Genomic DNA, 72,089 nt, shown 5'->3' on the forward strand with positions numbered 1-72,089 from the left:
AAAGGGGCGAGACTGGAGACACTCTCTCCAATCTCGCCTATTTTACTGTTTCCAGTCGCCCATCTTTTACTGTTTCCATTCTCATTTATTTGACTGTCACCAGTCTCGCCTATTTGACTGTTTGCAGTCTCGCCTATTTGCCTGTTTCCAATCTCGCCCATTTGACTGTTTCCAGTCGCCCATCTTTTATTGTTTCCATTCTCATCTATTTGACTGTCACCAGTCTCGCCTATTTGACTGTTTCCAGTCTCGCCTATTTGACTGTTTCCAGTCCCGTCTATTTCACTGTCTCCAGTCTCGCCTATTTGACTGTTTCCAGTCTCGCCTGTTTGATTGTCTCCAGTCTCGCCCATTTCACTGTCTCCAGTCTCGCCTGTTTGATTGTCTCCAGTCTCGCCCATTTGACAGTCTCCAGTCTCGCCCGTTTGACTGTTTCCAGTCTCGCCTGTTTGACTGTCTCCAGTCTTGCCTATTTGAGTGTTTCCAGTCTCGCCCATTTCACTACCTCCAGTCTCGCCCATTTGACTGTTTCCAGTCTCGCCTGTTTGACTGTCATCAGTCTCACCTATTTGATTGTTTCCAGTCTCGCCTGTTTTACTGTCTCCAGTCTCGCCTATTTGACAGTCTCCAGTCTCGCCCATTTGAGTGTCTCCCGTCTCGCCCATTTGAGTGTTTCCAGTCTCGCCCATTTGACTGTCTCCAGTCTCGCCTATTTGACTGTTTGCAGTCTCGCCTGTTTGATTGTCTCCAGTCTCGCCCGTTTGACTGTCTCCAGTCTCGCCCATTTGACTGTTTCCAGTCTCGCCCGTTTGACTGTTTCCAGTCTCGCCCGTTTGACTGTCTCCAGTCTCGCCTATTAGCCTGTTTCCAGTCTTGCCTCTTTCACTGTCTCCAGTCTCGCCTATTAGACTGAAAGGGGCGAGACTGGAGACACTCTCTCCAATCTCGCCTATTTTACTATTTCCAGTCGCCCATCTTTTACTGTTTCCATTCTCATTTATTTGACTGTCACCAGTCTCGCCTATTTGACTGTTTGCAGTCTCGCCTATTTGCCTCTTTCCAATCTCGCCCATTTGACTGTTTCCAGTCGCCCATCTTTTATTGTTTCCATTCTCATCTATTTGACTGTCACCAGTCTCGCCTATTTGACTGTTTCCAGTCACGCCTATTTGACTGTTTCCAGTCTCGCCTATTTGACTGTTTCCAGTCCCGTCTATTTCACTGTCTCCAGTCTCGCCTAATTGACTGTCTCCAGTCTCGCCTATTTGAGTGTTTCCAATCGCGCGTCTTTTACTGTTTCCATTCTCATCTATTTGACTGTCACCAGTCTCGCCTATTTGACTGTTTGCAGTCTCGCCTATTTGACTGTTTCCAGTCTCGCCTATTTGCCTGTTTCCAATCTCGCCCATTTGACTGTCACCAGTCTCGCCTATTTGACTGTTTCCAGTCTCGCCTATTTGACTGTTTCCAGTCCCGTCTATTTCACTGTCTCCAGTCTCGCCTCTTTGACTGTCTCCAGTCTCGCCTAATTGACTGTCTCCAGTCTCGCCTATTTGAGTGTTTCCAATCGCGTGTCTTTTACTGTTTCCATTCTCATATATTTGACTGTCACCAGTCTCGCCTATTTGACTGTTTGCAGTCTCGCCTATTTGACTGTTTCCAGTCTCGCCTATTTGACTGTTTCCAGTCTCGCCTATTTGACTGTTTCTAGTCTTGCCTATTCCACTACCTCCAGTCTCGCCTATTTGACTGAAAGGGGCGAGACTGGAGACAGTGAAAGAGGCGAGACTGCAGACACTCTCTCCAATCTCTCCTATTTTACTGTTTCCAGTCGCCCATCTTTTACTGTTTCCATTCTCATCTATTTGACTGTTTCCAGTCTCGCCTATTTGTCTGTTTCCAGTCTCGCCTATTTGACTGTTTCCAGTCTCACGTTTTTTACTTTCTCCAGTCTCGCCCATTTGACTGTTTCCAGTCTCGTATATTTGACTGTCTCCAGTGTCGCCTCTTTGACTGGCTCCAGTCCCGCCTATTTTACTGTTTCCAGTCTCCCCCACTTCACTGTCTCCAGCCTCACCTATTTGTTTCCAGTCTCGCCCATTTTACTGTTTCCAGTCTTGCCCATTTGACTGTTTCCAGTCTTGCCCATTTGACTGTCTCCAGTGTAGCCCGTTTGACTGTTTCCAGTCTCGCCTGTTTGACTGTTTCCAGTCTCGCCTGTTTGACTGTCTCCAGTCTCGCCTATTTGACTGTTTCCAGTCCCGTCTATTTCACTGTCTCCAGTCTCGCCTCTTTGACTGTCTCCAGTCTCGCCTAATTGACTGTCTCCAGTCTCGCCTATTTGAGTGTTTCCAATCGCGCGTCTTTTACTGTTTCCATTCTCATCTATTTGACTGTCACCAGTCTCGCCTATTTGACTGTTTGCAGTCTCGCCTATTTGACTGTTTCCAGTCTCGCCCATTTCACTGTCTCCAGTCTCGCCTGTTTGATTGTCTCCAGTCTCGCCCATTTGACAGTCTCCAGTCTCGCCCGTTTACTGTTTCCAGTCTCGCCTGTTTGACTGTCTCCAGTCTTGCCTATTTCAGTGTTTCCAGTCTCGCCCATTTCACTACCTCCAGTCTCGCCTATTTGACTGTTTCCAGTCTCGCCTGTTTTACTGTCTCCAGTCTCGCCCATTTGACTGTCTCCAGTCTCGCCTATTTGACTGTTTGCAGTCTCGCCTGTTTGATTGTCTCCAGTCTCGCCCGTTTGACTGTTTCCAGTCTCGCCTGTTTGACTGTCTCCAGTCTCGCCTATTAGCCTGTTTCCAGTCTTGCCTCTTTCACTGTCTCCAGTCTCGCCTATTTGACTGAAAGGGGCGAGACTGGAGACACTCTCTCCAATCTCGCCTATTTTACTATTTCCAGTCGCTCATCTTTTACTGTTTCCATTCTCATTTATTTGACTGTCACCAGTCTCGCCTATTTGACTGTTTGCAGTCTCGCCTATTTGCCTGTTTCCAGTCTCGCCCATTTGACTGTTTCCAGTCGCCCATCTTTTATTGTTTCCTTTCTCATCTATTTGACTGTCACCAGTCTCGCCTATTTGACTGTTTCCAGTCCCATCTATTTCACTGTCTCCAGTCTCGCCTAATTGACTGTCTCCAGTCTCGGCTATTTGAGTGTTTCCAGTCTCGACTATTTGACTGTCTCTAGTCTCGCCTATTTGACTGAAACGGGCAAGACTGGAGACAGTGAAATAGGCGAGACTGCAGACATTCTCTCCAATCTCGCCTATTTTACTGTTTCCAGTTGCCCGTCTTTTACTGTTTCCATTCTCATCTATTTGACTGTCACCAATCTCGCCTCTTTGACTGTCTCCAGTCTCGCCTATTTGACTGTCTCCAGTCTCGCCTATTTGACCGGCTCCAGCCTCGCCTATTTGACTGTTTCCAGACTCGCCCATTTCACTGTCTCCAGTCTCGCCTATTTGACTGGCTCCTGTCTCGTCTACTTTACTGTTTCCAATCTCGCCCATTTCACTGTCTCCAGTCTCGCCTATTTGACTGGCTCCAGTCCCGCCTATTTGACTGTTTCCAGTCTCGCCTATTTGACTGTTTCTAGTCTTGCCCATTCCACTACCTCCAGTCTCGCCTATTTGACTGAAAGGGGCGAGACTGGAGACAGTGAAAGAGGCGAGACTGCAGACACTCTCTCCATTCTCTCCTATTTTACTGTTTCCAGTCGCCCATCTTTTACTGTTTCCATTCTCATCTATTTGACTGTTTCCAGTCTCGCCTATTTGACTGTTTCCAGTCTCGCCTATTTGTCTGTTTCCAGTCTCGCCTATTTGTCTGTTTCCAGTCTCGCCTATTTGACTGTTTCCAGTCTCACGTTTTTTACTTTCTCCAGTCTCGCCCATTTGACTGTTTCCAGTCTCGTATATTTGACTGTCTCCAGTGTCGCCTCTTTGACTGGCTCCAGTCCCGCCTATTTGACTGTTTCCAGTCTCCCCCACTTCACTGTCTCCAGCCTCACCTATTTGTTTCCAGTCTCGCCCATTTTACTGTTTCCAGTCTTGCCCATTTGACTGTTTCCAGTCTTGCCCATTTGACTGTCTCCAGTGTAGCCCGTTTGACTGTTTCCAGTCTCGCCTGTTTGACTGTTTCCAGTCTCGCCTGTTTGACTGTCTCCAGTCTCGCCTATTTGACTGTCTCCAGTGTCGCCTCTTTGACTGGCTCCAGTCCCGCCTATTTGACTGTTTCCAGTCTCGCCCCACTTCACTGTCACCAGTCCCCCCTATTTGACTGTTTCCAGTCTCGCACCACTTCACTGTCACCAGTCCCACCTATTTGACTGTTTCCAGTCTCGTCTATTTAGAATATTTCAAGTCTCGCCTTTTTTACTGTTTCCAGTCTCGTCTATTTGACTATTTCAAGTCTCGCCTCTTTCACTATCTTCAATCTCGCCTATTTCACATCTCCAGTCTCATTGTTTCCATTCTTGCCCCCTTTGCTGTCTCCTATTTTGTCTCCTTCACCATCTCCTTCTCTGTCTCCAGTCTCGTCTTTTGTAGTGTCTCCATTCTCTTCTCCTTTACTATCTCCAGTCTCACTCCTTGCCTTTCTCCTTTCAGCCGTATCTTAGTCCCTATTTCCTTCGTTATTCCCTATATTTCTCAATCACTATCCCATTCTTCTTATTTATCGCCCTCTTTGCATGTTTTTTTCCCCTGCTTTCTTCATACTTATATATCACTCACTTCCATTCCTCGGTATCTTCCTCTCCACCTACCTCCCTCCCTGTCTGTTTGTATTCTCGTCTTTCTCTTTTTCTCTGTCCCCTCAACCCCCAACCAGTCGCAGCAGATGGCTGCCCCTCCCTGAGCCTGGTTCTGCTGGAGGTTTCTTCCTGTTAAAAGGGAGTTTTTCCTTCCCACTGTTGCCAAGTGCTTGCTCATAGGGGGTCGTTTGATTGTTGGGGTTTTCTGTCTTATACTGTAGGGTCTTTACCTTGCAGTATAATGCACCTTGAGAACTCTTGTTTTGATTTGGTTATATATATAAATAAAATAGAATTTAATTTCAATTAAATTGAATATATTCTCTAACTACACCTAAAATCATCTAATCCAACTCAGACAGCCGTGCATTTTCTTTCCAAGTGATGGAGAATCCTCTTCATTTGACTAATACTATAATGTAAAATGTATTTTTGCATAGAACAAGGCCTTAATAGTTTGTCTCCATCACAAACATAAACTTGCACAAATGCCAGGTTGGCTTTTTTTTTCTTTTCTGTCTTTACTTGTCATGTAAGATAATTTATCAAAATTTTGGATTGGCAAAATCTCTAGTGATGTGATGGGAAAAAGCAAAACTTTAAAATAAAAATCTACCAATGTTAATATTTTGTTTCTGTCCATGTATCCTCCTGTGCGCCTTTCCTGAAGTGTCCTTTAGCAGGACATTGAACTTGTTGTAATCTTTATGATGACATACATACATATATGTACCTATATACACGTGTCTCTCTCACATACCAGTTTTTACAATTAAAACTGCAATTACACTAAATGAAGTCATGGGGAAGAATCATCAGTTCCTTATAATCATTTTTTTTTACACCAGTTGGGTCAGGCACAATGAGATTCTCTTCAAAAACAGGCACAATGAGATTCTGCTCTTAAAACATTCAAAAGTAGAATCTTGAGTTTTGTGTCCATCATTTAAATCTTTCTGGTCAGTAAGAGCAGGAACCACTTTGAGTGTTCTTAGGATTTTAAAACAGGCTTTGAAACTTTAGGAAACTATAGGACAAGGAAAGGAAAGATCGCAGTAAAGGTTCATTGAAAACATCACTGTGACCAGTTAGACACTCAAGTCAGACTCTTCTCAAGATGGCTGTGTTTAGTCACGAGTGAATATTCCCATTGATAAGGCCTGGTTAAAAAAAAAGTATTAAAAACAAAAAGCTTTGTCCACAGCACCTAAAATTAGTGTGGAGGGCTTTCAAAGTGAGGTCAGTAATTTTCCTTGGAGGTCAGCCTCTATAAAGCCCTGCTCTTTCTTTCTTGGTGTTGTGACTAAATCAGCCTCTGATTTTTACTGCTGTGTCTTGAAACAGTCAACAGAGAAAACAATCAAATTGGAAGCAGACTTTCACTTTCAGTCCCATGCTAGCAGAAATTACACTTTTAGGGGAATGATGCAGATCCTGTTTTGTTCCAGCTTTTCAATATGTGACCATTATACCACCCCTGCTTCAATGTGAAAATTAGTGCCATCTAAATAAAAGACAAATAAATCCTAGAAATATTCCCACCAAGTGTCAAACACATGCTTCTGACCATCAAGCAACAGGCCTGGATGGGATCCCTGGCAGGGTGCTCAAAGACTGTGCTCACCAAGAGACACCTTGTGCGCAACACGAAAGCTAAAAACTCCATTGTCATCCAAGATATTCACGGAAGTCTTCAGTGTCTCGCTGGTGCATGCTGTTGTTCCGGCCTGCCTCAAAACAACAACCATCATCCCGGTACCCAAGCAGATCAACATCAGTTGCTTTAATGACTACAGACCAGTTGCCCTGATGCCCATCATCTCAAAGTGCTTTGAAAGACTGGTTCTGCTGCACATTAAGTCCTCCCTCTCTCCTCTCCTAGATCAGCATCAGTATGCCTACAAGTCAAGTAGATCCACCGAAGATGCCATAAACTCCGTCCCACACACAACCTTAACCCACATATGTCAGAATGCTGTTTATAGACTACAGCTCTGCTTTTAACACCATCATCCCAAGCAGGCTGGTCAAAAAATTACACAACCTTGGACTGACTAACCAGCTGTGTCTGTGGACAAAGGACTTTCTCAATAACTGCCCGCAGACTGTAAGACTTAGCCCACATATCTCCCCCACCCTGGCCCTCAGCACAGGAGTACCACAAGGTTGTGTAATTAGTCCCATCCTCTACTCCCTCTACACATATGACTGCATGTCCTCTCACCCCGAAAATAACATCATTAAGTTTGCAGATGACACAACAGTGTTGGGACTGATCGCTAACAATGATGAGTCAGCCTACAGAGATGAGGTCTGCAAATTAATAGAGTGGTGTGAACTCAACAATCTAACACTGAATGTTAGGAAAACTAAGGAGCTCATTATAGACTTCAGATGATGCACCAACCACTTTGCATACAGGTAGTGATGGGAATTATTGATATCACTTATCAATTTGATTCCTTCTCGATTCTCTTATTGATTCTCATTGGGTTAGTGAATAAAATATTCCACAAATGGGTTGGTTTGCATTAACTCTTTTTAATGTAAAGTAGAACAAAATTAAAACTGGTATAAAAATAAGAATTCCTCTTTCAAAATTAATACTATTAATATTTTAACATAAAATACAACTGCAAGGGGTGCAAGAACCAGCCTCTGAGCCAGCCAGACTCTGGCAGTCCTCATCAACTAAATGATACAGGAGATGGAGATTATTCATGCAGTATAGTGAAAGCAGTACAGCAAAATAGGGTTGCAAATATCGATTATTCCATTGATTAATCAAGTGATCTGATTAGAAATACTTGTTTTGTATTAACAATCCATCTGCATATTTTAACTTCCATATTGCAGTTTTTTTGCTGTGTGAAACAAACAGTGGTGGATGGAGCAGCTGCAAAGTTCTCTTTTCTTCCCATTGGCACTTACTGATCAGGTGGTTAGTGAAGGACCTGCAGCTGTTTCAAAATAAAGGTTTTAATGGTGGTAACAGGAAAAAGCGCTGCTGCTTTGGATGCGAGAGAAACGTTTCCTTTTGCTCCACCCGAGCTCACCGTCTTGGTAACGGCTCTGCCTTTTTGCGCTTGCTCCGTGTGCACAGATGGCACGTAAAACAGCTGCTGCTGTTGTTGAAACACTGTGAACATAATTTTGTAATGCTTTTTATCTTGACACTGTTGGATATAATCCGAACCAAATAAGGCGCATGTGGGATGTAATCACAAATGCATCCTCATGTCAGTGGAATCGATAAGCGGAATCCTTAAGCAAGCAGACTAACAATTCTAAGGAACTGAATTACTGGGAACTGGTTCTCGTTTCCCATCCCTACATACAGGATGAGGAGGTGGAGAGGGTTCCCAGTTTTAAATACCTGGGGAACCATATTAGTGAGGACCTCAAGTGGACAGTTAACAGTACTGCACTGATCAAGAAAGCCATGTAGAGATTGTACTTTCTCAGAACACTAAGGAAACTCAACTTGTCTGCAAGACTCCTTGAGGCCTTTTACCACTGCTGTCTGGAGAGTGTCCTAACATACTGCATCACAGCATGGTACGAAAACTGTTGGGCAGCCGATAGGGCAGTCCTCCAGAGGGTGGTCAACACCGCACAGGAAATCATCGACCTAACACTCCCACGAATGGATTTCATTTACTGGTCCCCTGTTCACAGAAGAGCTGGGAGAATTATTAAGGACCACAGCCATCCATTCCACCACCTTTTTCAACTCCTACCCTCGGGGAGGCGCTACAGAGCCCTGAAATGCCCCACCACCACTGTTGATCTTATGGCTTGCAAAAGTATTCATATCCCTTGAACTTTTCCATATTTTGTCACATTACAACCACAAACATAAATATATTTCACTGGAATTTAATGTGAAAGACCAACACAAAGCGGTATACAATTGTGAAGTGGAAAGAAAATGATACATGATTCAAAACATTTTTTACAAGTAAAAAACTGAAAAGTGCGGTGTGCAAAAGTAAACCAGGACAGAACCTGCAGTTTTTTACAGACATCACTGTTGCGCCTCCCTCCTGATCTCCTCCATACATATCGATTATAATTTGAACAAAAATTTCCATTTTGTGCTCATCACTCTTTAAAACCCATGTTAGGTCCCTTTTTTTTGAGTAATTCGTAGTTAATTTTTAAGTGGCTTTAAAAAAAAAAAGTATTCCAAAGAGCAGGATTCATGTGCATCAGTCAATTTATCTTCAGTACACATTTCTGAGAAGGCACATCTGTCTGATGGTGGAAGGACAGTTGGGACAATACTGTCACACAAATCAGGTTTGACACCAGGGAGCAGAAGCAGGAGGGGGTGGTGGGTGTTCATATTAATGCTGATGACACATTATAAGCTACCTTTAGTAGGTAGCTTTTAAAATAATTCTATACTTCATGGTTCATGGAACTTCTAATAGGAGACTAAAAAGAGAGACAGCTTGGATTGCTCGCTCAGCGCAGAGCTACTATATATATATATATATAAAATTTACTTATTAGATTCACAGAAATAAATTGATGAAAAGAGTGTTTGCTGATTTGCAGTGGAAAATGTGTGAAAGGTCATATTGACTAAAAATGTATACATCTATTTTAGATTTTCAGAAATTGCTCCACCATTGGTTGTAGCTTTGTTTTAGGCAGTGAAAATACTTCAGAATGAAATGTTAACAAAACATTTGTGAATCACAGAAATTACAGATTTTGTGAAGAAAGCGCCATCTCTTGGTGACACTCTGCAATTGAGGGAAAGGGGTGTGGACATGAAGAAGGAGGGGGACTTCTGTGAGCGGCAGCGGCTGCATCTGTAGGCCCTGTTCTAAGAGCTTTTTAAACAGGCCAAAATATTCTTCTGGCTCACTGAAGTTTGAAGAAGTTGGAGCCATTTATGACCTTTTTTGGTTCCCTGTTATAAGTCCATTATGGACTCAGGCCTCCTGAAAATGGGGGGAGGAGAAGGATTTTATTTTTATTTTTGTCCTCCAGTTTTAGCTGTTCTTCAGGTGCTGTTCTTCAAGCTGACTTTGTCTAGTTTCTTTCATGTGGCAGTTTTATCATGAGAAAAGTAATTAAAGGTTCCTGACTGACCTGCTGTGCTGTGTGATTCAGGTCTGCAGGGCAGATTTAGCTGAAGGTGTCAGAGAGGAAAACCTCAGGATCTTCCAGACTCCTGAGACTCATGCTGAACCACTGAAGGGGTTTGATGATGACAGAGGGATGTACGAGAGCACTTGAGAAAGCAGTTCTGATGATGTGTAACTGTGTGACACCAGCAGAGGTGTGGATATGATTCTCTAAACATTTTCTAGACTTTTCCCATATTTATTGTGAGAGTAACTTTGATTTGCATTTTTTGCTCTGGGCCTCGGGGATGACGTTCATCAGCATGACTCTTCTGCCAAGACTTCTGCTGTGACCCCACCTGCTGCCTCCCCCTCCATCCTACCACACCTTTAGTTAAATGCAGCAATTTGTTCCTCACAGTCCTCTGACTCCACATCAGGTGTGTGTGCTGTTTGTACTCAGTCCTGGAGCTGTCAGTAAGAAACAAACATGCTGACTCATTCTGAGCAGGCTGCTTCAGGTGCTCTGAAGGCAGGAGTGCGCTGTTCACTGGCCGTGGACCTCGAATCTCAAAGATTAAAGAATAAACTCTGTCTTTACTGCAAAACATTTTTAAAGTTACACCAAACAACAGTTTGCAACTATCTGAGGTTTTATTGGTGTTTAGATGTGGTCTCCCTTCTAATTTTACTGTGATGTGAGTACAGATGAGCATTGGCAAAGTATCACACCTTTTATTTGGTCATGTCTCTGAAGCGGCCACTGTCTGCGAAGAATCCTCAACAAAGAATTTTAAAATATTTGAAACACAACGGGTGTGGGTGCCTCGCAGGAGCATAGCTCACAGTCTCTTCACTGGCCAGTTTATTAACAACAGTATACATTAGAGTATACATTGGCAGTGGCGCAGTGGGCAGGTGCTCACCTTGGAACTGGAGGGTTGCTGGTTCGAGTCCCCGTCTGTCATTGTGTCCCCCTTGTATGTCATTCACCCACATTGCCTAAGTGTGAATGTGGCTGTGTGTTTGGTGGTTGTCGGAGGGGCCGTAGGCGCAAATTGGCAGCCATGCCTCCGTCAGACTGCCCCAGGGCAGCTGTGGCTACATTAGTAGCTTACCACCACCAGGTATGATTGAGGTGTGAATGAATAGTGCATGAAACTGTAAAGCGTCTTTGAGTGTCTAGAAAAGTGCTATATAAGACTAATGCATTATTACTTTATAGTATCGGCAGTCTCCGAAAACACAGTCCTTGTTTTTACAGTCTTTTCAGGAGTCCCAGAGGAAGAATCAGATGCATCCAAATGGATTACTTCTGTAACAAAGCTCTTAATTAAGGCGGGCAAGAGTCCAGAAGCCAGGGATGATCACATATCAGTCAATGTAGTCTATGTGCTATGGCTTCCCATATACCCCTCACAGGGCCGTTTAGGCTGTTGCTCATACAAGAGTGGGATGCAGGAGCACACCAGGAAACACTGCACAGCAAAGTTTTGAAGACAGAACGCACCATAAGCACCATAACACAGACACCGGCAGTTTCAGTCTTTTCTGGAGGAAATAGCTTCTGACTTTGGTGACGTGGCTTATCACACAGGTGCGATGAGCTAATATCTTCATTTTTCCAGGTATTTTTGAAGATAAATATAATTTTATATTTTATTTAATTGTTGAGGAATTAAAAAAACCTTTTCCTTTTGTTGAGGAAAAGGTTGCTGTATTCTGGCCATTGAAATTCATATTGCTGATTAAAATAAAATTTTTTAATCCTGTTTGGCCTGTGACTCAGACTGTGGCTTCAATTTTTTCCTGTCCTGTGATTGAGTTTGACACCCCTGATCTACAGCATGTCCTGGGTCTCCTCCTGGTAGGACATAGCTAGAAAATTTTACCCTAGTCAGATGCCCAAAAAAACAAAAGAAAAACAGTCACAAAACAACACAACAATGGACAAAATAAAAGTTTTCTAACAACAATTCCAAATCTAACTCTGTTAGCCTGCCCAGAATATCTACAGCTCCGGGTACCCAAATTGAGTGTATCACAGTACAGATATCTTGAGATCTTAATAGATACATCTCCTTCTTTTACTCCTCATAGAAGAGTCATAGAGAGCCTACATGCTGTGGATACTGTGTATCATGGAGCATTAAGACTTCTCAAATTCTAAAGCTCTTACTCATCACTGTTTACTTTATGAGCGTGTCGGCTGGTCCTCCCTTCATGCCCGTAGATTCAGACATCAGTGTATTCTTATCTTCTTATCTTACCTCTTATCTTCAGACCCACGTGCGACAGAAGAGTTCAGGTCCTTAAACTCTGAGTCTGTTTGTTGTTGTCTCTTCCCAGGTTCAGCACTGAGACGGGTAAAAAAAAAAAAGCGTTCCAATACGTTACAAAAAGAACTTAAACTTAAGGACCTGGTCTCAATACATGAGTTAAAGGCACTTTTCAATAATCTGCAAGTGACTACACTGAGTTGTAGATGTTTTGTTTGATTTTAATGACATGCTTTTTATACCTAATTATCCTGTGTTTAATCTTATCCTGTTGACTTGTATGGCTGCTTTCTGTTTAAAATTCTATTAATTATGCTGCTGCTGTCTTGGCCAGGACACTCTTTAAAAAGAGATTTTAATCTCAATGTGTTTTTGCTGGTTAAATAAAAATTTAAAATGTGGTGGCCAGCAGGTGTCACTATGGAGATAAGAACCGCGTTTTTTACTCTCAGGGGGTAAGGAGAGTTTTGAAGAGTTCTTTCAGAATGATGCAGAAAAATGGAGCTAAAACACGCCCACGTGTGACGTGAAAATGCTAAAACATGATAATAAAACTGTGAAATTTTAGCCAAAGTGTCCTCACCAAAACTCTCCACGCTTGAGAAAAATATCACAGCATCTCCTTTCCTGTTGGTGGAAAAATGCCCCACATCAACCAATCAAAAAAATTATATGGCAGCTTGGGCATTTGGTTGCTGAGCAACAGGTGAAGGACAGACAGCGACACAGAACGAGTTGGAGTGTGTATTTAGTATGTAGTCAGACTCAGATGTGTCTCCAGGTGTGCCGCAGGAGGAGGGACACACCTGGAAGTGTGAGGCCTGTGATGCGCCCTCTGTCTGCAGGAACAGGAAGTGTTTTTGGAGTGGCACAAATAATTTGTGACATCTTATTGTCTGTAATAGTTGTACAGAAACACCTGAGGTGTTACTTTGTTGTTGTTGCTAAATTTGTACATGTGTTTTTAATAATTATAACTTGTATTTGTATTTTAAGTTATAAAAATAATTCATTAAACATGTTTTTGATTTTCAAAGTAAAAATGTAACTTTTTCTACTCAGATTTGATGTTATTGTGTGACTTTAGATCCAGTGTGTTGATACAGTGTGTCAAAGATGACTGTACAGTCTCACATGTGAGGCTGTGCTGAAACAATGATCCCAAACAAGGTGAGCTGAACAATTTTTAAGTTGAAAAATGAAGGTCAAATCCAAACAGCCAATCAGAGTCCTAGAGGGTCATCCAGGGTGAGCCTGCTGTTGAATCCATGTTGCAGCTGTACAGGTTTTGTAGGAGACAGATTTGCTCTCAGTTTGTTTCCAAATGTAAAAAAATATCAAAATGCTGTTAAAATATTAAATTCTAGCTCACCAAATGCAAGATGCTGCTTTAGATTTTTTCCTGCTCAGGCAGTTGTTTTGAAGTTGTTTCCTGATTTATTTTCTAATTATTCGTCTGTCTGTACTCCGCTCAGTTTACCTGCTTTCTTTGGCCTTTTCTCTGCTTTAAACTGATGCTAAATCATGTACTCACCTGCTTGCCTTTGTTCCCTCACACATCGCTTTAAGGTTTTCAGGGTCCACTTATTGATATTCTACTGCTGTTTCACTTTGATCTCTGCATGTATGAGCCTTTTATGGACTGTAACCGCTGCCTGTTTGTGAGGAAAGCTTTGGCTTTCTGACTGTTACCCAGTCTGTGGACCTACCCAGAATAATATCAGCATTAGGACAGTCAAATATGAGATTTTTAAAAAGTCATGAAAATGACAAAAATCTGAAGAAAATATGCTCATGATAATGCTGTTAAATTAATGTACAATTTCTATTGTACTTGTTGCATATGAATTATAATCACATGGACCCTAATAGAGCACTTTGCTCTCAGACTGCTGGCTTACTTGTGGTTCCTAGGATACTTAAGAGTAGAATGGGAGGCAGAGCCTAAATATGCCAGTGGTTTATTTTTGAGAATGTTAATAAAAGTGTCTGTGTAACATTTGGGACATGTAGCTTTGACTCCGAGGTGCCTTTTTGTTTATACCCTTGGGAAGAAAAAAATATCAAGATATATTTCGTATATCACCATTCAGGTAAAAAATATCGAGATATTATTTTGGTCCATATTCCCCAGCCCTAGTAGTTATAAACATATTTAAGGTGTTTTTTCTTCACTTTTTGTCTCTCCAAAGATGTTATTCCTCTCTCCTACAGCCTCGCTTGCAACTACATACCAATAACCAATTGTGCAGATTAGGTGATGATGTCATATAGAAACTTCTAGACTTTTAGGACATCCAATAGTTACTTTCCTTGCTGAGGAGTTGGCAACAGTGAGGGTGAGTTGATAGTAAGGAAATGTTTAAATTCTGTTCTAAAATACTCCAAAAATTTTTTCATCCTCCAGAATCAGGGGATTTGCACTCCAGTGCAGGGGTCGGCAACCTGTAATCCGGAAAGAGTCATTTGAACCCAGTTTCCACGGAAAACAAAACAGTGAGCGCCGCAAATACTAGCGGAAGCCGGTACCGCTACCGCGAGTGACGCATATATTGAAAAACGAAAATAAATAAACAGATAAATAAAATGATTTTATTTTAATATTTCAAGATCACAATAATGTTCCAATTTAAAACTAAAACAAAAACCGAACTGACAAAAATAAAATGCACTTCAATTGGATACTTATAATTTACTTTCGCACAGAGCCGCAGATTAAGCCTGAATGAGCCGCATGCGGCTCCGGAGCCGCGGGTTGCCGACCCCTGCTCCAGTGAGTCGACTGAACTCTTGCATTTTTAGGGGCGTAATTTAGATACGCTGCAGCATGGTCAGATATGACTATGTGTTCTATTTGACATGAGACAGCTTATTTTAAAATAATTTTAGGAAAGAAGATATAGTCGATGCATGCAGTGGTGGTTTCTGATATGGGCGACATGGGCAGCCGCCCAGGGCGGCATTTCATCTAGGGCGGCATGACCGCCCCCTCCCCCCAACGCATTGCGATCGCCGCAGCAGCGCCTACCGCACTGCTCCACTTGTGGGGTAATGGGCGCCCTCTGCTTGCTGTGTATTGCATGTAGCTTTCTGCCATGGTCTGACAGGTTGTAACAGAAGGAAAGGGGCAGGCGGGGGATTCTCTGTCTCGCTGTCACTGCTTCACTCGATCGTCACACACACACAGCGCTGCCCCGCCCCCTTCTCCTCTCAGCCTGGGGTGCGAGTCAGTGAAGCAGTGATGGCGTGAGAGTGAGACAGTCAGCCGGGTTCATTCATTCATGCCTTTACAGTTTGGGCCTGGTTACAGCCAACATTAACCGCTGAATTATAAATAAAGGCGACTTTTGCTGGCAATCTCTCGCCAAACCTTTGATCCTCACTGACACTGCCATATCAAGATTAACACGAAGTGTATGTCCTAATATTGAAAAGTTTTGCGAGATCTCGCAAAAGTAACTCGGGATCTCGCAAAACTTTTGCGAGATATGCATATGCAGATATTTTTTTTTGTCCTCCCATGTTTTTTTTCCCCCATGTTCCACAGAATGAATCTGTGCATCTAATAAAATTAGATGCACACAAATGATAGAGCACAAAGTCCATTTCATTTATAATACTGTAAATATGGTCATTAATTCACAGTATTTGTGTGAACCCGAATCCTGATAAAAAAAATAACACAAATACGAATCTAGACAAATGTTCGGACACACAGCAGTCGCTCATTACCCCCCAAGTGTAGTAGTGCCGCGATCGCTATTGTGGGGGGGGCGGGGATGCTCGCCCAGGGCGCCAAACAGGCTAGGACCGCCACTGGATGCATGTATGACATTTGTGGGGGGCGGAGTAGAAAGTGTATTCCTTTCCAGCAGGGTGGAGTTCCCTCCACACATCCACAAACCCCACTTCCTCAAAAAAATCAAACACCTGCTTTGATCTTCTTGAAATAGGGAGGGCACTAATGGGAAGCCTATCGATCAGTGGGTTCCTAAGACAGTTAAGGTCCCCTCCTACAATAACGTTTTCTAAGGGGAGGCCTGCAAGTTTTGTCATCACTTCTGTTAAAAAGTTAATCGGGTGGCCTGGTGGAAAACAGACATTTAAAATGGCAAGTTCTTCCCCATTTATCATTGCTTTAATAATTACATAGCTCCCATATGCATCTTTAATACATTCTATGATTTTTAAAGGGCACCGATTTTTGAATACGAATAGCAACTCCTCTACTTTTATTAGTGGAGGAGAAAAAAACAAAGACAGTGATGCTGAGCGAAGCAAAAACAAACCCAAACCAACAAGTTGCAACCACACGAACAGCCAAAATAATAATAAACAGGGGGCCATCCCATTCTTAACAGAGTATATGTGTCTCATCTCCCTAATGGAGAGACAAAAAATAAACAGACCTGTAACATAAAGTCCATCACCTATCCATCTACTGCACACCATTAACAATTAGAGAAAATAAAAGAGTTGAGCAGATAACTTGACATAGGCCATAATTACTCATGTCACTTGTCCTTGCGTATGAAAAAAAAAAAAGAACCAAAACAGGTACTGAGATTAATCTCTTGATACACAGTTTGGTCCAAAAAATGTACTTCCATAAATCTTCTACTGAAGTTCCTTCAACCAAAATTGTTCATGAACTCCAGTGCCTCATCTGACGAGACAAAAATTTTTACTTCCCTGTCATGCAATCCTCAGTCTACCCGGTTACAGAAGGGAGTATTGGATACCTCCCTCACGTAGCCGTCACTTTACCGCATCAAATCCTTTCCGCTTAAGCATAGTGTCTGCCGAAAAATCTTGGAACAGCATAATCTTGGAGCTCTGGTACATCAGGGGCTGGTCTCCACTCCTTGTACTCGCTGTTGGTCCCAGTAATTATGAAATCTGATCAGCACCAGTCTTGGTTGCTGGATGGATCCAGGTTTAGGAGCCAGCATGCAATGCGGCCTCTCGAGCTTAATCTCAAGCTTGGTTAGACCCTACATCATCAGAATCAGAGTCAGAAGAAAAGCACAAGAGGCCTTTCTTTTTTGGTGGCTCATCTGTGGGTTCAGAGGTAGCTTTTATAGATCCATCTTGAAGGAGTTCTTCAAGCTTTTTCCACATGTCTTCTTGCTCTTCTCTTGGAAGACACTTTAAGTTCTTAAAGCAAGGGTCATTATATTTATATATATATATATATATACAAATAAAAATTTGTGCAGGTTTAATTTCTTAAACTAGTGTCTAATGTACTTGTCCTCTTGATCAGTGCATTTCTGCAGTTACATCGCAGTTATTTAATTAAAACGCATTAAAGATGGATGATTCATTAATAATTATGTAGTTTATAACTTTGTAATCAATTTCACATTGTGTTAACCATTAACTATAGTGCATGCACTGAGTGGGAAATTTTACAGATGGAAAAACTAACTGCAAGAATGGCAAAAATAAATTGCCTTGACACCTGTGTAAAAAAAAACTAAAGACCAAGAATGAAACTGAGCATGAAGCTGATGTTTAGTCTTACCTGAGGAGAGTTAAGGTGTTTCCCGAGCAGATTCTTATTAGTCCTTAACACATTTGAACCTATCCTCCTACATAATAACATTACATTATTTAGAGTCACATATAATGCTATTTTAAGCCTTTACTTCATGTAGATATCTTTGTGTGTGTGATGAGAAACAGTAAGAAGTTTAGCAGGAAATGGAAAGATCAGGATATGTACATACACACACACACACACACACACACACATTTTTTAAACCATGTAGACAAGTAACTTAGAATCAATACTCAACAAGCTGACATTCACATTTGTACTTTATTTGTCATGCCTTTATAATTCTTTAGTTATCTCACAAAAACAGAAGGAGCACATACGATATCACAGCTCTGACGAGGGATTGGGCCATAATGACAGGAGGAGTCTCAAAACACTCAGTAATATCAGAGAATGGAAGGTGGCCATTTTTTGAAAAACAAGAGAAAATAAAGAAAAGAAAAGAAATGAGGGGCTTCTGTTTCACATCGAGGACTCGTCTCACTTGGCTTTTTTTTTTTGGCGGGGGGGTCTTCCCACTGATTACAGCGGCACACTGGCAGCTACAGGGAGAAAGCTTGGGAGTTGCATAGGTTCAACCAGTGACAAAATACTTCCAATTTCGAGGGTGGACAAATACACTGAGATAACACGGAGGCCAATATAGTATGTATGCTGTTAACAATGTTGGCGTGAATAGGCACTATTCTGTCCAGAGCTTCAGTCATTCCCAGTGTAATGGGCATTTTATCCCACATTACACACAATGAATCTTTTCACTAGACCTTGCACAAACATATTGGGACATTTAGTGTGTGCTTTCAAAATAACTTAAAATGCTCAAGATGTATGGGAAGTAAAACAAATGATTCATCTGATCGTACAGAAACATCAATATTGCTGACTATAGAGCTGATCCTTTCTAGTCATCACAGCAATGCTGTCTGATAATTAAACCACTGCTACAGCAGGAGTGCAGTACGTTCACTGTAAGACTGGCAGAGTAGACCTTTCCACACTTCACAGAGCCTCTCATGTTACACATCTGTAATTCACTAACTGTAATACGAAGAGCAGACCTCTGGAGGACAGCGAGACAGGGAGCAGTAAGCCAATACTGTACATTTCCAGCTCTCGGAGAGAGAGTGATGTAGCTCTGACTACCTGAGAGAATTTAGAAGGATGTTTGCAGCAAACAACACAAATAGGCTACTGGAAAACACAGCCAACAATTCGGACTCCACGCACGCACGCACACACACACACACACACACACACACTTATCATAACACTGTATAGCAACACACATGAACATAACATTCAACAACACTGCCATGCTTTTTGATATGAATCCTGTGACCACTAAAACCGGCAAAGCAAAAAAAAAAAAAAAAAAAAAAAAAACCTGCTCTGATTTCCATCCCTGAAGCTGCAGGAACAAAGGTGCCGCCATTTGCGAACTTTTACTGTAATAAACCCTATATTGGATGTGAAGCACAATATAAAGCTTTGTGCAGCATTCACATGCTTTGTCAAAACACAACAAAAGAAAACAAACCTTTACAGTGCTGTACCTTATTTTTGTGACATTTTCTCATCTTTTTTTTTTCAGATTTTCTGCCTGCCCTGAAGACAAAATGAAAAATGTAATGGGTTACAATTAGTTAGCCAAGATCAACGGTCCAACAAGCCCTACTGCAGTGCCATTAATTGCAACAACACAGGGATCTGAATGTTACTGCACGTAAAACAGCTGACGGCTGTTGTTGTGTTATCAGTGATTATGTTGATAAACTGGGGGCTGCAAGAGCCTAATATTTTAATGCTTGTATTCACAAGCATTCTCCTAAATACGATTCTACTGAGGGTCTATATTTAGTTACTAATCAGGGATCAAATATAAAAATATATATTTTAGCAGTATGTCGGCTTATAGCGATCCGTTCTGGTAAAAAAAAAGTAACAGCTGAAATTCTCAGCACAACAAACAAATACGGCAGAGAAGGTGGAGGCGTGGAAAAACATGTCAGTGATGATCCACTCAGTGTCAATGGGAATCCGTAGCAGCCACGGAGAAATTTCAGAATCTGAGGGTTTTTTGTTTTTTTAAAACGCCTGATACACACTCCAGTCCAGTAGGTGGCGGTAATGCAGCTCTAAGCTGGTTTGTCTCCCACCATTAAACCCACAAAAAAACGACAGCTAAGGAGAACGGTGATGGTGCTGATGTGGGTGAAATGGTCCACTTACATGGAGACACCCGAGCGCTGCTGGGTTTAAAAGAAGCATTGAAGCGGCAAATTTGCTTCGAGGATTTTTTTATAATTGAATTATTCGAGTTACTCGAAGAATCGTTGCATCCCTACTACACACTATACACATTATATGATTAGTAAAAAATACATTTATATACATTAGTTCAAAAAAGCAGAGTAGTTTAGTAGTAATTTAGTAGAGATATGGCCAAAAACATGCATTAGATGAAATTTCCCGTGTTAAATTCAAGTACCACATGCGCTCAGTTTGGCTAAGATGGCGCCTCTGGAGCACTTTTGCAATTTTGATAAATCGAGCAGGTATTTGAAGTTTAAACATCTATATTATCACCAAGAAATATCATTAATGTTTATTGTGGGCCAGAGAAACTAACATTTCGAACTTTATTTGCAGTAGCCACAAGCTCCTGCTGGCATGGTGTGACCGACAGAGGTCAAAAGCCCCAAAACAAACTACTTGACACCAACACGCCAACTGCTACTTGAAGTATAAATTCTGGAAATGAAAATATAATTCCAGCATAATAATAGTTATTCCTGAAACCAGAAAAACTCACCTTCACCACAACCCTTTGAACTTTTCCATATTTTGTCACATTACAACCACAAACATAAATATATTTAACTGGAATTTAATGTGAAAGACCAACACAAAGTGGTATACAATTGTGAAGTGGAAAGAAAATTATACATGATCTAAAACATTTTTTACAAATAAAAAACTGAAAAGTGTGGTGTGCAAAAGTATTCAGCCCCCCTGAGTCAATACTTTGTGGAACCACCTTTTGCTGCAATTACAGCTGCAAGTCTTTTAGGGTATGTCTCCACCAGCTTTGCGCATCTAGTGACTGAAATTTTTGCCCTTTCTTCTTTGCAAAACAGCTCAAGCTCAGTCAGATTAGATGGAGAGTGTTTGTGAACAGCAGTTTTCAGATCTTGCCACAAATTCTCGATTGGGTTTAGGTCTGGACTTTGACTGGGCCGTTCTAACACATGAATATGTTTTGTTTGAAACCATTCCATTGTAGCCCTGGCTTTATGTTTAGGGTTGTTGTCCTGCTGGAAGGTGAACCTCCACCCCAGTCCCAAGTCTTTTGCAGACTCCAATGGGTTTTCTTCCAAGATTGCCCTGTATTTGGCTCCATCCATCTTCCCATCAACTCTGACAGACTTCCCTGTCCCTGCTGAAGAGAAGCAGCCCCAGAGCATGATGCTGCCACCACCATATTTGACAGTGGGGATGGTGTGTTCAGAGTGATGTGCAGCGTTAATTCTCCGCCACACATAGCATTTTGCATTTTGGCCAAAAAGTTCAATTTTGGTCTCATCTGACCAAAGCACCTTGTTCCACATGTTTGCTGTGTCCCCAAAATGGCTTCTGGCAAACTGCAAACGGGACTTTTTATGGTTTTCTTTTAACAATGGCTTTCTTCTTGCCGCTCTTCCATAAATACCACATTTGTGCAGTGCACGACTAATAGTTGTCCTGTGGACAGATTCCCCCACCTGAGCTGTGGATCTCTGCATTTCGTCCAGTCACCATGGGCCTCTTGGCTGCATCTCTGATCAGTGCTCTCCTTGTTCGGCCTGTAAGTTTAGGTGGACGGCCTTGTCTTGGTAGGTTTACAGTTGTCCCATACTCTTTCCATTTTGGATAATGGATTGAACAGTGCTCCGTGAGATGTTCGAAGCTTGGGAAAACTTTTTATAGTTAAGCCTGCTTTAAATTTCTCCACAGCCTTATTCCTGACCTGTCTGTTGTGTTCTTTGGACTTCATGATGCTGTTTACTCCCCAATATTCTCTTAACCAACCTCTGAGGCCATCACGGAGCAGCTGTATTTGTACAGATATTAGATCACACACAGGTGGACTCTTTTTAGTAATTAGCAGTCATCAGGCAACTTCTGAATGCAACTGGTTGCACTCAGAGAAAAGGGAAAAGTTCAAGGGGTATGAACACTTTTGCAAGCCACTGTATGAAGAGTAGCCAAAAAGGACTGGATTGAATATAATGTAGATACAATAAATAAGTCATAAATATATTTGCAAAACAAGTCTTTTCTTCATTTGATATATAAGCCCTTCATAAATCCTGCAGTCTATTTACTGATATTTTATATATATATATTACCGATTTTAATGAAGTCACGCAAAATTTCACCTTCATACTTTGATGTTGTTCGAATTACAAACTCTCAAATTACATCAGAGTGAGAAACTGTGCACTTTGTCTTTAAAAATAAGAGCACTACAGCATTTATTACACAATGCCACAATGGAAAACAAGCTTACTGTCCAGCTCTGAAACTGATCATGCTTGCCTTGCACTTTTTTTTAATTATTGCTTTTCTGTTTATACAATCAATATAAGAACTCTGGAACAAACAAAAATGAGTAAATAAAATAATGATTAACACAGGAACATGACAGATTGCCTTCTCTACAGTTCATTTCTATTTATCCATGTGTGAGTCTTTCTCCTGTTGCTGACGCGTATACAGTCCATTTCTCCCATTTTTCTTGGAATTGTTCTTCTTGAGTCCTTATCCTGACTCAGCTGCTCCATAATGTATTTTTCCTTCACAGTTTTTAGCCAGTCATCTTGTGTTGTGGATCAAGTTGATGCCACTTTCTTGTAGGCCACTAAGAGAATTTTCAATATATACCTATTTTTTTTTTTAACACCTCATTTCCTGCAATATCACCAAAATACAGCAATTTACAAGATTCAGATATTTCATAGCCCAGAATTCTAGCAATGATTAGGTGGACATCACACCAGAATTTTGAGAGTTTAGGACAAAAAATATGAATGGTCTACATTAATACCGCCACATCTCCTCCAACATGGCTGTGATACAGATGCATACTCGCTATTCATTTTTGGTGTAATAAAGAATATAATTATGTTCTTCCAGCAGTATGTTCTCCAAACACATGATAATGTAGCTGACTGTTGTGTTTTCCAAATATACAGCCATTCCTCTTCACAAATGTTTAAGCATTTCTTTGACGTAAAAATCCCTTGTCTGTAAATACCTGAGATGGCCTTGATTACTTAATTCATATTTTTGTTTACTCTCTTGGAAACTCATGAAATTCCCATTTTCTATTAGTGTATCTATAACTGTTATTCCCTTTGGAATCCATCGTTTAAAGCTCCGGTCAAGAGAACTGGGTGCAAAACATCTGTCATATGCCATCCATCTAATTAGTCCAAGCTCATTCTCCAGTTTATATTTGCACACCAAGTCATACCATAGTCTCAGTGTAAACTGAGTGACCGTGTCCACTTGCTCACTTCTACCCATTGCTTCTTCCATGTGCCTATCAGGCTTTGAATTTCTCTTTCCTGCTCAAGTTGTTCTAAACTTTTCCATTTGGCAACATAGTCTTTATCACACCAACAAATTACAGGTTTACAAATTACAGAATTAATTTGATTCTTGGTCTGCATCCATTCCATATAAACCTGGACATGGTTTTATCCCAGATTCTACATTAGTGCAAACTGAAATCTGTGTGGAACAGCTGACATTATTTACCATCAGATCACGAGCTGTCCACGTGTTAGTGAAGGTACTGTTACTGTGCCACATATGTAAACATATATAATCTTATTTGTGCTGGCAAAGAGAAAACGCCACTTGTAATCAATGACCAAGAAGAAGAAGTTGATAGCACACCACGGTTGCAATCACTGCACATATTTGGCTCGATAATATCTTGGCTGCATACAGACTGAACACCGCCCCTTGCAGTAATGTCAATGTTGTCAAAACCAGTGTCACAGTCACATACATATAATGTGTGCCACAGAAACACTTTAAAAATGTTAATGGCATAGTAAGGGTCCTGAAACAAATAAAAACAGGGTTTCATCACCTCTGGAATTTAGACAAGGTTTCTTCCTGTTAAAAGGAAGTACTCCTCACTGTTGCCAAGTGCTTGCTCATTGGGATCATTTTGATTGATCAATTTGGCGGTTACAAACTAACCTAAACACAACAAAAGAAAACAAACCTTTACAGCGCTGTACCTTGTTTTGGGGGTCCTTCTTCTTTCCTTTATATTTTCTGCATGGCCTGAAAACAAAATTAAAAATTATGGGTTGCAATTAGTTAGCCAAGATCAACGGTCCAACAAGCCCTACTGCAGTGCCATTAATTGCAACAACACAGGGATCTGATAATGTTACTAAAGCCTTGAAATAATGGGAGTTTTCTGTGAACTTAATAGTGTTGTAGTCAAGACCACCTAACCCGAGACAAGACCAAGACCAGAGTGTATCGAGACCGGGACAAGACCAAGACTTTTAGGGCCCAAGACCAGTCGAGACCAAGATCGAGGGAGGGCGAGACCGAGACAAGACCAAGACCAGTGCCGGACGCTACATGACCCAATAAAATGTGAAACATGATCAAAATCACTTCTCAAATTGATCTGAAAGATCCACATTCCCATAAAATCATCCTGATATTAAACACTCACAGCTCAAATAAATATGACCATCTTTATTTAATACGCCTGGGTGACTTCCATCATTTATCACAGAATGTAAAACAATTATTCATAGTTCATCACAATAGTCCTAACTTTTCTCTGCCTTTCAGAAACAATGCATAAAGTTGTGTTGTTTTTAAACCAACAACTTTTGTAAAAATGGGTGCTTTTTCAAAAACACATAGCTAAATGTGTAAAACTGAAAAAATGGCAAACACTCATCGACAGTAAGAACTAAAGCCTTTAATCTTATACAGATTAAAGCTGCAGGATGTAACTTTTATAAAAAATCTGGTTTTTACACATTTGTTAAAACTGTCACCATGTCACGACAGTATGAGACCGATAATCTGCAAAAAAATATGGAGCTCCTCCACCTCTGTAACCGCTCCCAGTCAAAAACAACCAATCAGAGCCAGGAGGAGGGTCTTAGCACTGTCAATCACTCGTCGTGTATGCTGCTCAATGTAGTTGTGTGCGATACTTCAAGATTTGGTATCGATCCTATTCCAAGTAAACACAGGGCCATTATCACCGATACTGATACCAATACATTTTAATAATTATGAAGAATTTCCATGAAGTTTAACTGGTTTGAGATTTTTTCCTTTGGATCATTAATTAGTTAAAACCCAGGATAGAATTGGGCAAAGTTTATATGTAAGTAGAAAATACTTTATCAAAATAAAAGTTATTATTCTGAAACAATAGAACATTAACAAAACAATTTTCCCCATACATTGATGTCTGGAATTTTTTTTTTTTCATAAATTAAGTGTACAAAATCATCACTCAAGAACAAATGCAAACTTTTTTTCCAGGTAGATCGTTCATAAAGTATTATAAAAAAATTTAATAAAAAATGTCCCTTCATTCACTAATTTTCTACAAATTTAAATTTGCTTTAAATGTTTCATAGCAAAATCCTTTTTTTTCCCAAATAAAATATGTTATGTCACATGACAGTATAACAAAACACTGTGGGGAGGGGAGGAGCAAAGTGTGCCTGCTCTGTGCGGTGACAGGAGCGACACTTAGACAGTCAGCTCGCATCTTTGATGAAACCGCAGCTCTGCATACAGGACAGAAACTGAAGCTAACGTATCGATCTCATTACACTGATATCGATCAATACCAATACCAACGTTGGCATCCATATTATCGATATTAGGATCGATCTGCCCATCACTAGCTCAATGTACTAATGGCGGAGAAACAACTGACTTACTTCTCTGCCGTTACCACTGGTGGTGGCCATGGTAACTTCAGGGTTCTAGCAAGAAATATTTCTCACCCCAGCGCTAACACTAATGCTAATTAGTACCGCTCCCACTTGTTAATTGAATCATGGGGCCTAAGATGTAACTGGACAGCAGTAATCAGTTTTTTTGGACCTGTAGTTACATTTCTTGAGGTGCATGTCAGGTTTGGTTCAGAGAGGATTTTCAGTTATGCACAAAGGATCAATGCAGAACTCTAAATCAGGCCTTATTAGATTGATAGAATGATAATTTTTGCATTTAATCCAGAAAAGTTACATTTATATATCAAGCATTTAATGTGTCCAGAGTGCCGTTTCCTTCCACTGTGTTTGCAGAAATCACATAAAAAACATACACAACAAAAACATAATCCAGATTCCTCAGCTGCTAAAAGCATTTCCTACATTTGAATATCAGCCACCATGTTGTGAGCATAAACTATCATGTTTTTAATGCAACAATAGGAAGTGACATCATCTTGCTGGGAACTGTAGTTATTTTATTCTTGAAGGCCTCTCATAGCTCTACTGGTGCTGAAAACTAATGTTTGACTATGGCTTTCTGAATACAAGTAGGGCTGCAACTATCAGTTATTTTAGTAATCAAGTATTCAATTGATTACTCCGTCAATTAATCAATTAATTGGATAAGAAATAATTTTTCATTTTAGCAATTCATCAGCATATTTTACCTTCCGTACTGCAGATGTTTCTCTGTGTGAAACAAACAGGGTGGATGGAGCAGATACAAAATTCTCTTTTCTTCATGTTGCTGATCAGGTGGTTGATAAACATTTACCTCAGGGTCCTATAGGCCACTTTATCGTCATGGACCAGAGACAAGGCTTCTTCATATAGGGCTGCTGGCTTAAGAGGCTGATAGACCTCCCCTAGAGACATGGCATCTAACAGCTGCACATAAACACACACATACCGCAGTACACAGTTCATGTACATGAGTGAGAGACGGGTTTTTCAAGGGTCAGGAGTATACTGTGTTTTCTGCCAGTCATTGGCGAGAAGAGAAAGGGAGCTCACCTCTGCAGCCGAGAAGAAGGACTCATCAGAAGTGACAGTAGTGGCATCGTCCTCCTGCAGTCTGTGGAAACTCTCCACTTGAGGCAAGATTAGAGTTCCTTCACTTTCTGCCAAAGAAACAATACAAACTAATTCCCAGGGCCAGACATGAAGCACACACGTATAGCTGTGAGTACTGACAAAGTCCAAGAACATAGAATCTAAATGTATTATTTGGTTAATAATATTTCTATTGTCTGATAGGTTTTTTTTTTTCTTTTTTTATTTCATTCAATCAACATATAAATAATTCTTATAACCAAAAGAAAAATCATGAATGAAAAGGAGCAGAAAGAAGTATAACCTTATAATATCTGCCCCTCATTTACACACACACCAATATATATATATATATATATATATATATATATATATATATATATATATATATATATATATATATATATATATATATATATATATTAGGTGTGGGACTCGATTAAAAAAATTAATCAAATTAATTACAAGCTTTGTAATTAATTAATTGAAATGAATCGCATTTTGATCGCATTTCAATATTTGACATGAGAAATATTAATTTAAGTTTGGTTGATGAATGAATCAATATACATAAGCTTAAACTTCAAAATTTTGTTTATTTTCCCACCAGTCTACTACACAGACCAATGAAGGGTGGACGTGCTCCTGTGATAAGCAAACTCCTGAAATTAAAGTTGAGCATCATAACTGGATGGTTTTAGTCAACATTAATGTCTCACTTAATATAGTTGGAAATTAATCATTCGCTCAGCTGTATTCCTTGATGTTGAAATGTGTTATGCTTGTTTTAACAGCTTATTTTGAATTAAAGACTTAAAATTAAACCACAAAAAGGAGAAAAAGTTCATTCTCCATTTAACCAGCTGTTTTTACACAGCTGCTTTGCACTCAGGGTTGCTATGAGCTACGCAGAGGCAAGGGCAGGTGACGCTGATATGAAGGCTAGCTGCTATGGCAGGCCGTTTTAACAAAACCTGATTCATCACACTTACATTCCAGATATCTGAAATTGATTTATGATTAGACGTATTAGTAAATTGAGATATCTCTAATTATATTTTGACTAGACAAAATACCTATTTGAGATATCTCTAATTACATTCTGACTAGTCGAAATGACGTCAGATTTACCATTCATTTGTATGGCGGCTTCAATTCAAGATATCTTCAGTGAATTACTGACTATCTGAAACTCACATTTCAGATATCTACAATTAAATTATGACTAGTCATAAAGTTAATTCAAGATATCTTGTTTTTTATTCTGACTAGTCATAATTCTAATTAAAGATATCTTAAATGACACCATATTTCAAGATATCTTTAATGTATTTTTAGATAGGCGATAAATAGTTTTGACTAGGGCAAATTAAATTCTAGATATCTTGAAAGCAAATAATGACTAGGCAAAACTAAATTAGAGATATCTAGAACTGTAATTTTGACTAGTCAAAATGCCTTTTAAGATATCTCCAAATGAATTACAGATATCTTGAATTATACGGCTTTTCTATTTAAGATATCTTAAATAAACATTCTGACTAGTCAGAATGGTTATTTATGATATCTTGAATTACGGAGCATTTTGGCGGAATGTTTATAAGGCAGTTTGTTAAAACGGCCTGACATAAAATCAGAGATTCTGTGCAGATTTCTGAAGCAGTCTTCAAGTACACGACTCTCGTGCTCTCTGCATATCCCATACTGAGGAGCTCTTTCTATATTGTTGCATTTTATTACAATTTTGCCTATAACGGCCAGCGCCATTGCAGGCACCTGAAATTCTGCACAGGCAATTGTTTGGACACATTACGGATGTGTGACCCGTCAAATGACGAATCCGGTGATGTAATTTGAGATATCTTGAAAGGAATTTTGACTTGCCAAAATGTAATTGAAGATATCTTGAATTGTTATTCTTACTAGTCAGAATGGAATTGCGGATATCTTAAATTACCATTCTGGATAGTCAAAATGTAGTTTTGTCTAGTCAAAATGCAGTTTAAGATATCTGAAATTTAATTTCGGATAGTCAGACAAACAGATTTTATGTTAAAACGGCCTGCCATAATAAGGCAGTTTGTTAAAACGGCCTGACATAAAATCAGAGATTCTGTGCATATTTCTAAAGCAGTCTTTAAGTACACGATTCTTGCGCTCGCCGCATATCCCATGCTGAGGAGCTCTTTCTATATTGTTGCATTTTATTACAATTTTGTCTATAACGGCCAGCGCCATTGCAGCCACCTGAAATTCTACACAGGCAATTGTTTGGACAGCTCAGTACAGCACAAGGGGGCCTTCACGCAATCGTTAAATTCAGATATCTAAAACGTAATTTCGACTAGTCATAATTATGTTTGAGATATCTTAAATTGTAATTACGGATGTGTGACCCGTCAAATGACGAATCCGGTGACATAATTTGAGATATCTTGAAAGGAATTTTGACTCGTCAAAATGTAATTGAAGATATCTTGAATTATTATTCTTACTAGTCAGAATGTAATTGCGGATATCTTAAATTACCCTTCTGGATAGTCAAAATGCAGTTTTAGATATCTGAAATGTAATTACGGACAGTCAGACAAACGGATTTTATGTTAAAAAACGGCCTGCCATAAGCCGCTCACTTCCGGCCTTTGCAGTCTTCGTGGGCTGCGAGTATGGCAGGCCGTTTTAACATAAAATCCGATTCACCACACTTACATTCCAGATATCTGAAATTGATTTATGACTAGACGTATTAGTAAATTCAGATATCTCTAATTATGTTTTGACTAGACAAAATACCTATTTGAGATATCTCTAATTACATTCTGACTAGTCGAAATGACGTCAGATTTACCATTCATTTGTATGGCGGCTTCAATTCAAGATATCTTCAGTGAATTACTGACTATCTGAAACTCACATTTCAGATATCTACAATTAAATTATGACTAGTCATAAAGTTAATTCAAGATATCTTGTTTTTTATTCTGACTAGTCATAATTCTAATTAAAGATATCTTAAATGACACCATATTTAAAGATATCTTAAATGTATTTTTAGATAGGCGATAAATAGTTTTGACTAGGGCAAATTAAATTCTAGATATCTTGAAAGCAAATAATGACTAGGCAAAACTAAATTAGAGATATCTAGAACTGTAATTTTGACTAGTCAAAATGCCTTTTAAGATATCTCAAAATGAATTACAGATATCTTGAATTAGAAGGCTTTTCTATTTAAGATATCTTAAATTAACATTCTGACTAGTCAGAATGACATTTGAGATATCTTGAATTACGGAGCATTTTGGTGGAATGTTTATTATGCAGTTTGTTAAAACGGCCTGACATAAAATCAGAGATTCTGCGCAGATTTCTGAAGCAGTCTTTAAGTACACGATTCTCGCGCTCTCCGCATATCCCATACTGAGGAGCTTTTTCTATATTGTTGCATTTTATTACAATTTTGTCTGTAACGGCCAGCGCCATTGCAGGCACCTGAAATTCTACACAGGCAATTGTTTGGACAGCTCAGTACAGCTCACGCAATCGTTAAATTCAGATATCTAAAAGGTAATTTCGACTAGTCATAATTACGTTTTAGATATCTTAAATTGTAATTACGGATGTGTGACCCATCAAATGACGAATCCGGTGATGTAATTTGAGATATCTTGAAAGGAATTTTGACTTGTCAAAATGTAATTGAAGATATCTTGAATTATTATTCTTGCTAGTCAGAATGTAATTGCGGATATCTTAAATTACCATTCTGGATAGTCAAAATGTAGTTTTGTCTAGTCAAAATGCAGTTTTAGATATCTGAAATGTAATCACGGATAGTCAGACAAACGGATTTTATGTTAAAACGGCCTGCCATACTGCGAGGTCTACGTGGGACGGGTCCTTCGCAGGATGCGGCCCCTGAATTTTTGACATCGTGCTTTGATATAATCTGTACGCCTGGAATTCGTGCACTGAGAAACGTTCCACGGTGCAAAGTGCGATTAAAATGCATTAAAATTTTTAATCCGTTATTTTCCCCGTAATTAATTAATCGAAATGAACGCGTTAAAGTCCCACCCCTAATATATATATATACACACACACACACATATGTTGAATGGACATATGTGAATGGTTTGACAACTAAAATCTATGATACTTTTAATAAATACCATATTCATATCAACATAATCATTAGAGGTATTATTTGGACACTGTTGTACAATTTGCATTATTTCACTCATCTCCACTCTCTCAAGGAAAATACTATCGACATTATCAACAATTGCTTTTCCAATATTATAACCATACCTGTCAAGTTTTGTATTTAAAAATAAGAGAAATTTTGCGCTGCTGAAAATAGAGGTCTCTATAAGACATCATCGCCTAATTTGCATAATTGTTCATGTGGATGTACTGTAGTTGCAATCGATGCTGTAGGAGAGAGGAAAAACATCTTTGGAGAGACAAAAAGTGAAGGGAAAAAAAAACACCATAAATATGTTTAGAACTACAAATAAACTTTATAAAATAACTTAATAACTTTAATGCTTTTCCCAGACCCACATTACATAGATCAATTTTGTCCCGTATTGTTTAATGTTAGAATATCAAATTTAATAAAAACACTGTGGGGTGAGACTGCTAGCTAATTCAACCCTCCTCCTTTATCTGGGCCACCTTACCAACTTGTGTAAGAAAACTCGGGGGTTGGAGGGTGGAGACAAAGTGAGGTCTCGGCGATGCCAAAGCGTACGAAGGGACACAGTAAGAAGGCTTTATGTACACAAAGCATGGTGACAGCGGAGGATTTCGCTGTCGCTAGTCGCTTTATGGGGGGAAAAAAAATGCTAAGTTGGCAACACTGAGCCCAACTGAGGTCCCGTTGTTTTTACGGGGTTGTTCCGGCTGTCGGCACTAACCTAGTGATAGTGACAATTCAGTTTGGAGAGGCACAGGAATTCTTTTAAAAAAATTGAAAACTGAAAATACGGGAAAATAAAAATACGGGCTGAGAGCGAGACAGAGGGGTAAAATATGGGAATTTCCAAGTCAAAATGGAAGACTTGACAGTTATGATTATAAGCATTTTTGACTTTAGGTATTTGTTGAGCCAATTTAGGACCAATATTTACAAAAAATGCATTGAAATCATTTACTATATCATTTTGATCATAGGCATCTTTATTATCTTGAACAAAATGATTAGGAATTTTAAGTTGCACTTTCTCCTTTTTTTTACAACTCTATTGATTATTCCCCATATTTCTTTTGTACTATCTTTATTCTTGTCCAGTAATGTACTATAGTATTCCTTTTTTTTGTCTTCTTATGATCCACTCAATTTATTTTTGTATTTTGTATATCTCTCTTCTGATTCCTTCGTTCTTAACTTTAAAAACGTATTATATAAGTAATTCTTTTTTTTACAAGCATTTTTTAACCCATTTGTCAACCAAGGTTTATTAATATTATTTTTCTTAGTATTACCTACTATTTTATAATTCGTATTATATAAACCAGTTAACAGATTCAAAAACGAATCATAAGCAATATTCACATCATCTTTATAGACTTCATCCCATCTCTGTTTCTTGAGATCTTCTCTCAAGGCATAAAGCCTCAGGCGATCTATTCCTTATCAATATTTCCTTTGGATCTTGTACTATTGTACTATAATGATTCTCATAAATTGTAAATACAGGGAGATGATCACTCACATCAGTCATTAAAATTCCACCTAATAACACTCCATCTCGGTTCCTAGTACCGTATTTTCCGGAGTATAAGTCGCACTTTTTTTCATAGTTTGGCTGGGGGTGCGACCTATACTTCGGAGCGACGTATATGTGACATTTATAACACATGAACCAAAATACTCCAGCCACTTGACATCTCCGTGAACCGGAGCTTTAAGGCAGTCTTGCGTAACCTGTGGGCGCATTGGATGATGGATGGAGAGCACAGCTTAACGGCAACTGGGAGAATGCGCCACCCAACTTTCCTGGAAGTCATTGGATGGATCAAGAAAACATGGGCTTCAGTGACAACCAAACCATCCTGTTGGGATTCAGAAAGGCTGGAATAATTGGAACTGCAGCTGACGACGAGTCTGACTAACGCGACACAGAAGAGGAAGCGGCGCTTCGTCTACGGAGTGTACGGAATTGTTTAGAAGTGACACCGAGGATGAAGAATTCAATGGATTGATGGTTTGAACATACTTGTTAGTATGTTCTTTATGCTATGGTTATCTGAATAACTTAATGTTACGTTAACATACCGAACACGTGTTCGTTGTGCGTCATGTAGCTGAATGTGTTACGTTAGCATAACGTAGGCGTAACCGTGTTCGTCCTGTTCTTTAATCCATTATTATTTTAAATTGCCGTTCAAGATGGAATTTCTGCTCTGGGTCTCAGATTCTATCAACCCCCCCCCCCAAAAAAAGTGCGACTTATAGTCCAGTGCGACCTATATATGTTTTTTTCTTCTTTATTATGCATTTTTTGGCTGGTGCGACCTATACTCCGGAGCGACGTATAGTCCGAAAAATACGGTATTGACAAAAACATTGTCGATAACGGTTGCACTATGGGCTGTAATTCTAGTTGGTTTACTTATCATAGGAAACAACCCTGTACAATACATGGAGTTCATAAATTCATCTGATATCTGTTGTCCTCTTTTCACAAGACCCCGGTTTTCTATAAACACAAGTAATAATATTTTTACCTATGTCATTTCTACTGTAACCATTTGCATAACATTAATAACAGCTGTCATATGATCAACCATTTTGAATTTGCATATATATATATATATGCAACTTCTCCTCCCCTTTTATCAATTCTATTTACATAATATAATTGATAACATCAATCTGAACTTCATTTATATCACTTTGCCTTAACCAGGACTCAGACACTGCGATTACATTAAAACTTTTACTCGGTTGATTTAAATATTCCATTATTTTTACTAGGTTACAATTTAGACTGCGACTATTGAAATTAATGATAGACAAGTGTTCTGTCCATCACAGGACCTATAATCTTATTAAATTCTTCTTCTGTATATTTACATTCCCTTGAAACAGGAATAAATACATTATAATCAATATCCTTCTCTAGATCATAAATCTTTAGTTTCATCAGATGTATTCATACATTTGTCCATAAAGAAATATGTTAATCCATTTAATCTATTCGTCTAACCTGGTTCCTTCCGTGAACCGTCGTCCTTAAACCGCCGGCCCCTCTCAGGTGCAGGTTTCATCCTCCCGGGTCTTCCTTCTGTCATTTCTTTTTATTATCTTCATTGATGGTCTCGGATCCACACGTTCCCATTCCTTGTCCATGTTCCAATCATTTTCCTTTGTTTTCTTAACCTCCTCACTTCTCTTGCTATGTCCTCCTCACTTCTCTTGATAGGTAACATGGAAATATTACCAAAGTCTGCCAGCACGTTGTCTGCTGGGATACTGCTCCCAAAATCCTCCTGTAGGTGATACGCTCTGTGCAGTAATGTCTCTAACTTCTCAGCAAACACTTTATTACGAGCTTCACCCTATGAAAGAAAAAAGAATCCACAAATCAAAAGTGACTTCATATTATATAATAAATAACCTGAGGATTAGCTCAACTTATTTTAGTTAAACTTAACTAGTACTGGGCCCTAGTCTAGAAAGCAGGCTCAACAGATTCAAAGTCTAACCATCAACTCTGAGTTGATTAACTTAGATGGGCAACTCAGAGTTGCCAGTTCCAGAAACGCTGATTAGATTAATTTCAATCAACTCTGAACATGTTTACGCCGAGTCAAGTGAGAAAGAAGAAAGTCATCATCAATGGTGCTCCATGACAACAGGTAAACAAAGAGCAGAGTCTCCATTTTAATCCAGTGGACTGAAGAATGTGAATGTCAGTGTGGACCATGATGTTTATCTTAAAACAAGGTGGGAGAAAGATTTAAATTAGCTTGAGCCATTCTGTCTTCATCATGGACAGTGTAAAAGTTTGATATAAAATATACTTCAATTTTCATTAGATGAAGCTGAAATCCTAATTTTACATGTGATTTTAAAATCTGATTCTTTAAAAATCACCAGCTGTAACCAGACAGGGACAAAGTGTAGGTGACAGAAACAGAAGATAAAAATATGCAGAAACAGATCAGATACAGTTAACTGAGGATCTGTGATTTGATTCAGCTAGCAATAGACTCCAGGCAGATCTACCCTGTAGCAAGTTCTTTTTATTTAATAAAAAAAAAAAAACAGTTTTTGCAACAGTTTATGACCATTTAATTTTTTTCCATAATCATTCAGTAATTACTTAATGTATTGATGGGATGTAACAACCTCATGTAGAGGATTTCATTATGTCTGCCAGTACTGGATAAAAAATGCTTTATAAGATTTACAGAAAAACAATGCTTTAATGTTCCCCAGTGTAACCATTTATAATATGATCTAATCTCAGCCGTCACTGATAGATGACGGCTGTCTTGCAGACATAGGAGAGATGTTTCACTGGGTTACTGTTAATAGTCAGAGTTCAAAAAACAGTAACCGTTTCACATTTGACTCAAAAAAAAAAAAAATACAGAAAGAGTTTAAGTGAATATTTACCCATTAAGTAGAGATTCTCTGCATTAGCGTCCTCTACTGCCCCTGACTCTTCCACCACAGGCTCTGCATCCCAGGGGGTGGATGGATTGGCAGACTGATTTGGAGAGCTTGGGACTCGCATCTATGCCAGAAAGGTGCGCACAAACACATACACACACAAAGACGGTGGAAACAAGACAAAAACCCAAACCAAAACAAACAAACACTACAGGTATGAAACTTACGGACGCCAGGCTGTGTGATGAACTTGAATGTTTACTTGGAGCCAGGGAAGAAATTCCACTCATGGTGTCATTGCTTCGAGTACTGGGACTCATCACCTGTCGGCCAGTAAACGGGCCTGTCCCAAACACCGGCTCCGAATGTTATCAGTCAACATTCATTTAATGGACTAATAACATTCGAAGCGGGTGGTCCCAAAAGAACAGCATTCTGTTTCCTGCTTCCTCTTCCTTCCTCGCCTTTTTAACTGATGAGCAGTGAGAGCTAGAGCTACACTGCCCAGCGCTGTGGCAAACAGCACCTTCTTCAAGCTCGGTGTAAGCTTTAGCTAGGAAAATATGGACTTCTTATTCCTCGCGTTATTCCCGCTAAGTTGCAGGGTCTGCGTATTTCCACGCCCATCTCCACTTGGCGCAATCTAGGGCGACTTCGGGGGTGACGCAGATGTGCTTCATGTCTTCTTTGACCCGGTCGAACCGCTTCTTTGGCCGTCCTCGGGGCCTCTTCCCGCGCAGGCTGAGGGACATCGCGGTCTTGGCCACCGAGCTGTCATCACTTCGGACGACGTGTCCGTACCATCGAAGGCGTGCTTCTCGCATCTTGTCTGTGATCGGGGCCACACCAATCCGTCTTCAGACGTCCTCGTTCATCGTGTGGTCGTGCACTGTCAAGCCCAGGCTCCAGCGGAGCATCCTCATCTCCATTCCGTGCAGCGCTTGCTCGTGTCGTGCGGTTGCAGGCCAGCACTCGCAACCGTAGAGAGCTGGGAAAATATGGACCAAAAGCAGGAAAAGCGGTGAAGATACAGCCAAATATGAAACATTAGCTGAAAGACACACCAATATTAGCTAAGGTCTGCACAAGAAAATGATTTGTATTTAACTGCACTCTGTGTGTGCATATGTACAAAGGGGTTTACCTGCCCAAATGTGGAATAGAGAAAGACAGGTATCTCTGCTACAGTCATGGCCAAAGCCTGGGCGATGGACATCCCTTCTCCTTGTTTCATTGACATCTCGGTAATCAAAATGCCTTCAGGCCACAGCTCCCTCACATTCAGCCAAAATGGGGTTTCCCCTCTGGTCCGAGATCAGCCAGCTGAGGACTTGATAATGAACCATCCGTAATTAACCACTCTCCCATCCAGTGACTGACTGTAGTCTGGTTATTCTACAACAGATTGGACACAAGTTTTGGAAAGTACTTGAGTGTATGTGCTTTTAACTGCATGGCCATTATAATTGCAGGTATGAGTAAACACATTTATCACTGAACCACCCTCCAGACACAGATTTATATGGACTGAAAGCAGGAAAAGCGGTGAAGATACAGCCAAATGTGAAAAGACACTAATATTAGCTAAGGTCTGCAGAAGAAAATGATAAGTATTTAACAAATGGGTTTACCTGCCCAAATGTGGAATAAAGAAAGACAGGTATCTCTGCAAGCACATGATTTTCGGGGTGGGGGGGTGGTAATCTGATCCAATCACTATAACCCCCCAATAAAGTCACATCATTTCGATTTACAAAAAACATCTTACATGAATAACATGTTAATTTTCTTTATTCATTATCAATTTTGGGTAAAATACTAGCATGTTTAATCATTTGGTAATGTAACCCCCCCTCTCCCAACAAAAACTTGGTATCACCCAAATGAAAAGAGCGCCAAAAAGCAGACAACCAACAATTTTTCATTGCTGGTCGACAACACTCCCTTGTAAAAACCAGAAAAATCAAAATGAGGTAAATGTATATGCGTTGTTAGCTAAAGATTTAATAACTATGCCGCTGTGTATCAGACACACTATGAATACCTGTTCAGGTATTTTAGCTAGCTCCGTTAGACCTGCTACTCCCTGCTCCTCCTAAGCTGACAATGAGTCAAAAGAAAAAGAAGATAAAAGTGGTTATTTGCGCACACACAGCACAGCACAGTAAACAAGTATATAGTTTTACTCAAGTGAATACAAACATAACATTTTATGTATTTAGTTATTAATAACTACTATCAGTACTGATAACAGGCCTGAAGATGAGAGTCCCAGAACGGTCCAGGATGAGAATTATTATATTTTAAACACATCAAGTTAAAACCTTTTTCTCTACAGAAAGTGCAGAGTAAATACAAAGAAAGTTAAATAAATACATAGTAAAAGCATTACAGTGTATTTCTAATATGGTTAACCCAAAATCTCCTGAATCCTTTTAGAAAAGTAAATTATTTAATAAATAAATAGCTTAACACCCCGCCCCTCAAGTGTTGGACCCAAAGTTACGCCCTTGGTTTGAACATTAAACCTGTTAGGGATTATTTTTTACTTAATGAATAAAAGGACAAATGTTTAAAAGTTAACTCCAGCAAGTTAATTAATAAACAGTGGATCAACCAAATAATAAACAATTAACTAATACATTAGACATAGAGCAACAAACTGAAAGTGCTGACTAACTTCTCAGTCTCAGTGCATCTTATCTTGGAGGTTCGGCCACATACAATTAAAACATCATCAATGTCACCATGTTCTGTTATTAATCTGGACAAGATTGCTCTGTATGACTAATTAAAACATCAGGAAGAAGATGTGTTTTATGGCTCTATCACTGATGAGAGGAATCTGGGTCATGAAAAACCAGCTTGGATAAGACCGACTGACCAAGGCCGACTCACAGTTTAGATAATGGCAGTATAAACTGTTATGGTTTAGAGCAGTGCTCTTCTGGGGAGAGAGCTGCAGGCAGCTGCTGAGATGCCTGTCTCTCCCTCAAGATTTGCCCACATGTACATGTGATCATTTCTGATTCTTCAATATATAAAATCATTTGCATGAGAACTGAAGTGTTTATGAAAGTGTTTATGTTTATGTGTGTGTGGGAACAAGTGGGCTGATACTGCTGTGAAAAGAAAAGAAAAAAAGAGGATGAAATCCTCAAAGAAACTGGTAAAATAAAATTAAGAATGTATAAAGTCCAGAGGACAAATATCAAGGTTGTAGTAAATATCAACAAAAAAGGGAGATGTCCCAAACTGATTTTTTAGGTAAAGCAAAAGCTTAGATGAATTCTTTAAATTATGAATCTGAAAAACGGGGGGACAGGAATCTGGGACAAACTCTAAAGCTGGATCACATAGGAAAAGGAAACGTGTCTGTTACTATCTGTGTGTGTGCGTGTGTGTGTGTGTGTGTGTGTGTGCCTTGCAAAGAAAGAAAACAACTGGAGTTGGTGTGTGAGAATGAGAGTTATTGTGTGCGCATTTGTATCTGTATCTGTGTGTGTGTGGCTCAGAGAGAGACAGAATAGGAGAAAAAGGAAAAAAATGGTTGCAAAGTTTAGCACCTGGAGTGTGTGCACGTGTCTCTGAGCATTGCGGTATGTGTGTGTGTGTCACTTACAGTGTTACTGTGCGCATGTGTGTGTGCGTCTGTATCTGAGTTGAGTGTGTATCAGAGGGACACAGTGTTCGTGTCAGTGAGAGACAAGTGAGTTTTGAGTACTATAAGGTGTTGTTTCTTTGCTTTGTTTTGTTTTGTTTGTTTATTTTTGGTATGGATGGTAGAGTTAGTGAGTGAGGGTCAAGAGCACTCAGGATTAAGGTTTACTCCTGATACAAAGTGAGTATTGCCTACCATTGAAGGACATTAAACTGAAAAAAAAGGGACAGTCAGGAGTTGTTTTTAATTGATTTTCATAAAACAAAGCCAATATAAAAGGCTAATTCCTTGAAAATCCCAAATTGTGGTATTTTATGTAAATATAGTTATTAGAGGTCATTGCTTGAATATTGTTGTTAAATTTCAAGAAAAAGTTTCTATGAGAAACTCTTTAGTGAAACCTTTAAAAAGAAAAGTTAGAGGGAAAAAAAACCAGTGAGTGTGAATATTTTGTGAAACACAGCTGAACTGAAGACACAAGACAAAATGCCAAATCTTGAGCTGCCGCTCTGCTACAAAGCAAAACGTAGAGAACTAAAAACCTGTTTATGAAAACATATGATAAAATAAAGGTACCTGATTTACACTTTTGTACATTTACATTTGTTTATTTGGTAGATTTGTTTAAAACTAAGATTATAAGAGAAGAGTGGAGATCATTTTGAATGTCTGAACAAATTGATATTAAATCAAGCATTAAAGGAAAAAATCCAAAAGTTAATAATACAAAAAATCAGTATGCCCTTTAGATAAAATTATTGAGACATAAACAAAGTTTATGTCTCAAAAGGGGGGATAAAATAGGAGAAAATTAAAATCAATTCAAGACTTAACTAACAAAGATCTCTGTTTCATTCCAACAGGAGCCTGAACAATATCAATGTGGCTCCAAGAGACTGGACAGGTAACAGTAAGTTCCTGTACCCATGACCTCTGTGTCAGTGACATGCGGTGAAGTTTGTGACAGGTGAGGCATCTGACTCATTTGGAAGCGGATGTTCACATATATGAACCCAAAATAGAAGCTTAGATTTCAATTTTAATTATACTAATGATTAATTGTGCTTTAATCAACTCCATACTGTTCAATGATGATGGCAAGAAAAACCAAATATTTAATATAAGGGCAAACATTTTTTTTTTTTTGGGGGGGGGGGGGGGGGGGGGGTCTCTTTTAAATAAATAAAAAAAAAAAACATTTATTATCTTACCTTTATTTGAAGATGGGGGCAGCACTACCCCCTCTCAATGCCGCACGCTACTTTCTGCCTCACTCTGTGTATTTTCACTGTGCATTTATGAACAATCACAAAGAATAAACATATCACACACATTCATTCATTATATTAGACAAACTGTGGAACATCAGCATGTGTAGCAAATGTGTAATCAAACATGTATATTGGCAATATAAAGAGAGACAGCAATGGGCATGCACCAACCGCCTGCTTCATTTGTTGTATGTGACACAGCGCCACCAGAGGTGAGCCACAGCACTGCACTGCCTCACGTCCTGATTTCAGTTAGATGATCACAGATGACAATGCCACTGCCATTGTTAAATGTCATGTTAATTGCAGATAGGCTAATGGCAGGGCCAAATATGGGCATATATCAGTGCATTCTGAATTAATTTCATTAGTAATTAATGTTGATTACCCTACACCTTACTAGTCCTGCTGTTCATCATTTCTAAAAAGCATTCAAAGCTAGAAGGACGTTTGTGAGAACACAGCATTTGTCAGCAACATAGACGGTATAACATGGATGTAACCTCTAGGTCCAAAAATTATGTCAACGCTGATTCATCTTTACCTTTACTTGCATTCTATTTAATGACCACAAGGGGCCAATCGCTATTGGTTGCAACAAGACCATCGATTCTATAGAAGTTTATGGGAAACATCAAGACAAGAAAGCTCCTTACCATGCATGGAGGGTTTCACTCCAAATCCAGTAGTACGCTAAGCGGAAGGCAGCCGAGGACTAGTGAATGTCTGAACCACTATCCTGGAAACTACTAAGGACCAAGCCCTAAGCACAAGATCGAACGAGGCTGGGGTCTACCAAACCAGGCAAGACTCCAGGTGCAGACTGTGGAGAGATACCCCTGAGACAGTCCAGCAGGGTGCAAGATGCTAGCAGGCAAGGCATACGTGCAACACTATAACCAAGTGGCCGGTGTAGTTTACATAAACATCTGTGCCAAGTATCACCTGGAAGTCCCAAGGTCAAAATGGGATATGCCCCCAAGGGTCATTGAGGATGACAGATACAGAGAGACAAACAGGTGATGGCTAACCCACTGGACAGAAGTGGTGGACAAGCAGAGGAAGAAAGCCATAGTGATAGACGTAGCAATACCAAGTAATGGCAACATCAAGAACAAGGAACACGAGAAGCTCAAAAAGAGCAGAGAGAAGTGTTAGAGAGGATGTGGAAGGTGAAGGTAACAGTGGTCCCCGTGGTAATCGTAACACTCGGGGCAGTGACCCCCAAACTGGGAGAGTGGCTCCAGCAGATTCCAACATCCAAGATCTCTTTCCAGAAGAGTGTAGTCCTATGCTGTTCTCTTAAAAAAAATGCCTATTAGAATGTTTGAGTCTTGTGAAACGAAAGCAAAAAAAATACAAAAACTCAGTATCATTTAACAAAAAATAACATTTAATACGGAGAATTAAAATCAAACCAGTTTCTGACGTCATTTAACAATAGAAAAGACAAAAGGCATGAGTAGGACACTTGAAGTACAGCAGTGACTTTCAAAACAAAAATCTCTCTCTTCATTTTGGCCATCTGAAACTCTTGTAAAACTCTTGCATCGAGTACATGTTAAGAAGAAGACTCCATGACTGAATTTTATTTTTTAAACGATAACTTTCTAAATATTTCTAATCTGGGACCTTTAACACTTACAGCTAGAGCTAAGCCTGGGTCTACATGTAGCATGTTACACTGATGTGACCAGTAAGTGGACACAAGACTAAACAGAAGCACTTTCCCATAACAGCATTTTATCTGCATGACACACATTGATATAAAATGACCAAGAAAGGAGGAAAAAAAATGTTTTCAGACCAAAACAAAACCTAGTAAGCAGAATAAACAATTTTCATATTTATAGAGATCTGGGAAAGATAATTTCTCTACTGTACAGCATTTATGCTCTATATTATCAATAATATGTCAGTTCTTTGATGCAACAAATACATTAACAGCTATTAAAACAGGGTTATTGGACATTCTTGTATTTTTTTTTCTTCTAAAGTGCAAAATGCTCATTGTCACAAGAAGGAACCAAATTATTTTCTGTAAAAGCTCTATTCACAGTTTTGGTTCATGTTAGACAAAACCACCAACCAACCCCCCAAATACTGACTCTTAACAGACAGTACAGATTAAGGAGGTGAGGGGAAAAAAAAAAATCCAATCAAAGCTCTTAATTTAAGAGATTTGAATTTGGATTATCAATGCCACCAAACACACACTTGTATGGATAAGAACGCCAAAGAGCTGCTGATTCAGATGATAAACTACTGACATTAAAATGCTGTAAAGTGATCTGAAATTTCTCTCCACACATAGACAACTGTGCTTCTCTGTTAACAAATAATCTCTTCATTAGACTTCATGACAATAATTTTGTTTCAATCTGTATATCACAAACGTGCCTCTGCAGTAGTGGTGCAATCGAGTATTGTGGAATAAATGCCATTCAGTAACAAGGTCACAGTACTGGGAAAGCAAAGCAGTGCACTTATATGGATGACAGTCCAGCTGTACGACGCCCGGTTCTTACTTACAGATATTTATAACATTAGAAATATCCTAAGAGTACTAGATGCTGTTTCATTTAGAGGTTGTGTCAATATATATATTTTTAAACTAAATCTCCACCAGCATCCACTTTTCTTTTTTTAAAAACACACCTAAACCCAGGGCCCTTTTTCATTTAAAGGTGTAAACACTAACATAAATGAGTCAACAAGTAATAGTAAGCATGCACAGTACCTGGGCTGTGACTCTGGCTCACCTACTTTAAACCCATCTTTGATGCTAATGAGTCAAAGCTGCCACAGAAAAGCTCTACTGCTTATGTTGTGTGAACAATACAGTGTCACGGCTCACTGAACAAAACAGCGCTATTGGTATTATTAGTGGCGCGTACTTCACCTGCTATGACAAGTGAGTAATATCTGCTTTGTTCAGGGATTATTCTTCATACAAGCTGTGATTAATGCTTTTGATTAAGGTTGTACAATTTAGACCCAAATATTTGCAAGCAATTCAATTGCAAGAATGTGTCAAATACTGACTTTAGAATTAGGAAATACTACCTGAGAGCACCTGTTTAAGAGATTTATCTTCTTCAGCATCTTCTACACTCTGTTATGTTTTATGTAATCATAGCCAGACAGATATTTCACATCTGGTATTCTTTTATTTATGGTGGACGTGCTGTTTTGCTTTTTTTAAATCTGAATATTTGTGTTGTGATTTATAGAAATTAAAACTTCATAAACCCTTACCACATGCTTAATCAAGCACTTGTGTTTACAGCAACTGTGAACACTTTACATCTGGTGTCAAACTACTGTAGAACGTATTCATGAGTAACATGCCAGTACCCTGCACAAGATCAAATGCCTTTTTGCGTTCGACACACCCTCTTGGCCTTATCATATTTTATGCTCAATTAACTCAAGGTGGAGAAAAATATAAATAGAGATTAAAGAGGATTTCAGGACAAGTGCCAAGACAAACCCATCCCATCTTGCATCTCATAGGAGCACATGTATTCAGTTGGCCAAAGTGCTCAAGAACTGTCAGGAATTATCACTGTTTCAAATGCATAATCTTCCTTAGTTTAATATAAAACATAGAAACACACACCAGTATTGACTCCCACACATGATTCCACCTAATTCCAGAGGTGATGAAGAGTTCTCTGAAAACACTCAATCCATGTGGATTTAAAGTGTGGCAGGCCCAGTCTTCATGTGCTGCTAATGCTTCTGTCAGATCTGTTCTCAAGAAATCACCCAACAAGGCAGGGACAAGTCCTCACACGTCTGTGATTACACGCCTGCAGTCTGTGTTCTAGATACATTAGACAGCAGCAACATGAGAGGTGGGATTGTCAGTTTCCCTTGTTAGCACAAGGACCAATGATATTACAGACCTGGTGAAAGGATGTCCTATTGAAGTAGTCGTGTTTAACCCCTTACACAGATGAATAAATGAATAATGCTGGTTCTCAGTGTATCACAGGAGCATGAATCATTCCAGTCTTAATACAAGTACACATTTACAATTGAGCTGTGACTTTTTGCTGTTCCCCACTCATCAGCCCCTTTACTGTTGGCTGGTACAAGCCCGGTGAAGCTCTTCGTGACCCTACTTGTCTTAGTTGATCCCCGAAGAGCCCTCTGTGTCTCTGGGCAGGGCACCATTGAGCTCGAGAAGGCTATCGATTCCCAGATACCCAAGTAAAATCTCACTCCGGCGGTGGGAAAGGTTCAGGATGTCGTCAGCCAAACACTGCGCAGAGGTGAAGCGGACCTTGTCATGATCAAACATGTCCTTAAGGTACTGCACGATTTGTTGCTGCAGGTGAAAGGAGATGGGGAAAGAAAAATGAAAGAAAATTCTAAGTAACACGGTAATATTAACCTGGAGAAATCCTGCAGAAACATGATAAGAAAGAGCAAACTGCACAAAGAAGGGTTCCATATTAGTTTGAACCCAGAAGCAACAGTGCTAACCACCGAGCTACCGTACTGCATGAAGCCAACTCAGTGGTTAGGAATGAGACACATGAATAGAAATTCACCTGTCATGGTTACTAATATGGCTAGTTAGACTGTAAAAGCTCTTGTACATAATGATGTCTGTGGCTCAGGAGGAGCTGCTCTTAAGTCTGAAAATAATGAAATTAGGTCTGACATATAGACTGTATATAAATGATGGCCTTAACCACTGTGTCATTATCCATTAGTTAGAAACCCCCGAGTCTGAAGTCTTAAGCAAAGTTTCTTTACAATGATCATCTTGGTATTCTGAAATCAGGTGTGATGAGTGAGGGTGGGCCAGACTGAAAAACTGTGGATGCTGCTCATATGGTAGTGAATTGTCATTTGAAAGGTAAATCATAACTGGCTTTAATTGTAGCTTTTGGATCTGTTCCCTCAACATTCATCTTGCTCTCTCCTAAGAAAGGAGGCAGGTCTCCCTCTAACTGGTTATACTTAGCTTTCCAAACATTTCTGACACTCTTTTCCCTTGCTTTTTTTCCCCTGAGCTCTGGGAGGTGGTGGTCACTCAGGTTCATCAGCCTCATCTCCTTCCTCATCCTCAACTCCCTCAGCAACATTTCCAGCCTCCTCACCTTCACTGTCACTGCTTGATTCTACTTCTCTGCTTGCACCTGTCTGTACTGGCAGCCATTCCTCATCACTGCTACCAGAAGCACACTCTTCCTCATTTGAGTCTGGAAACTCCTCTATTACCCTGTATGTCTGTCTTTTTGAGCCCTACAAAAAATATGGATGTCAAAAAAAACCTCAAATTACATTCTAAAAACATAAAGCAGTTGATTTACAGCCAAAAGCATTACAGGATATGAATTATTTTCAAGAACAACATTGGCAGTAATTTACATTGCATTTAAGTTGAAACATAGCTTGTGATGCATGATGTACAATTGAGTGGACAGATGATTAATCTGTATTTCCTCCAAATATAAAATCAAAACTTGGAAAATCTTTACATAATATGTCACCTTAGATGGTACTTGATGATATTATATATATATATATATATATATATATATATATATATATATATATATATATATATATATATATATATATATATATATATATATATTTTTTTTTTTTTTTTTTTTTTTTTAAACCTGCAATGGTATCTTTTTATAGAAAGTAGAAACCGAAATAGCTGAGGTGGTTGGTCTTTCTCCCTGTCTGTCGGCCATCTTGGTTTTACTGACTACTTTTTCCTATTGCAAGGACCTACCAATGGGATTTTTTGTATGAAATGATGCAATAGCCTCCACTAGAGTGGACTATATGCAGCAGTGCCCAAAATTGCAGGCATATATAGAGAAAAAACACTTTTAAACAGCTGTACACTGTAGTGACCTCCATGCATGAAAGGGTTAAGCTAATGGTTTCCTTGCACAGAGGATGGTGCCGTCTGCACTGGAATTTTTTTGAACCATGTGCTCTGTATGTTCTCACCTTAAAAATTGTGCACACTTCACTTAGGTGCTGCCTGGGTCCTAAAAATCCAAAAGCTAAAACTGGGCTCACATGTTCAGATATGGCATAGAAGTGGGAGATAAACCCATCAGGAACCTGCAGAGAGGACAAAAACAAGCTATCAGAATAAACAAAAAAATTATTAGAACTTTAAAAATTAAGCAATTAAAAAGTACTGACTCCTAAAACTAGCTTAAACTCACCATAAGAAGGCGCCTTTTGGCTTTTAGGACAGACCAGCAAGCTGTTGCCAAAGCCTACCAGAAAAAAGAGAGAAAAATAAATATTTCATAGATATAGATACTGTGACAAGTTCACTGGTGGCATGCAGAGTATGTGCGTGTGTGCTCATGCGTGTGTGCAACATTAACTGTTTCTTTAAAGCTGTCAGAGAGCCAGCGATTCCTCAACACAGCCACCACAGAGGAAGGAGGGCTCTCCAGGTCTTCGAATGCATCCATCAGGATGAAGTCCAGCACTATGTCAAAGAAGTTCATACAAACCACCTGCAAAGATCAGGAAACAAGGACCACATGGAACAGTTAAAGCATCATTTTATTAGCAGCAGTATTATGTTTTTAACTGCTGTGGCACCACTGTATCTTGGGACTTGGGATATGTACAGTGTTGTTGAACAGTTGTACGCATTTTATGTATTTCTTTAATCTACCATCAGTGATATGGAGTAGGCTCCTGGTTTTGTCAGTATCAGATGTATGAGCACGTGTGAACATGTCCCGCTGACAGTTTGATGCTATACCACTGATCAACAGCTGGTGACAGCAGTGTGCCAAATATTAAAGTTCTGACTCAAAGAGCTCTGAGGTGCACATGCACCTGTGTGTGTGTGCCCAAACACATTTTTGTCATGTGTTGGTTAATATCCTCCACTGCAACAATAAAAAAATAAAATTAAAAATAAAGCAGTAGGTCCCTTTTAATATTTTTACTAAACAAAAAAAAAAAACAAAGGAACAAAGAAATGACTACTCACCCCGCGTCCCTCCAGCTCCATTTTAGTGATAGGCCATGTTTCCTCTCTCTGAGTGTAAAGCAGCATGTCTTCATAGCTTTCTAGAAAACCTTTGGTGCTCTGAGTTGAAGCAAATAAATGAAAATATTACTGAGAGCTGTTCAAATATGTCAAAATAGGACAAGTTAATAACTGAGGATCCAGATGAGGACAGTTTTACCTTGTTTGCTTTTACCATTAAACCCGCAATCATTTGCTTTCCAGTCTCCATGAAAAATGTACGGTGAGTTTCATCTAACAACAGGATCTGGAAAGAAAAAAAAAAAAGCAACACTGATAATTTGAAATGGTGACTATTTTAGGTCTGCAGATTACATTAAAGTTGCTCATTTTCAACAGCTCCCTTCATCTTCAGCTGTGCAGTTTTCCACATATGAATTAATTTAGAAAGGCTTAGATATTTTTAGTAGAGTACCAACCAATATACTGGCTGGCCAATATTATCGACCAATTCTAGCCATTTGCTGATATATTGGTATTGGCATTTATGTGGACTGATAAATAAATAATGTAAAAAAAGGGAAGGGATGGTAGAAACACCCCCTTGATAGTGGTTAGCAACACGTGTTTGGAACATCACAAAAACCAGCTGATCAATGCGGCGCTGGACAGAGCGTAAACAACTAACCCACGAATTGTTGGGTTACTTTAGTGATGGGCCAAAATTAATCTCTGCATAATGTCTTGATATGGAGAATAATCAGATACGGTTTCATCAAAATCCTGTAAACCATTTCTTAGATATGAAGTGGACATGAACCTTGACCTTCAACCCCAGTGACCCCGTTTATGAGCCCAACCTTGCTTTGGTCATAAGCCATCTACCAATGAAGTTTGGCGAGTGTAGGCCAAACGGTTCTCGAGTTATTAAGAAGGCACTTCAATGGACCCAGCCCACATAATCACATATGTGCCCAGCCTTTCGATGGGCATACAATAAAAATTAAACTGAAATCTTTTTCTATTCATCAGTTATCAGTGTAAGGCAGTATTTACCAGCTTCAATAATGTATTGTTCACTCCTTACAAGCTTTCCTGCTAGAGGAGAACTCAGCTCAAGGTTTAGTTATGAGGAATACAAAGGCCATAAGTGTGGACAGCATGCTGTCCTCTGCTGTTTATACAAGTCTGAATGTCTTTGCCACCTTCAGCTAGCAACAACAGCCGGTTAACTTATAGTGCCTCTCAGAACATAGCAGTTCCCCCATTAGGAGGGGAAGATATATATATATATATATTTATCACTGTAAACAACTGCGATTTCAAGGCTTCAAATAGGCAAAAGAGGTTACCACAATGATCCAAACAAAGACAATGATCTGTGGGTTTGCTGAAACTAACCTGGAATGCTTGTCTCACACAGTGAAGCTTGGCAAGGAAGTCTTGGTCACTATAACATTCAAGTAATTCAGTCCTGTTAAAGCGAGAAAATGTATCCAAGTCAGACTCATACTTCTCTTGGCAGATGCACATTAGAGTATAAGATTATTTTTTATTAATACATACAAACCTCACTATGACTTTAAAATACTGAAATGTACATTTACACATCCAAAAAGCAACATAAGCATTCATTTGGAGTTATTTTTTTGGCCATCTGTCAAACTTCTGAAGAAAACATCTGGCTGTTTAGCTGCTAAATGCTTTTTGGTGTTGGACAACTAAACTGAGTTTATCAGAACTTTTAGTTAAAAGCAGCTGCTTCCAGTGCTGAGGGGGACCACAGACACGTGAGGGTGACTCATTTGGCATTATCTATAGTAATTTAATAAACAATAAGCATTTCTCAGTGCAGCTTTAAGTATATAAAGATTTTATGCTTCAGTTACCTCAGGGTCCTATAGGCCACTTTATCGTCATGGACCAGAGACAAGGCTTCTTCATATAGGGCTGCTGGCTTAAGAGGCTGATAGACCTCCCCTAGAGACATGGCATCTAACAGCTGCACATAAACACACACATACCGCAGTACACAGTTCATGTAAATGAGTGAGAGACGGGTTTTTCAAGGGTCAGGAGTATACTGTGTTTTCTGCCAGTCATTGGCGAGAAGAGAAAGGGAGCTCACCTCTGCAGCCGAGAAGAAGGACTCATCAGAAGTAACAGTAGTGGCATCGTCCTCCTGCAGTCTGTGGAAACTCTCCACTTGAGGCAAGATTAGAGTTCCTTCACTTTCTGCCAAAGAAACAACACAAACTAACTCCCAGGGCCAGACATGAAGCACACACGTATAGCTGTGAATACTGACAAAGTCCAAGATCCTAGAATCTAAATGTATGATCTCTGATTAATGATATTTCTATTGTCTGATAGGGTAACACGGAAATATTACCAAAGTCTGCCAGCACGTTGTCTGCTGGGATACTGCTCCCAAAATCCTCCTGTAGGTGATACGCTCTGTGCAGTAATGTCTCTAACTTCTCAGCAAACACTTTATTACGAGCTTCACCCTATGAAAGAAAAAAGAATCCACAGATCAAAAGTGACTTCATATTATATAATAAATAACCTGAGGATTAGCTCAACTTATTTTAGTTAAACTTAACTAGTACTGGGCCCTAGTCTAGAAAGCAGGATCAACAGATTCAAAGTCTAACCATCAACACTGAGTTGATTAACTTAGATGGGCAACTCAGAGTTGCCAGTTCCAGAAACGCTGATTAGATTAATTTCAATCAACTCTGAACGTGTTTACGCCGAGTCAAGTGAGAAAGAAGAAAGTCATCATCAATGGTGCTCCATGACAACAGGTAAACAAAGAGCAGAGTCTCCATTTTAATCCAGTGGACTGAAGAATGTGAATGTCAGTGTGGACCATGATGTTTATCTTAAAAACAAGGTGGGAGAAAGATTTAAATTAGCTTGAGCCACTCTGTCTTCATCATGGACAGTGTAAAAGTTTGATATAAAATATACTTCAATTTTCATTAGATGAAGCTGAAATCCTAATTTTACATGTGATTTTAAAAATCACCAGCTGTAACCAGACAGGGACAAAGTGTAGGTGACAGAAACAGAAGATAAAAATATGCAGAAACAGATCAGATACAGTTAACTGAGGATCTGTGATTTGATTCAGCTAGCAATAGACTCCAGGCAGATCTACCCTGTAGCAAGTTCTTTTTATTTAATAAAAAAAAAAAACAGTTTTTGCAACAGTTTATGACCATTTAATTTTTTTTAATAATCATTCAGTAATTACTTAATGTATTGATAGGATGTAACAACCTCATGTAGAGGATTTCATTATGTCTGCCAGTACTGGATAAAAAATGCTTTATAAGATTTACAGAAAAACTCTGCTTTAATGTTCCCCAGTGTAACCATTTATAATATGATCTAATCTCAGCCTTCACTGATAGATGACGGCTGTCTTGCAGACATAGGAGAGATGTTTCACTGGGTTACTGTTAATAGTCAGAGTTCAGAAACAGTAACCGTTTCACATTTGACTCAAAAAAAAAAAAAAAAAAAAAATACAGGGCAGCTTTCCAAGTCTTTTAAGGAATTTGAAGTTTTATCAGGAAAGGCAAAAGCAATAAGAACAGTCTAAGCTTTTATAGAGCTGCCTCCGTGTTGGTTGGCTAGATTTGAGACATTTCAGTATCATTTTGGAAAGTTGAGCCATTTTGAATAAAGTATAGTGATCATGTCAGGACAAAATAAGCCACTATGAATGATTCAAAACTGATCTGGACAGGGTGAGCTGAGAAGTGACTGGGCCTGAGCTCATCTGAATCCATGATCCTTATACATTATGGAGCTGTCCCACCGTGCAAGTGGATTCCAATGCAATGACTCCAGTCACTTAAAGTCATTTCAGCTTCATCTTCACTCAAATATAATCTCCAAGACCCCAACCACGACAGCCATTTTTCCATCAGTGTGACCAATGACTGCTCATTGATGCTATGAGTCTAAAGCTTTATACAGAGAAGAAACTCTTACCCCAGTAACTGAGTCTCAGTTTAAGTTAACCATATGCCTCCGAACGTGTCGAATGCGACACAGCGTACTCCAAAAGTGCCGCCGTTCGTGGACTCCCAGCAAAAAATACTGTAATACCCCTATACGGCTGTGTAGTGTAATTTCTGAGCTTTCAGGAACCATTTGAATTTTTCCGAAAGGACAAATGGTCCCAGAGTTACGGTAAACAGCCAGCTAATCAAAGTTCCTTTGATCAGCTGACTTGGCGTTGATACGCTACATCTTAACCAGCTGTTCGTGGCTAGTAAGGGCAGGAAACCAGCACTTCAGCGGCAATCGCCTGGAGTTAAAGGATTAGAAAACCCGGAGTCTCCCTCATCTTACGGTTAACAAACTCAGAACCACAGCGTAGCGTGCTTCCTGGAATAGGCCCCTGGGCTATGCATTGGAAAACACCAGAAGACAGTACTGTACTTGATTTAGAAGATATTCCACCACAAACTGGTAATAACAGTATGATGATTACCATGGCAAAGTCTCCACATGTTGCTCCCTGCAGAGAGAGGCTGTTGTTGCTGGATGTTGAGTGGGGTTGATGGCGAATATTCAGGGCCCGTTCCCACTTTCGCAGAGCCTCCTCAAACAGCTCCATGCCTAGCAGAAAGAGAAATTAGATCACAACATTGTCTTCAGGTATTCCCTGTCTTACATGTAGCACACAACAGTTCATTACACACATGGGTTCAAATTGGACTTTACACAAACTAAAATCTGTTCAATGTCGGGTCCAGCTCATTGAAACATTTGATTAGTCACATAAAGCTCCCCAGGTTATTAAAAGAGAAATGCTCTGCTGTTTTGTAATTATAGATAGTTTGTGTCTTAATGTCAGCATAAAATAGTGACAGAAGCTTTAAAAGCTCCAGAGACTAAAGGTGGCTTTACGCTATTTTTTATTTAAAAAAAAAACATGAAGCGTTTTAGTGAATATTTACCCATTAAGTAGAGATTCTCTGCATTAGCGTCCTCTACTGCCCCTGACTCTTCCACCACAGGCTCTGCATCCCAGGGGGTGGATGGATTGGCAGACTGATTTGGAGAGCTTGGGACTCGCATCTATGCCAGAAAGGTGCGCACAAACACATACACACACAAAGATGGTGGAAACAAGACAAAAAACCAAACCAAAACAAACAAACACTACAGGTATGAAACTTACGGACGCCAGGCTGTGTGATGAACTTGAATGTTTACTTGGAGCCAGGGAAGAAATTCCACTCATGGTGTCATTGCTTCGAGTACTGGGACTCATCACCTGTCGGCCAGTAAACGGGCCTGTCCCAAAAGAACAGCATTTCCTCATTGAATGTTTCTAGGCGCACACTGATGAAAGAAACTACATACCACCCAAACTCAAAACATTCTGTCATTCACACCTCTCTTTAATGATGAAGGTCGTCCTGTCTTCATGAGTGACTCTGGTATTCCCACTGTCTTCTGCCCATCCTTCTCTTGTGTTCCCTGCTTCCTCTTCCTTCCTCGCCTTTTTAACTGATGAGCAGTGAGAGCTAGAGCTACACTGCCCAGCGCTGTGGCAAACAGTACCTTCTTCAAGCTTGGTGTAAGCCTTAGCTGGGAAAATATGGACTGAAAGCAGGAAAAGCAGTGAAGATACAGCCAAATATGAAACATTAGCTGAAAGACACACCAATATTAGTCTGCACAAGAAAATGATTCATATTTAACTACACTCTGTGTGTGCATATGTACAAAGGGGTTTACCTGCCCAAATGTGGAATAGAGAAAGACAGGTATCTCCGCTACAGTCATGGCCAAAGCCTGGGCGATGGACATCCCTTCTCCTCGTTTCATTGACATCTCAGTAATCAAAATGCCTTCAGGCCACAGCTCCCTCACATTCAGCCAAAATGGGGTTTCCCCTCTGGTCTGAGATCAGCCAGCTCAGGACTTGATGATGAACCATCCGTAATTAACCATGGGCATACAATCTCTCCCATCCAGTGACTGACTGTAGTCTGGTTATTCTACAACAGATTGGACACAAGTTTTGAAAGTACTTGAGTGTATGTGCTTTTAACTGCACAGCCATTATAACTGCAGGTATGAGTAAACACATTTATCAGCGAACCACCCTCCAGACACAGATTTATCTTGTACCGGTTTATGGTTTTACCTGGGGAAACAAGCTGGGAGCAGAGCAGCTTGACACTCTGCCAGCACCTACTTACCCATTCTAGAGTGTCTGGTATGCAAATAGGGCACAAGCACGCCCTGCAACCTACTGTACCAGACATTCAGTAGCTGCAGCTTCAACCTGAGAAACTGGGTGACTTTCTCTGTCTTTGAAGCAAACTGGTTTACAGAGAGCACAACCACAGTCCAGGCAGGCTGAAGTTACTGATAACAAGACTGCTATTTGGGGGAAAAAATATATAACTATAAGATGAAGCAAAAGCTAGCAGTTAGCCCGGCCAGGAAGCTAAAACCAGTAATTGCCTCTGACACAAATTTTTTAAAACTTGCTCATAAATTCCAAGGCAGGGTTTGGGTCTGACTTTAAAGCTCGTGCCAAAGACAGCCAAAAATCAGCACTAGCGAGGATGAAACAGCCTTTACAGAGGTGTACACGCTAACGTTAGCTAGCTTATTCGGCTAGCCTCATCTGTCATTCCACATCATAGCATCACCAGGTCAGCCTGGCCTCAGAGCCCTGAGCTGACACCTCACAGGCTTCAAGGCGGCTTTGTGTACACCTTCGCCAGAGGCTCAACTAATAACATAATCCCTACATAGGTACATACCGTGATCATCCGAGGCGTCAAGGAAGGACATTCCCGTGTCACAGTCAGTGAAAGTCGCCCTACGTAGTAAACGCGAGAATACAGACAAGGACACCAGCCAGTCGAGTGAGGTGTGAAGACGTTTACCTTTTTCTTGACCAATCGGATGAAGGGTAGGCGGGGCAAAAACTTCGTCATTCTATCCTGGCAAACAAACAAACAAAAAAACAAAAACAAAAAACAAAACAGAAGCTAATCGCTTCTAGAAACTTTGTGGCGGTGTATATGCTTGGTAATTAGAAATAGCGGTAAAGCGATATAAATGAGTTACGTTTGGGGAAGTCCAGCGAATTATTAAATAAGTGCATGCTTAAGACCATAACAATGAAGTCAGGCTACTCGAGTAGTATAGCAAGCAAAACTCTGAGGAAGGTCGTAGTTTAACTATCTGAAATAATGTTTATAAATTACTGACTTCTATTTAGGGAAGGTGAATTTACGAGGAGTACTTGAACGCAAGCATTGGCTGCCACTGATCGTAAAGGTAACTAAAGCAGAGAAATCTGTTTCCGGTTTGGGCATGTATCTTTCAGAATAAACGTGCGATTTCCTTCCAATATTGTCATAATAATTTAGTGCAGGGATCCTCAGATACAGGCCTCGAGGGCCGGTGTCCTGCAACTTTTAGATGTGTCTCTGCTTCAACACACCTGAGTCAAATATAGATGTCATTAGCAGGAGAACTTGACTAAATACTGAGGAGGTAATTCAGCCATTTGATTCAGGTATGTTGGATCAGGGACACATCTAAAAGCTGCAGGACACCGGCCCTCGAGGCCTGATCTAGTGTATTAATATCACTGTATTGATTAAAAACACGATTGTATTTTTAATTAGGCTCAAACTTAAAGGTCCTTTCTAGTAAGTAATGTTTTTCTTATCACAGTTCTTGCGTGGCCTATTAATTTGGAACATCACTATTTATACAGTATAGATTATGTGACTGTGCGGATATTTTAAACTATTCAAAAAGATCTCAAGATACACAAATATAAGATGGCAGAGCAGATAATCGCGTCATTGGGAGCGCATGTTATGCTGTTTGTTCAGGTGATACTTTGTTGTGAAAACCTCGCTCCGGAAGCCTTATTCTGTATAGCGGGACAATGTTTCCATTTACAAGGCGTGTCCTAGGAATTGTTTATAGGGTACTGTGTCAACACAGCGGGGGACGAAACCGGCAGCTGCACAAATTTCGGAAATTAGCTGATGTAAACGTTCTGTAAATTACACGTGAATAATTTGGTCGGCTAAGGGATGAAAACAAACGTAACCGCGGAAAGAAAAGGATACCGGATTTGACAGATTTAAGACAATTAAATATCCCTTGATATGGACCCTCTATCATGAATCGATGGTCGCTGGGCACGTCTCTCTCAGGTCGACTTGAAAAATGAATGCCTTCTGGCCTCAAAGGCCTTGATATGAAAGTTCTGGTAAGAATCAATCAGGTATTTAATGTATATCGGATGGGTGATCAATATGTGTACGGAGTTGAACTACCCTAACCTTTCCCACGGGTTTTCAGTCCATGCAGATGCTCCGCTGGCTTTGTCTCCTCACCCTGAGCCTTCCTCTGTTGTTTTGGGTTGGACATGTGATCACAAGGGACGGTCCACCACCTCCTGCGCGCAGGAAAGGACTCAGGGGCTACACGAGAATCAGTCCCGGCAGGATGGGCCAGGTGAGAGGCTCAAAAGATACAGGGTGGGGTTACACAAATAGAGCTTACAAAGCTCTGAGGTGAGTTAGGAGCATCATTACCAACAAGACATGCTTGAACTTGATTTCATCCATTTTTAGATGAGCCCAAAACAAAGCCTTTTGAAAGCATTCTGTAATTCTGATGGCATAACAACTGAGCTATAACAATGCAGTTATTCATTTGTGTGAAACCACAACCCAATGATTTCTTATCTTGCCCGATTTCTTATCTTTTCTCTCAACAGATATTGGACATGAACTGTAGTCAGTGTGCTTTGGTCTCCAGCTCCGGTCAGATGCTCGGAGCAGGTGCTGGAAAGGAGATAGACAAAACTGATTGTGTGATCCGGATGAATAATGCTCCCACAGAGGGGTTTGAGAAGGACGTTGGGAGCCGCACAAGTGTTCGAGTTGTGTCTCACACCAGCGTTCCCCTGTTGGTAAAAAATGAGCAGGATTATTTCCAGCAGTCGGCAGACACCACATATGTGTTCTGGGGTCCTGAAAGAAACATGAGGCAAGATGGCAAAGGACACATTTTCAACGCCCTCCTGAAAATGGCAAAAAAGTATTCAAATGTCCGAATGTATGCTGTGACAAAAGACAAGATTGAGTACTGTGACGGAGTGTTTCAGAACGAAACTGGGAAAAACAGGTACAGCATGAGTTTAACACATCAATAAATAATTCAGTAAATAGAAAGTATAACTGTTTACAAACAATCACACCATTACATTGAAGTCCCAATAGGAACATAAAGTCAGCTGATGTGACTCTTTAACTCAAAAATTTAAAGGTGAACATATAATTTACCCATTTCAGCCTTAAATAAATCCAGTTAAATTTTCATGCCTTAGTTATTGTAAATTCTTGTGTTCGAACAGTTTAAGACTTTCCAAAAATCCACAATCAACAGAATGTGAAAAGGCAACTTTTATGTCCAAAAATGTCAGCGTTGAGTAGATATCAGCTGAAGCTGAGCTTGAGCTGTGCTCTCTGTAATACCAATTTGTACCACAAGATGGTGCAGCTAGTCAGTGTGACCTTTATTTAATCAATTTAGAGTGACAGTCTGGCAAAAGGCTGGAGGCCTCTTGAGGAAATGAGGGTAGCAAAAAAGAATACGGTGGGGGAAATAATTATTTGATCCCCTGCTGAATTTGTCCGTTTGCTCACAAAGAAATGAACAGTCTCTTATTTTTATGCTAGTTTCGTTTTACTGAAGAGAGACAGAATAGCAACCAAAAATCCGGAAAAAACACATTATATAAAAGTTATAAACTCATTTGCATGCCATTAAGTGAAATAGATATTTGATCCTCAAGCATGACTTAGTCCTTGGTAGAGAAACCCTTGATGGCAGCACAGCAGTAAGATTTTCTTGTAGTCACCAGATTTGTACACATCTCAGGAGGGATTGCAGCCCACTGCTCTTTGGAGAAACTCTTTAAATCCTTTGGGTTTCTTGGCTGCTGCTCAGCAACTCGAAGGTTCAGCTCCCTCTGCAGATTTTCTATTGGATTGTGGTCTGGAGACTGGCTAGGCCACTCCATGACCTTAATGAGATTCTTTTTTAGCAACCCCTTTGTTGCCTTGTCAGTATGTTTTGGGTTGTTGTCATGCTGGAAGACCTATCCATGACCCAACTTCAGTGTTCTGAGTGAGGGAAGGAAGTTCTTGTACATGGTCCTGTCCATTGGCCCCGCAGTGCGGTGAAGTCATCCTGTACCAGGATAGCAGACAAACAGCCCCTAAGCATAATGTTTCCACCTCCATGCTTTGGATCATACTCAGCAGTTCTCCTCCTCCAAACACAGTGGGTGGAGTTGATGACAAAAAGCTTGATTTTTGGTTTCATCTGACCACAGCACTTTCTCCCAAGCTTTCTCTGAAGCATTTAGATGTTCACTGGCAAACTTAAGATGGGCCTGTGCATGTGCCTTCTTGAGCAGGGGGTGCTTGCAGGCGCTGCAAGATTTCAATCCATTACGATGTAGTGTGTTACCAAAGCTGTTCTTGGTGTCTATGGTCACAGCTGCCTTCAGATCATTAACAAGCTCCTCCTGGGTAGTTTTGGGCTGATCCGCCACCTTCCTCATGATCATCCTCACCCCATGAGGCAAGATCTTACTTGGAGCTCCAGACTGAGGGCGATTGATGGTCATTTTATATTTCTTCCATTTCTGAATAATTGCACCAACAGTTGTCACCTCCTTACCAAGCTTCTTGCTGATGGTCTTGTAGCTCATTCCAGCCTTGTGCAGGTCTTTGACAGCTCTTTGGTCTTGCCCACGGTGGTTGAGAGGTTGGAATGGAAGAAACTGATTCTGTGGACAGATGTGCTTTATACACATAATAAGTTGAGATCAGAAGTATCCGTAAGTGATTGATTAATTGATCGCAATCTGTGTGCCATGTGGGCAAATAGCCAATCTGTGGGAGCCAAAATAATCAAATTCATATTTCAATCAATGACATGCAAATCACTTTTTTTTTTCTGGATTTTTCATTGATATTCTGTCTTTCTCCACTGAAATGAAACTATCATAAAAATTAGAGACCATTCATTTCTTTGGAAGTGAGCAAACTGACAAATTCTGACAAATAATTATTTCCCCCACTTTTAAACAGCAGCACATCCATAAAGGTTTGAACACAGCTGCTGGTGGTGAAAATTTTAATTCAAACGTGCCAAAGGTAATTGCAAAATGCACCTTTAAAACCCTAATTTGACCATTATAATTGCCTGTGCTCCCTTTATAATAAAATACTTTACTCTGAAACCACACTGTGTATAGGATCATTTGCATTCATCAAGCATTTACTTGGGAACTGCTAAAATTCTAAATGTAAAATTCTACTTTCATGAAGTTTAAAAACTTCATATAAATTGATAAAGTTTTTGTTGACAGGTGACAGCTTGGTGTACCTTACTGTATTATATTGAAAATCCTAGTAATTTCTCCCCTTTGTGCATATTAATGTAGTGTACAGTGCAGTCCTATACATTACCACCACCATCTAGAAAACTCTGTATTAAACATCCCAGCTGTCATAGGGCGAGAGGTGGGGTACACCCTGAACAGGTTGCCAGCCTGTTGCAGAGCCAACACAGAGTGACAGACAACCTTTCACTCTCACATTCACGCACTCATTCACACCTATGGGCAATTTAGATTAACCAATTAACCTAACCCCAGTAAGTGCATGTCTTTGGAATGTGGGAGGAAACCGGAGTACCCGGAGGAAACCCACGCAAGCACGGGGAGAACATGCAAACTCCACACAGAGAGAGGGAGAGGCCAAGGTGGAATCGAACCCAGATGGTATTCTAACTGTGAGGCAGCAGTGTTAACCACTGCGCCACCGTGCTGCCCTGTATTAAACATAAAAAAACAAAAAGACTTTTTGACACCATCAGAAAGTCTAAGTGTGTAAGCGTTGTAGAAGGAGAATTCTGTATTATACCTCATTATAAGCGTTCCTAATAAAGTTGCAGGTAAGTGTATGAGTATACGGTGTATCTGATGTGTAGTTGATGACTGGTGCCAGTTTTAGGATTTATTTTTGAATTTGTAAGAATTTGAAAGACTTTTTTTGTAAGAACAAATATTTGGTGCATCTCAGAATGAAAACTGGGGCGTTTCTCAGCACTGGATTCTTCACAATGATTCTGGCCATAGAAATGTGTGACAGCATCCATGTTTATGGAATGATTGATGATAGCTACTGCAGGTGAGACATTTATGATCTATTCTCAAGCTCAATCTTTATTTTTTTATATATATATATATATATATATATATATATATATATATATATAAACACACAGACAGTTGAGTACCTTTAGTGACCCTGTGCCTCTCTCTTGCCAACAGCCGAGCCAATCACAGTGTTGTTCCCTACCATTATTATGAACAAAACAGAATCAATGAGTGCAAGATGTACAAGGTCCACGAGCACAGCCAACGCGGAGGCCATCGCTTCATCACTGAGAAAGCCATCTATGCCAAATGGGCAACACACCACAGGATTGAGTTCAAACACCCCACTTGGAGCTGAACATTTCTCTGACGTATAAACATAGATTGGTATGACTACAGGTCATTAAAATACAAGACTGTAAATTAAAACCAGTCAATACCATAGCTGCTTTTAGCTTCTTTATAACTGTGCCTTCACTTTTGCTCTTATTCTGTAGTGTTTTACTTTATGCTTCAATCTGTAATGTAAAGCTGCAGTATGTACATTTCCTGTGAGACAGAAAATACATTATAATTATATACATAGACTGTATATAAAAGATATACGTAGCTTAAAAGCCACTGTCCCTTAAACCTGCTTCAATTCAAATGGCCAGCAGGGGGCAACTCATCTGATTTTTAAAGAAAACAGCCCCTCTACTCCCGTCCCTGTCACCTCAAACACATTCCTAATAAGTCTGTGGTCTCAGTTGCCAGTTTCAAGTCTTACTGAATACAACGTGATGTTCCTTTTATGAATTGTATTCCCTGCTTAGAGTCAAAATGAACAGTGATCGGGGTATTCTTTACCTTTTGGTTGACAAGTCACTGCTATTTGAGCATACACTGTCCCTCAACTTCTCATTCAGAACCCCCCACCCGGAACATTTGTGAGGTCAGACACTGATGTTGGATGAGAAAGCCTGGCTCACAGTCGCCGCTCTAATTCATCCCAGAGGTGTTCTGTCAGGTTGAGGTTAGGACTCTGTGCAGGCCAGTCAAGTTCTTCCACACCAAACTCGCTCATCCATGTCTTTATGGACCTGCTTTGTGCACTGGTGCGCAGTCATGTTGGAACAGGAAGGGGCCATCCCCAAACTGTTCCCGCAAAGTTGGGAACATGAAATTGTCCAAAAGTCTTGGTATGCTGAAGCATTAAGAGTTCCTTTCACTGGAACTAAGGGGCCGAGCCCAACTCCTGAAAAACAACCCCACACCATAATCTCCCCCCCCCTCCACCAAACTTTATGCTCGGCACATTGCAGTCAGACAAGCACCATTCCCCTGGCAACCGCCAAACCTAGACTCCTCCATCAGATGCCAGATGAAGAAGTGTGATTCTTCATTCCAGAAAACACGTCTCCACTGCTTTCGAGTCCAGTAGCAGTGTGCTTTACACCACTGCATCTGATGCTTTGCATTGCACTTGGTGATGTAAGGCTTGGGTGCAGCTGCTCAGCCATGGAAACCCATTCAATGAAGTTCTCTACGCACTGTTCTTGAGCTAATCTGAAGGCCACATAAAGTCTGTAGCCTCAGCATCAGCTGACCCCGCTCTACCATTTTACATGACCTATCACTTTGTGGCTGAATTGCTGTTGTTTCTAATCACTTGCACTTTGTTATAATGCCATTAACAGCTGACTGTGAAATATTTAGTAGTGAGGAAATTTCATGACTGGACTTGCTGTGTAGGTAGCATCCTATCTCTGTACCACGCTGGAACTCACTGAGCTCCTGAGAGCGACCCGTTCTTTTACCAGTGTTTGTAGAAGCAGTCTGCATGCCTAGGTGCTTGGTTTATACGCCTGTGGCCACGGAAGTGACTGGAACACCTGAATCCAATGATTTGGATGGGTGTGTGAATACTTTTGGCAATATAGTGTATTTTGCTGCCTGTTACCATTAAAAACATAGCACTGCCTTTTCAGTTGCCTAATGCTTGTTTGGTGGCTTATGCCAGAGACTGCATCAGTATTTGCACTATTGAGGAAGTGTTTTACTACAAATATGAATTGTTTACAAGTTCATCTGTATTAAAAATTGTGATTTAGCAGCCAGAGTTCATGTATATAGGGAATATTAAAAAGTAAAAACTTGGCAAAAACTTGAATGTAAACGCTGATCACTGTGAGGTGTCAACATGAATAAATCTGCTGTAGAACACATTCTGTTTGTGTGCGCGAGTTTAGCTTTGAGAGTGAGACTGTGTCCCTATTTGATTACATGAATTTATGTTTTCAGTTAAACACTTTGCACATTCTTTGTCTACCCTCACTTCTTTCACTAATACCTGATTAGACAGTGAGCTTGTGGAAATGGTAGGTGATCGGTTCTCACCTGTAAGCTTTCTTTGCATGTTAACGAAAGCCAACATCAAACTGGGCAGGGCTGTACTAGAAAAGACATCTTTACACATTATATGTGCCTAATTGTTCTTTTAAAACTCTATATATTTTGTTAATACTCATTTGATTAACACTTTTTTTAAATGGATGATAATCTACATACAGTGCCTTCCATATTTACTGGAATAAAGACATGAATTTTTTGCCCTTGTACACCACCACAGTTTTGCAGCACTTGGCTGAATCTGAGCAGAGAGTATGGCCCTGTACATGTCACAATTCATCCTGCTGTTTCTCTCAGCAGTCACATCATTAATAAATCCCAGTGGCCTGGTTCCACTGGCAGCCATATATGCCCGTCCCATAATGGTGCTTCCACCATGTTAGACAGATAATGCAGTATGCTGTGGCTCACCAGCCGTTTCTCGCTTTCTCCATACATTTCTCTTCCCATCATTCTGGTATGAGTTAACCTTGATGTCATCTGCCCAAAAATGTATGTATTTTTTGGTCTTTCAGGCCTTTTGATGTTGCCGAGCTGCTCAGTGTGTTCCTTCTTTTTTATTAATGCACCAGATTGTTGATGTGGCCTCTCAGAAAATCTTTGCTGTGTCTCTGACAGGTTTATTTGGGTTCATCCCAACGCTTTGAATCAACTTTAGATATTACATCTGCTTCATTTGTCATGAAATCAGAAGGGAGCAGGCCTCACCTGGCCATGAAACTGCTTGTCAGTCAGTTGTCACATTACTTTTGAACCTCTGAAAATGAGACTATGTATTAAAATGTTTTTTTGTTAAACTCCTTGAAATTAAAGCTGAAAGTCTGCACTTCACTCACATATTGAGCATTTGATTTACAATCCTCTCCTGTGGTGTTCAGAGGCAAAACTACAAAAATCGTGTCTTTGTTTCAATAATTATGGAGGGTGTGATGGTGGGCATTAAAGTGTCAAAGAGGAACTTTCTTTGTTAAACTGAGACTAAACTGAAAGACTGTGGAAACTAGTTCAGCTGTGCCCAGCTTAATAATCAACACAAAACCACAGCTAACAGAAGTCCTGTCAAAGGCTTTTTAGCATTTCTTTCAGAGGGCAGTTGTCTCTATGCCAGTACGCAGGGAAATCAGGTCAAATTCCTTACTTGGGCTAAGACATACCAGCTGGAGATTACAGGAAACAGGTTTTTGGCAGTTAAAAGCATGGAAATATATAAGGAAATGAACAGCCCACACAATGAGGAAGTCACTTAAGGTCCTGTCCCAGAGTTTTCTGTAGAGGTGTGTTCCTTGGTATTTCTGTAAACAATGAGTTCCCAGAGACACAGATTTCATATGGGGAGGCATTCCAATCAAGGGACATCTATGAGGTTTGACCTTTGTACAGGTACCAAGTAAGGGAGGGTCAGTGATTAAAGAGGACGTGATTGACGTGAATAAAGAGGAAAAACACACTAGGATGTTTAAAACTGTCTCTAGCACCTGATCAACAAAGTTTTCAGTAACAAGAAGTGTATTCTGTTAATAGGAACTGTTTCATTGTGAAAGTAAAGTGTTGGTTAAGCAGCAATAAGATGTGTATTTACAGTTGTGGTCAGAAATTTACATACACTCATCACGAGCATGAATATCATGGTAATTTTGGGATTTTAATGATTTCTTTGAACTGTTCTTTTTCCAGGGTGGAATGATTCAACAGCATAGATGTATAGCATAGACATTTAAAAAAACAAGAATTGGGTGCACACGTTTATTTTGGATTTTCTGTAATCCACAAAAGGTCAAAAGTATACACACAGGCTCAAATACATACGCTCAGTTAAATCTTTTAATATGTGGTGCTTAAGGTTTCTTTTTACAATGCCATTTTCTTATTAGTGATCTTGACTGACTACAACTGGTAGTTTCTCTTTGCCAGCATAAACAGGATTTGTTTGACAGAACTCATTGGACTGACCATTACTCAGAACAATGGGAAAGTCCAAGAACTCAGTAAAGCTCATTGAAGTTGGGAAAGTCTCTTGAAGACATTGGTGTTCAGATGTTCTTTCAGACTTTGGCAAAGTCTGAAAGAAGACCCAGACTGTCACCCTCAGATGAAAGGAAAGTGGTTAGGATGTTCAGGAACACCTGAGGAACCACTGAGGCTCAACTGGAGACTGATGGAAGACAAGCATCACTGCCAACAGTGAAGTGAGTTTACATCAGCACGGACTGAGAGGGTGCTCCAAAATCAACACCTTTGAGCTTGACTGAAATTTGCAGCTGCTCACATGGACAAGCCAAAAGGTTTATGGTCAGATTGAACTATTTTGCCTGAATGACAGGCAGTGTGTTCAGACTAGTAAAGCAGGCTAACGTTAAGCTTCTGGAACGGCCTTCCCAAAGCCTCAACATTTTATCCACAACATAACGCAGATAGCATGTCAAATGTTTACAAACTGAAAAAATATACCATTTTAAGGAAAATCTTAAATCATTTTGAATTTGATGGCAGCAACATGTCTTAAAAGGTTAGGACAGGGCCAAGTTTATCACTGTATAACATCCCCTCTTCTTTTAACAACCATCTGTGAATATGAGGAGACCAGCTGCTGGACTTTTGGGAGAGGAATTTTGTCCCATTCTTGTTTGATATGGGATTCTGGTTGCTCACCAGTCCTGGATCTTCTTTGTCATGTTTTTCATTCCATAGTTATGTCCAGATTATATGTTCAGCATAAGATAGCCAGGTAAAAAGAGAACCACAGAAAACTCCGACTTTATGGACACGTAGCTCACTAAGCCATTACTCTGGATTTGTCGTGCACCCCCTTTGGGACTCCAGGGATCAGAGTTATTATAGTTTGCATCTTCTATTTAGTTTTTATTGTTATTTTGTCTTAATTTTTTTTTTTTTTTTTACTTAGTTTCCAGAGTGGATGTACTTGTTTCAGTTCAGTTTTTATTGTTAATCATTTAGTTTTAGTTTGGTCAGTCATTTTTGTTATTTTAAGTCTATTTGTCAGGGGCAAGATTTAGGAAGCTTGGGGCAGATATTATAATACAAACACATCACTCTTTAAAGGCAGATGACTCACAGTCATGCAGACTCAGGTCTCAAAAAAACATATGCAGCAAAACCTCACCAGGCAGGCTGCAGTGACAAATCTGACCAAAATAACAAAGACTAGAACTAAGGACATTTCATGTAGCCATTTTTTTTTTTATTGTTTTTGGTTACTTTTGTAGTTTTTGTTTTAGTTGACATCAGTTTCAAAATGTTTTAAACACATAATTTTAGTTAAGTTTTAGTTAACTATAACAACGTTGCTTGTGCTGTCTGCATTACTTAGCTGCCTTCACACAGCGTCATTTTCATTTTATTCTGATTTACCATAATGTCACCCCATATTAATTTAAAAAAGCTAAAACTAGGTCATATTAAGCTAAAACTGAATGTTTACAAATAATTGCAGCAGGAAATCCCACTCTGGAGACTAAGTGAACCTAAAATGAATTGAAAACAATAACTCAAAACCTAAAAGGACTATAAAACTATAAAAACTCCCATGATGACGGGATAGAAGACTTCAGAAAAGCGTCTGTTCCTGCAGTGTTGAATTCTGTAGAATTAAAATCGGGGAATCGTTCTTCAATGCGTGGGACGGAAGTTGGCGGTTAAAACAGGGGTTAAAAATGCTGTGCATGACCCTGAACACTGCTGTAGGAAAACTTGTTTATGAGCTGAGGAAAGCGCTTCTGCAGCTGCAGCTGCGCTCGCTGCGCTGCACACGCGCAGGCAGATGAGAGGCGGACGGGGGTGATGACGTCAGCAAATGGTGCAGGAAGATGGGGGACGAGAGAGATGAAGGAGAACATAAACCGAGGCCAAACAGACCATGAAAAGGTAAAAACCCGCATATGTGCGGGCGCACGTTAACGCGCTTTCACCCGTCGACTTAATTAATATGTTAATACCATTAACGGGATGTTGCTTTTTAGGAAAGCCTCTGGAGCTCAGCGGTAAGCGGGCGGGTGCTCAAGATGGTGCAGTTATATCAAAATATGTGATGCAATTGCCTTCCTTTTGTACCCTTACAACATTTGATAAATGTAAAATAAAGTGAACCAAGCTTTTATTTCTAACCCGGCCAGGATATAAGCTGTACTCCTGTTGATACATGGCTATGTACTTGATGATATCATAAATGACGCGGTTTAAATGAAGTGAGAATTTCCGTTTATGCTCACTACAGTGCACCTGTTCATGTCTGCAGGTATGATGACAGACAGTCGCAGTCCGTGTGCTGGAACTGATCAGACAGTATGGGGCTCAGGCTGGGTGGCAAGGTAAGACCGCGAGAGGGTGAGGCTCCAGATATCTTGCCCTTAATTATTGGCTGCAGTGGTTATCACTGTGGACTCACAGCTAGAAGGTTCCCTGTCATAAGGAGACGAAGATGGCATGCTCTCCCTAAGGCTGAATAGTGATTAGAACTTGGATGTAGGTGTGTTTGTAAAATCTTTGTTGGCCCTGTGATGGACTGGCAGCATGTTCAGGGTGCAATTTCTGTTTAAAACTTCCACATTTCTTCCTAATAATGTCTCTGCTTGAAAAAAAAAGTTTCCCAGATCTTTTTATTTGAATAAAACCGCTACTACCACACTGTAAACAGTGTAAACGTAAATGCTACAAATTGTGTACATTAAAACCTGGTTAAATAGCTCCAAGCTGCACTGTTGTACACCATGTTGGTACCTGTTGCAACCTGTCGCAAAAACACATCATTTGTTCCCATTCCTTTAGTTGTGTCATGGTCCCGGGTTGTTTAACACAGTGTTTCAGAGTTCAAGGAATTTATATTTTTTTTATTTATTTATGTTTGATTCCTGCTTCGCTTAGTGTTCATATTTTCTTCACATATTCCCTTTCATGTATTTAGGTCCATTATTAGTTCCTGGTTCTATTAGAATTTAGTTCTTCCCTCAGTGTTTCTTGTTCCATCCTCTTGTCAGTTATCCCACATTAAGGATTCATGTCTGTGTTTCCCTATTTTTTTTTATCTCATATTACTTCCTTCTTTATTTATGATAGCTGTCCCGTGTGCCTTGGTCTTAGTTTCACTTCCTCTTGTCTCGTCAAAACTATAAAAACTCTCATGATGACGGGATGGACAATTCCAGAAATGCACCTGTCCCTGCGGTGTTTACTTTTCTATGGCCAAAATAGGAGGACTGTGCTTCAATGGGTGGGATGGAAGTGAGCGAGGACAAAGGTTAAAAATGCTGTGCAGGATCACACAAAGCGGGGCACCTCATCGCCCTGAACACTGCTGTAGAAACACTTCTTTATGAGCCGAGGAAAGCGTGGCTGCAGCTGCGGGAACATTTAGGGCCAAATTTACATACTACCTGCAGTGGTGCAAACCTTCTTTTGAAGTTAAAAAGGCTGCTGGATTTACTAAAGAGGCACCGTGTCAGTTTTGTCACTAAGTTGTGAACAGGAGTATTTTTGCAGCCGGCCTTATGACACATATATTTGTAAGAGTTTCCCTTTCAGGAGGAGACTAGTCACACAAATGTGAATTACAAAGTCTGTGGCACACAATTTACTGCAAATTGCACGAAATCTAACGCAGAGAAAATCATGTGTTGTGTCTGTTGTGGTTATGATAGCTGCTAATAGGAGTGCCTATTTTTAGGATGAGATGTTACCAGAATGAGTGCGTAATCTGCCCTTTGCGTGGTTGGCTCAAAGTTGTGAAGAAGAGTTATCCCTTAAATCGAAAGCATATTGATCCTCCTTCAGCCTCCGCTCACTTATCTGAGCTGCCTCACTGTTTTCAGATGTATAAAACTTGAGCTTACACTGGATCATTTTGGTTAACAGGCCTACCACTCTCTCCCCCGCTCTCCCTCCTCGGGTCTGCTGATTTTTCCGCTGCTCTTGGCAGATTGCTGGTTATTACTGAAGTAAACTGCCTGCATCTTTTAAATAAATTATATTGTACTGTGAGTAGATCACCCTGCGAATTATGGCATCACAATACGTTGCCTCACTTAGTAAATCTGTCCCATGCCTATAAAATTAAATACATCTTATTTCCTTATATTTACCTGCTGTGATCCAATGGAACTCCTTTCCTCCTCTGTGTTCAGGATTTCTGTACCTGCAGTAAAATATCCTCCATCCATCACTGATCCCAGCTGACCTGAAGAGGTCATATAAATCTATGTTTTTCATGCCAGGAAACAACTCGGCAAGAAGTGGTTTTTATTCCAGCAGTGTGATGTTCAGAGTTCAGCTGTGTGTTTAACAGTTTGTTGTTAAAAATCTCAAATTAATTTGTTCATGGACTTTGTTGGACCTTTTTCCACCAGTAAAGGTCTGTAAAATCCACAGGCCATGACAAATTAAATGGAAAATGGAAAGATAACACAGTTCAACAGGCATAAAATAGTAGTTTTGCACCAATAAAGTGATTTTAGCCGAAAACGCGGCATATCGGCATGGTGTGCAGGGTATCCTCAGGAAACTGGATAAATAAAGAACATATAAAACTCACTTTGCCAGAAAGTGATTGCAGCTTCTACCTTGTGACTGAAATGTTCTAAATGACTTGATATCATTCACGAGAGATATGTTTGACAGATTCTAGGCCAGCAAGTCATTTGCAACAGTTTAAATACTGGCAGTCATTTTTTGGCACGACGCCGGCTGCGATTCTCAGACTTTATGCCGATGATGCAGCGGTCAGCCAGTCAGCCAGTGGCCGCTATTCTCCGAGGGTAAGCAGGTAAGTTTTGAGGGTCAGCCTCATTAGCTTCTACCGCTCTGTTAACAGTTTGTTTGTACACAAGAAACAGCTTTTGCCTCACTCTGCATATATACAAATATGCCAGTAGGGGGTACTAAAAGATTTCCCTCTCTCTCTCTCTCTTTACACTGTGTATGATTTAGGTCTACACAGATATTTTTATCAGGCCACTTAAAGCTCACCTTCAATTCCAAAATAATGTAGTAAAAGTTACTTTCACTACAGCTTGTGTATTTACCCAGTGTGAAGCCCAGATAAGGTGGACAGTTTTATTTTTCTTAACATTTAATAATCCTGTTCTCACACACCGTGGCTTTCAGTGTCCTTTATTAATCAAATAAAATATAAAAACAAACAACAAAGCTGATATATATAATTTCCTGTGTACAAACAAACTTCACAGAAAGGTAGTAGCTAATGAGGCTTACCCTCTAAACACATGTGCTTACCATCTCAGAATAGCGGCCAGTGCTCACCTCAAATTTGTATTTATATTTAGTAAATATACTTTATTATATTCTGGCACTGGTTTTTATTCTGCAGGGACAACAGAGCCACAGGATGGTGATATTTGCTGCCATCCTCATCCTGATGACGCTCTTCATCTTATACAGCTCCAACAACAGCAACATTGACGCTGTCTACGCTCCTTTCCATGTGGTTACAAATCATGCCGTCAAAGTCACAGATCTGAGGAAATGGACAGGAAGAGAGGGCTATGTGCCAGTTTATGGGAACAAAGTAGGTTGTACACAAATACCGAAACACTCATATGCATGTAAAAATTTTTGTTTTATCCTAAATACCCATGAAGGTTTGGAGATGCAGGGGAGAGACAGTGCATCAAATGCTGATGCAGTAATTTACGAATTTGTATTTTGGCATCCATCAGTAACGAAAAAAAAATATTGTTGCTTTTGATTGATGGTTGAATGGGCAACCTAACAACGTGGAACTAAGCTCCAGGAGTACTTTCAGTGGCAGACTGGCTGTATAAATTGTATGCTTTTAGCTACAATATCCATTGACACTCATGGAAGCATCCGGTCTGATCCCTTTCCTCTTTCTGTGCAGACATGCATTTTCTATCTGCTTCACACATAATGTTAGATGAAGTCTCTGAAGGCAATATATGATCAAAGGAAAGGTAGCGAAGAGAGAGAATTAAAAGAAAGAGATACAGCTAAATGGTGAAGTGTCATCCAAAGACCAGGTCAGTCAAAAAGACTAAGCAGACAAACTAATCTGAGTGTATTGTGATATTGTAAAATGATGTATATTAATAACACATGTAATATGTTAAAAATTGTATAAATGTTCTTTTTGGACATCTTAGGATTCAGACTTTCTACCACTTCTCTTTACTCTTATTTTTAGTTTAATTAATTTTAGTTGTTAAGCGTTTTCCTCATTAACTTGTGGACAGATGCATTGAAATTATCCTAGGCATGGCTAATAATGAACCTACACACATTTAAATGACCCATGTTGCTGAAATCAGCCATATTAACTTAACTGGATTTAGTACTTAATTTCTAACCAGCTTTGTTAACTCAACTGTTTAACTCAGATAATGTAGACTTTAGGATTAAAATTTAGCTTTTAAGATAAGCCTGTAGGCTTGTATTTATACACCACTGCTACTGACAGTTATTATTTTAATAGACTGACTTTCAAGCTCTTGTCCCCCCTTCTCAGAGCATGACCATGCACTGTCATGACTGTGCATTGGTGACGAGCTCCAGCCATGTTTTGGGTAGTCGAGCGGGAGATGAGATCGACCGCACTGAGTGTGTAATCCGCATGAACGACGCCCCTACAACGGGGTATGAATCTGATGTCGGGAACCGGACCACTCTGAGGGTTGTAGCCCACTCCAGCGTGTTCAGGGTGGTCCGAAGGCCAAGTGAGTTCCTACGACGTACAGACAGCCAGCCTGTGATTGTTTTCTGGGGACCCCCAAACAAGATTGGGAAAGATGCCAAAGGAACCTTGTACAGATTGATCCAGAGAGTCAGCATGACCTACAGAGACTTCTCTTCTTTCACTGTCACACCGAACAAGATGCGCAGATTTGACAGCCTGTTCCAGAGAGAGACAGGACGTGACAGGTGAGTATTAAAATGTTAAATCACCTCTTTTAATAAATGTGTCATTCATAAACTCACAAACTCTCCAATTTGTTTGTTTTTTTTCTGCTTAGACAAAAGTCTCACTCGTGGTTGAGCACAGGCTGGTTCACAATGGTCATAGCCATTGAGATATGTGATAACATCAAAGTATATGGGATGGTTCCACCCAATCACTGTGGGTGAGTGTAACAGTGTACTTCAATCCAGTATTAAAAATTACAGGGACATTAAACATTTAACCAGCAAGGAAATCCGTGTCTTTTTCCAGAAGAAAATCTGGATCCAAGAAGATGCCATACCACTACTACAAACCCAGGGGGGGTGATGAATGTGTAACATACATCCAGCACGAGAGCAGCCGAAGAGGAAACCACCATCGCTTTATTACAGAGAAACAGGTGTTTGCACGCTGGGCAAAGCAGTACAACATCAGCTTCACTCATCCCAAATGGTAAAAGGACATTTGTGAAGACATTTCTCTGCAATTCCAGAAGCATGAATGAGCAATATCGGCTGGATTTTACTGGAACTTCTCCAAACGAGACCTTAAAAAACACAGACTAACTGTGAAGGCTAACTGTGAAGGCTAACTGTGAAGGCTAACTGTGAAGGCTAACTGTGATGTCTATTTTCAGGAACTGACATATCACACAAGGATGAAAAACCTAATATCAGACCACATCTCTGAGTAGATGCATGGGAATGTTTTATTTTTTAAAAGAGTGCTAAAATTCCATTTTGACCCTTTTCTTAAAATATATCATATATTCCACATAGATGTGTGGGAACCATATGAGAGCTTTTTTTTTTGTAAATAGAAAATGAATTTAAAAAGATTTTTTACATGTTTATTTTTTTTATTATATATTGAAAAAAGAAGTTATGTTTCTCATGCTGAAGGGGGATCAGCAGTCACTTCTAATTAGCTATAAGTGGCTTATAAAATATACTCCATAGCTCTGATCTGTTCACTACACCATAAGCAGTAAATCCCTAATGGGGTGTACAAATAATCTATTTTAGGGCCTTACAATACAGTATAAACAGTGAGAGGAGAGGTTCAAGCAACCATAAAATACTTTGTCAGCATCTTAACTGGACAAAAAAAATTGTGTCTACATAGAAACACATTGTTTCAACTCTTAACACAAAGCAAACTTAATCCATGTCTGAATCTGGCAGTTTTTATGAAA

The 72,089-nt window shown here is 39.9% G+C and overlaps 3 protein-coding genes and 1 long non-coding RNA gene across 6 annotated transcripts in view; 2 read left to right on the forward strand and 2 right to left on the reverse strand.

The window, feature by feature from the left end:
* Positions 1 to 26,511: 26,511 nt before the first annotated feature.
* Positions 26,512 to 35,998, reverse strand: LOC115788993 (uncharacterized). Of its 2 annotated transcripts, none has more exons than XR_004020659.1 (5): positions 35,638 to 35,998; positions 35,414 to 35,534; positions 34,233 to 34,350; positions 26,743 to 26,849; positions 26,512 to 26,616 (listed from the first exon to the last, which is right to left on the reverse strand). It is a non-coding gene; the product is annotated as an uncharacterized LOC115788993 (long non-coding RNA). The 2 variants fall into 2 exon arrangements; XR_004020660.1 differs by having other exon boundaries at positions 33,999 to 34,350.
* Positions 35,999 to 41,714: 5,716 nt separating this feature from the next.
* LOC115788978 (mitoguardin 2-like) lies at positions 41,715 to 54,211 on the reverse strand. The gene is made up of 16 exons (XM_030742116.1): positions 54,134 to 54,211; positions 53,094 to 53,356; positions 52,748 to 52,958; positions 52,531 to 52,646; positions 52,307 to 52,427; positions 51,838 to 51,965; positions 49,717 to 49,834; positions 49,453 to 49,559; positions 49,214 to 49,326; positions 48,726 to 48,798; positions 47,545 to 47,631; positions 47,346 to 47,444; positions 46,723 to 46,857; positions 46,555 to 46,608; positions 46,331 to 46,447; positions 41,715 to 44,678 (listed from the first exon to the last, which is right to left on the reverse strand). Exons 2-16 carry the CDS (start codon positions 53,187 to 53,189, stop codon positions 44,478 to 44,480), a joined length of 1,776 nt encoding a protein of 591 aa, XP_030597976.1. The 5' UTR covers positions 53,190 to 53,356; positions 54,134 to 54,211; the 3' UTR covers positions 41,715 to 44,477.
* A 1,129-nt stretch (positions 54,212 to 55,340) lies between these two features.
* LOC115788988 (alpha-N-acetylgalactosaminide alpha-2,6-sialyltransferase 3-like) lies at positions 55,341 to 60,616 on the forward strand. The gene is made up of 5 exons (XM_030742130.1): positions 55,341 to 55,608; positions 55,701 to 55,856; positions 56,122 to 56,531; positions 59,504 to 59,611; positions 59,755 to 60,616. Exons 1-5 carry the CDS (start codon positions 55,570 to 55,572, stop codon positions 59,936 to 59,938), a joined length of 897 nt encoding a protein of 298 aa, XP_030597990.1. The 5' UTR covers positions 55,341 to 55,569; the 3' UTR covers positions 59,939 to 60,616.
* Positions 60,617 to 65,723: 5,107 nt separating this feature from the next.
* Positions 65,724 to 72,089, forward strand: part of LOC115788985 (alpha-N-acetylgalactosaminide alpha-2,6-sialyltransferase 6-like) — a 6,709-nt gene continuing 343 nt past the window's right edge. Inside the window, exons 1-6 of one of the 2 annotated variants that reach the window (XM_030742125.1) lie at positions 65,724 to 65,853; positions 66,224 to 66,296; positions 69,308 to 69,505; positions 70,463 to 70,875; positions 70,968 to 71,075; positions 71,165 to 72,089. The exon at positions 71,165 to 72,089 is cut by the window's right edge and continues 341 nt beyond it. In XM_030742125.1, coding sequence (XP_030597985.1) covers positions 66,273 to 66,296; positions 69,308 to 69,505; positions 70,463 to 70,875; positions 70,968 to 71,075; positions 71,165 to 71,351 — 930 coding nt within the window. In that variant the 5' untranslated portion in view covers positions 65,724 to 65,853; positions 66,224 to 66,272 and the 3' untranslated portion in view covers positions 71,352 to 72,089. Of the gene's footprint in view, positions 65,854 to 65,883; positions 65,970 to 66,223; positions 66,297 to 69,307; positions 69,506 to 70,462; positions 70,876 to 70,967; positions 71,076 to 71,164 lie in introns of those variants that run through there. The other variant, XM_030742126.1, reaches the window with a different exon arrangement.

This window comes from Archocentrus centrarchus, chromosome 12 (genome assembly GCF_007364275.1).
Source record: "Archocentrus centrarchus isolate MPI-CPG fArcCen1 chromosome 12, fArcCen1, whole genome shotgun sequence".
Lineage (NCBI taxonomy): Eukaryota > Metazoa > Chordata > Actinopteri > Cichliformes > Cichlidae > Archocentrus > Archocentrus centrarchus.

What these genes read in the sequence shown, in the direction of transcription:
- LOC115788978 (XM_030742116.1), bottom strand. Translation starts at nt 53,189, where the DNA reads ATGTCAATGAAACGAGGAGAAGGGATGTCCATCGCCCAGGCTTTGGCC. An exon ending in TGGAGCTGGAGGGACGCGGG is followed by an intron (nt 46,858 to 47,345) that starts GTGAGTAGTCAT and finishes TGATCTTTGCAG; the next exon opens with GTGGTTTGTATGAACTTCTT. An exon ending in CCAAAAGGCGCCTTCTTATG is followed by an intron (nt 46,448 to 46,554) that starts GTGAGTTTAAGC and finishes TCCTCTCTGCAG; the next exon opens with GTTCCTGATGGGTTTATCTC.
- LOC115788988 (XM_030742130.1), top strand. Translation starts at nt 55,570, where the DNA reads ATGCCTTCTGGCCTCAAAGGCCTTGATATGAAAGTTCTG. An exon ending in GCCTTGATATGAAAGTTCTG is followed by an intron (nt 55,609 to 55,700) that starts GTAAGAATCAAT and finishes ACGGGTTTTCAG; the next exon opens with TCCATGCAGATGCTCCGCTG. An exon ending in ATTGATGATAGCTACTGCAG is followed by an intron (nt 59,612 to 59,754) that starts GTGAGACATTTA and finishes TCTTGCCAACAG; the next exon opens with CCGAGCCAATCACAGTGTTG.